Source organism: Lates calcarifer, linkage group LG9 (assembly GCF_001640805.2).
Source record: "Lates calcarifer isolate ASB-BC8 linkage group LG9, TLL_Latcal_v3, whole genome shotgun sequence".
NCBI lineage: Eukaryota > Metazoa > Chordata > Actinopteri > Centropomidae > Lates > Lates calcarifer.
Genome location: NC_066841.1, coordinates 6,385,190 through 6,457,278, shown reverse-complemented (window position 1 = coordinate 6,457,278; position 72,089 = coordinate 6,385,190). Strand labels below are relative to the sequence as shown.

The 72,089-nt window shown below is 38.4% G+C and overlaps 3 protein-coding genes across 3 annotated transcripts; all 3 read left to right on the top strand.

Annotated features, from left to right (window-relative positions):
- The first annotated feature begins 45,541 nt into the window (after window positions 1–45,541).
- Window positions 45,542–53,378, top strand: skor2 (SKI family transcriptional corepressor 2). Its single transcript, XM_018680612.2, is given in 8 exon segments — window positions 45,542–46,024; window positions 46,026–47,519; window positions 48,156–48,219; window positions 49,036–49,113; window positions 51,622–51,687; window positions 51,882–51,980; window positions 52,216–52,283; window positions 53,314–53,378. Coding segments are annotated over 8 exon segments (2,409 nt in total). The 3' UTR covers window positions 53,371–53,378.
- A 2,821-nt stretch (window positions 53,379–56,199) lies between these two features.
- ier3ip1 (immediate early response 3 interacting protein 1) lies at window positions 56,200–58,096 on the top strand. Its single transcript, XM_018680614.2, has 3 exons — window positions 56,200–56,366; window positions 56,740–56,841; window positions 56,962–58,096. Exons 1-3 carry the CDS (start codon window positions 56,276–56,278, stop codon window positions 57,015–57,017), a joined length of 249 nt encoding a protein of 82 aa, XP_018536130.1. The 5' UTR covers window positions 56,200–56,275; the 3' UTR covers window positions 57,018–58,096.
- A 1,797-nt stretch (window positions 58,097–59,893) lies between these two features.
- hdhd2 (haloacid dehalogenase-like hydrolase domain containing 2) lies at window positions 59,894–64,691 on the top strand. Its single transcript, XM_018680613.2, has 9 exons — window positions 59,894–60,001; window positions 61,605–61,714; window positions 62,039–62,141; window positions 62,281–62,386; window positions 62,581–62,665; window positions 63,058–63,223; window positions 63,495–63,545; window positions 63,887–63,950; window positions 64,217–64,691. The coding sequence occupies exons 2-9, from the start codon at window positions 61,614–61,616 to the stop codon at window positions 64,318–64,320; spliced, it is 780 nt and encodes a 259-aa protein (XP_018536129.1). The 5' UTR covers window positions 59,894–60,001; window positions 61,605–61,613; the 3' UTR covers window positions 64,321–64,691.
- Window positions 64,692–72,089: the final 7,398 nt, after the last annotated feature.

The following is a 72,089-nucleotide window of genomic DNA, read 5'->3' as shown; positions in this document are numbered from 1 at the left end:
AATGATGGTGTTAGTTGTATTTTCATTCTCTCTGTGGTTCACAAGAAGCAAAAAAAAAAAAAAAATCTACAAAAGTTCATAAACAGATGAGCTTTTTTCAATTCCCTGTTTGGGTTTTACAAGCGGATAGTTAATTCTACAAATGTTGCTTTTATGGAAATGCAAAACATATGTCGCTACTTATCTGATTTCCTGCAGGATATCAAAACAATTTGGGATATGATCTGCATGATGACAGTATATACTTAAAACACCCATGGAAAACATGGAAAATGCATTTTTATAATCATTTGTTTGCTGGAGATTGTTGTTAGATGATTATTTCACTAGTAATGCACATCCACACACATCCAAAACCTGATTGTTTTTGTGGTGTTATCTGTTAAAGGATTGGCCTGGTCCAGTAATTTATTAGAGGAGATATTTACTTTATTATCACCCACTAAATTTTGTTTGTTTTTCAACTGGCACTCTTAGCTATTATGTTTCAGAAGGACTGGCTCATTCCAACAGGAGAAAAAGCTTAAGTTTGTGTGTTGCTGTCATCACAATCAAAATAAAATAAAATGTACTTCAGTTTCAAATATTCTGGAGAAAACATCAGAAGTTTTAACATGTCGTAGGCGGTACTCGCATGATCAAGGGACAGAAATGTCAGATTCTGGGGATGTGATGAGGTTTAAAGGATACCGGCGAGACATGAAGTGATATATGAAGACCATTACAGGATTTTGGCTGCTGTGAATTGCAATGCTTAAATGAGGCAACATACTGAAAATGAATTTAGTTGCCTAAATTTCACTGTTATTGCTTTGTGCTTCAGTCATATTTTCCAAGAAACTAAGTATCCTCCTGGTGAGGTGTGTGTGCATGAGCATGTTGTGAGAGAGAATGTGTGTGTTCAGGTGTTTGTGCATGAGCGCGCACCTGCATGTATGTTTGTGCACACGTGAAGGTTACGTGTGTGAGTGTGTGTGTTCCTCTCTGCACATTAGCGGTAATTATAGTCAGTAATAACCCTAACGAGGAGAGAGGGACAGGCTGCGTTCATAGCAGCAATTACAAGTTAATCAGCTACCATGTTGTTGGGAGTAATTAGGCAACGCTGTGAAGAGGATTTAGATCTCAGATATTTACTGCTGCAGTGCAGGAGAGGGTGTGGTATGATATGTCTGTGTGAGAGGCAGTGTGAGAATCACCGCAGTCAGCCTTGAAACATACAGTTGTGTCTGCTGAAAACTTTCATCTGTGCAGTTTGTTTTTGTAAAAGCTTTGCTTAAAGATCAAGAACCATTGCTAGAGGGACTGTTTTCACTTTAAGTCCTTATTTTTGTTGTAGCGTACTTTAAATTTTCCTTGGATAAAAAGCTCAACTTGGATGAGTGTTAGGTCAGACTAATTTGTACATCTACATTTAATTTACCACCTTATTATAACACAGTTCTTGTGATGCCCTCTGCCAAAAGAATCCATTCCCTCCGCTATAAGTTGTAACCACAGAATATGTTGATGTTTGAGAGTTTAGGGTTCCCACTTCTATCATCTATGCTGCTGATTGAGCTTGTAGTGCCGAGTGAGTGATAATTGTTTTATATCTAAATGAATTAAGTAAATAAGTGCATGGAACATAGGATACATTCACACACATTTTTTGGATCCTCATTTTGGGTGTCAACTCTGCTGGAGACACTACAGATTATATTTGAATTAACCATTGCTTAGTTTGGAAAATTCACCAACTAGCAAAGTCTGATGGTACTGACAGTAGTTTAGTTTGACTTGACTGATGTAAATATGCTGACATGGCAAGATAATCTTCATTTTTGACTGTTTGTCTAAATTTTGAAAGGGAATGAAACCATGAAATAAGAAATAGGCTGTTTAAATGATCATGTGCCAACAGAGGTGACAGGACCTGGCCAGTATCAGTCCGCACACAAACACTGCAGCCATACTGTACACTGCTGTGTCAAGCTAATTAGTTGCTAACGTGTTTTGGCCTTGATCATGTGTGTGAGGCCTTTAATTGTTTGACTGGGAGGAGGAAGCTGCGATTCAGCTCTCTGCCAAGTGCCATTTAGGCTGAGGTGCTAATAGCAGGGGTCTGACACTGATACACACACTTTAATTGTATGTTGTGTTAATGAGACGCAGGGGAGGGTGGGAGGGAGAGATGGAGGGGGCAGGGAGGGATGAGAGAAAGAGAGAGACAGAAAGGGAAGAAAGGTAGAGAAAGAGACAGACAGGGATTAGCCAATGACCTGTGTGATGCAGTGAGACTGCTCTGACAGCTCATTGCCCAGTCCTGTCAGCCCTGCTGTGTGTGTGTGTGTGTGTGTGTGTGTGTGTGTGTATACTTGTGGTACAGAGATGAACATATTCTAAAATGTGATTAGCTCATGACACAAGTTGAAATTATGCATCAAATTACCATATTGAATGTGTTTGTGTGTAATCTTTCTTTCATGCATTAATATCTAACAATTATAAAATCTGGTGCAATGTAACCATTTAATAACATGAGCACTATTAGGGCAATATGGACAGAATTATTGCAATAATCATGACTGCATTATCACTGTGTAAATACACTTTTTCTTTCTAAGTATATTCTTAATCAGCAATCACATGTAAATGTAAAATGTGTGATTGCAAAGAGAGGATGCGTAGATCTTTGAAATGGCTCCACAAACCATTTATTTCACCCACCATCCAAATGAGTTGTAACACTAGAAAATGTTAAAAATAATAAAAATGTTATGTTATGATATGGTTGTATGGAGAGACTTTTTCTTATAGCACTGAATAATTATCTCCTCACTTTAACAAGTTGAATGCAATTGTTAATCAACTTGTAAATAAGATTCAAGGTTTTCTAATTTGCACTGACATCTGTTTTAAATGCGAGTGTGTGCTGTGACCATGTGTACATTTTCATGTGTATGTTTGGATGGAGTTTGGATGTCACATTTCATACTGTCAGGGATGTCAGTAAAATGTCAGTGTGTGTGTGTGTGTCAGGGTAAATGATAGAGGAGGGTTGGATTGACCTCCTAATTACTGCAGCGGTGATGGGAGGAGAGGCACAAGGCCAGAGGTTAATAGCTGGGTTGTCGGACAAGAAGACCGATCAGGGGAGAGGGGGCAGGAGATAGAGGAAGAGGAGGAGGCAAATGAGAAGGAGAGGGATGGGGAGGAGGGAAAGGGGGGAGGCAGATGGGAGTAGAAGATAGAGAAGGTAAAAGAAGATGGATAGAAAGAAGAGGAGGAGAATGTGGGTGTAGAGGGCATGAGGCGATGGAAGATAAAGGGGGACAGAAAAGAGAAGGACAGGTGAGAAAAAGATGAGGAGAGGAAAGAAAGTTGAGAGGAAGAGAGAGGAGAGGAAGGTGTTTACTAGTACTACTTATTACTTTTTCTCACATTTAGCCTTCATCAAAGTTGGATGCTTCACATGAGGCTCAAGTTGATCTGAACATGGTCCAAGTTGGTTTTGCAGAGGCGCCACTCTAGGTCTTTGTCAAGAAAATTAAATCACATGATGTTTTAGGTGTGGAAACATATGACAAATACTGTCATTTTATGATGACGTCTCATCCATCCATCCATCCATCTATCTACCACGCTGGAACTTGCAAGAGAGGAGCTACTATACTGAAAGGAAAAGAGCATTTTTCTCTACATGGCCTTTAAAGCAATTTTTATTTTACAAAAAAGAAAAAAAAAAAAACATATGAAAGCCTCTGCCAGCGCTGTGAACAAGCCACCACATCTCGATCAGACACCTGTCATGACTTTTTTTTTTCATTTTTTTAGAGAAAAGTTGACCGTAGTTCTGTTCATTCTCACACTGTGATTGAGACTATCTTTATCTAGGCCATGTTACCAGAGCAAACATTGTAGTTAACCACTGGTGAATAAAAAATCACAATTAATTTAGACAAGCCCCCTGCAAAATAAAAGCAATTTCCCCTCTGTGTGCGTCTGGTACAGTTTGTCTGTTGCCTGGAGCAGTGAGAGGCGATTAGAGCGCCTGAAAAAGGGGGTTAGAAGACAGAACCTCATCAGGAATATGGAACGGCTCTCAGAGACAGACAGAGACACACCAAGTGACACCCATAACCCAATTAAAACAGGAGCAAATGAGAATGCAAAAGAATGAATGGAAATTGGCTTGGGACCTCACAAATAATTCTGCCGTGTTTACAGGGTGGGTGCTGGAAAACATTCCTGTAGAGTCAAATGTTACTCCACTGTGAGCTATCACAGATGTTAAGATGTGTCATTTTTGGACTTCCTAACAATTACTTTGTGGATTTTAGAGTTTCTTTTTATGGGGCAAACATGTTCAGTTTTCACCAAGTGACTCTGCAGGCCTGGGTAGAAACTGAGGTAGGTGAGTGCCTTGCTCAAGGGCTTTTCACACATTAATGTTTGGCAGTGTGCCACTGTTTTGTCTTTCAAGGACTTTCCCCAAATCAAAAATATAGTTTGTTTGTAGATGGTTTAAAGTAGTGCTTATTAATTGCAGTTTTAATTTTAAAATAAATAATTCTCATGACTTCTTTTAATGGGGGAAAAATCTGATAATCAATCAAATACCAAAATCTGTATAAAATACTAAAAATACAAGGATGTGTGTGAAATCAAAATCAATTCAAAAGTCCCTGCCTCTTTAAAAAAAATAAATAAATAAATAAAATGTAAAAATTGGTAAAAACTAAAAAAACATTGAAGCTCATTTTCAGCAGTACTAAAATATGAAGAAATGGTAAATTAATGGAGTTAATGAAATTTTCTATCTGCATAACATTGGAAAAGTTTAGCAATTCACACGTGGCCCATTTCATGACAACAATTACAACTTTAATAGATGTGTAATACTTTTCAAAGTTTTGGTTTCATAAAAAAAAAATCTCATTAATAACCTGATGATGTTACTTGATGATGCTGTTCTGCTTATCTGTATTGCATTTTTCATTAAAGTTACAAACCGTGTTAAAATAACAATAAATAAGTGTCAGTGAGATAAACAGTAAAAAAGACTCTTCTAGATATAATTATAATTGAAAACCAAAGAATAGGTCCAATGCACTGAGAACAAAATTGGTCAAAACTAATTAAATCAGCATTTCAGGTAATTTAAAACACTGCTTTGCCAGTCTGTCTTCCTTAGGCAGGGTGTTCCAAAGTACTTTATCTTTTAAAACAACAAAAATAACAATTAAGTTTTGCCCTGGGACAACAGCTCATAAAGAGATAGCAGTAAACATGCTGGGGACCCGCACCGGGAACGAGGCTCTGCCGCTTGTTTCAGGTCGGGGCCCGCAGTCGGAGAGAGAAGTGAAGTGAGAGCGCTGCGGAGTCTGATTGTAAACATTATGGAAACACTGATGGTGGTGTTCGTGTTTGTAATTAATTACCCTGATTGATTCCGACTGCAGCTTGCTTTTGAGTGGCATTTCATCATGATGTTCTTTAGTTAATACCCCCACTCCCCGCTAATAAGGCAACAATTAAAACAGTCATTTGCATCTAACATTATACCCTCTATTAGCTAGTGAGGGAAGAATGTAGCTGAAGGGGGCAGAGGTTGCTGAGACACACACACATGTTAGGGAACAGGCAGTCTTGTGCACACGCTCAGACTTTCCCTCTGCACTGGCCAGCTGATTTATGGGAAATGTGACTGCCAGTTCCATGACCCTGCGACGGTACTCCATGTCCGACCCTTGATACTCTGACACTCACGCACACACTTTCTCACACACACAAGCAAACGCCCAGCCATCACTCGTTGGAATATGAGTTGCCACGCCAAAGACGGGGGGTCCATGGGCTGTCCTTGGGGCTGATTGGCTGAGAGTTGTCAAACGATCACGGCGGCGGCGAGCAGGGGGCCTCTCTCCCCCCTAAAATCAATTTCAATCAACGTGGAGACGCAATATTATCAAATGTCAAGTCCACCGCGGCCCTCGGCCCCGCACCGCAGCAAAAAATTATTCTTGACAGCCACTTGGCGACTTAATTAAGTGCAAAAAAAAGGGATGAGGAGGGAGAGGAGGGGCGAGGTGGTGGTGAAAAGGTGGGGAGGAGGAGGGTGCAGAGAGTTGAGGGGGGGATTAAGAGTCAAAATACCTCAATTGGTCAGTTGGTCTTTTTGTTTGGTTGACTGGCCGTATTGACAAGGCCTCAGAATGATAGCCTCACAGGGGAGCAGTCAGGGAGAGAGAAAGAGGGAGGGAGGGATGGAGGGAGGAGGAAGAGGGCTAGATAGAGGAAAAAGGGAGAAAGGAGTGAGGGAGGGAATGAATATGGGGGAGGATGGTAGGACAGAGGATGGGTGTAGTGAGAGAGAGAGAGAGAGAGAGAGAGAGAGAGAGATGGACAGGATGGGTGTAAGGAGAAATAGAAAAAAAGAGAGAAGGCAAGATTAAAGAGAGTTATGGGTGGAGAGACAGGATGGAGTGAGGGAGTGAGAGGAAGACAAGGATGAAAGAGGAGGCAGAAAATGTAGAGATGGATAGACGGATGGGTTTTGAGAAACGGAGAGAGAAGGACAGAGGAAGAGGAATAGAGGAGTAAGTTGTAGTTTATTGACAAGGATCTCCCTCACAACACACACACACACACACACACACACACACACACACACACACACTCCATTCCATTCGCTCACTGGCTCTCTTGATATTGAAATGATTCCTTGGGAAATAAATCACATTTCGATTGGCTGGTAATTGCAGAGGATCGATCAACGCTTTCTGCGCGGCTCTCCCAGGGATTTTCCTGCTTTGTCCAGCGCACACACATAAACACACACACACACACACAGTGTGTCGGTGGGGACCTTGAACCTCAAGGGAGAACTGATACCTGATTGGGCGAATCAGTAAACATGAGCTGCTGATTGTTCCTATGCAGATTAATATGATGGGGGAGGTAGGTGGTAAAAAGAAGAAAAAAGAGATGAACTTTGGGATAGAAAGAGAAGAAGAAAGGGAAGGAGGGAAGACAAAAGGCAGGAGAGAAAATAACTAAATATTCTGAAGTAATAAGTTACAGACTTAGACTACAGTCAAAGTCATAACAACATGAAGCAAAAGATCAGCCAAAATATAACTACTTCAATATTTATCGTACCATAACCACAATGTTATTTCCCATATGAACAGCTCACCTTTGAAAAAGCTACAAAAATGCTACTCTGATTCATGAATAAGTCATTTTGATCAATTCTGCAATCAGTCAGCGGTTAGAAGTCGGTCTCCCTCATGTTAAAGTATGATTTATAAATGGCTAGAGGTCGTTATGATGCTACAGGCGCTTTATCAGGCTAAATGAGAATGGCCTTTCTACTCATGTTCTCTGTATGACAGGGACAAGCAGGTTGTCAATACAGAAATGACCCTGCTGGAGGGCTGAAAAGACACACACACACACACACACACACACACACACACACACACACACACACACAAACACTTGCACACAAACCGCATTCCTTTTTACACACATTGAATAACTGACATAGCAACATAAACACCTGCAGGTTCATGTATGCAAACACATAGACATGCATTCAAATGCAGAGGGAACTCCAAAATACACAAGAAGTCACTCTTCGAACAAATTGTAAACATGCAAACTGACATGTTGCACGTACACAATGTTTCCACACATAATCACTTACTCATATAAGCACATACACAGACAGTATATACTCACACTCAGGCGATGGATCAGTCAATACACACATTGATCACTTTCTGATTTACAGAAGCAACAAGCATTGTAAACAGAGGCATGGATTTTTCTGTTTCCATAAAATACATACACAATTTATTCACCTTTTAGAGGCAAATCAATGTGATTCTCTGGATGCAGAAGAAATTTCTCTCACATACACTATAAAAATGGACAGGGTTGTTATTCAAGCATACTTTAACCTGAAGAAAAGCTGCTGCTGTTGAATTGAGAAAAATATATCATCAGGGCTTTGGATTTATTTACACAGCTGGAAACAGTTGATTGATTACACTTTGAGTACTCATCACAAGTCACAAGTAAATGTAAGTCTTGATTTTATATATATTTTTTTTTTGGACAATGACAAGAACAAGAACAGACTCACTAGACTCAAGACTGGGAGACTCACTAGAGAGTAGATACAGTGTTTTTATCTGCTATCTGCTGCTTGAAGGAGTCTTAAAAGTACTTACTCATTTAAAAACAGACCTATATCCTGTGGTTGACTGTGCAATGTGTATTTCTTAAGTTTATCACCGTGAACCTAAAAACATGCTAAAATTTTAAGTAAACATTAAATAAGTAATGATACAATAATAATATAATCAACAACAACTTTATTTATTTCAAATGGTTTGCTGTAATTAATATTTAACACAGAAATCTGACTCTCCTTTTCCCAGAGAGATTATAACGGAGGTAGCACTGCGTGTGAATGTGTGTGTGTGTGTGTGAGTGTGAGTGTATGTCATGCAGTAGAAGTGCTGCGTTTTCATTCTGGCTTATGTTGCAGCTTTACCAGTTCTTTGTCTGTGTTCTATACTGTGCATGTGTTATGTTGCTATTTGAATGTTATTCTCTGTACATTTGTGAGAGGTGTCACCTCACAAATATGCAGTTCCTGAAGTGCTGGGACTCTAGTATAGCTAAAGCAGAGTATGGTAGCTCTATATTTACGACTATGCAGCATGGTTGCTCAGTGGTCAACACAAAACAAAGAGCTGAGTATCGGCCCATGTTCCTTTCTAATGAGTATTGGATGTTCTTGTGTCACTAACATGTTGATGATGCTGAGGAACTTACAGAGTATTCCCTCAAAACGGGTTATACATAGAGTTGACGTGTGGTATCACAGGTCCCAGAATTCTCAGTATAACTCAGGATGTGCATTTTAGCTTTAGCTGGGTTCACTATACCCAATATACATGGCCAAAAGTCCAGAGGAATAAATTCAGCAAACAAAGTTCCTTGACACTGGAACATTACACCCATATACGACCATTGAACATCTCTCACCAAAATAAGGTGCATAAATATGCTGCTGTAATAACCTCCACTCATCTGTGAAGGCTTATGATTTTGGAACATGGCTGCAGGGATTTTCTCTCATTTAGCCACAAGAGCATTAGAGACTCTGAACACAGTCAGTGTTCAGTGTCATCCCAATGATGTTGATCTCTGTATGGACCTTGATGGTGGGATGGTTGAACCGATGCTACATGTGCAGGGGAATTAATGATATATTCTCCTCTTTTAAGCTAAGGCGTAATGAAGAAAATAGATCAGTATATGGATGATGGAGATAAGACAGGCATGAACTACTAAACAACAAGAAGCACCTGACCTATACCAACACACACACATATACCTCCACTGTCTATACAGTGTATGTGCAGCTGTGTGTTGTGCAAGGCTCTAATACTACCAGATTTATGGGTTTAATTGCATCTCTTTAGAAGTACAGAATTATTCCCATCCCCAGCATTAGTTTGAATTAATTTGACATGTTTCTTTTTTAAGTTCTCCATTTTATATTTTGTTGGCTCGCTGAAGGATGGAGGTAAACTGTTTCACAAAAAAAAGACATCTCTGGTATTTTTATGGTGTTGCTGTCTGTAAGACCAAGTTTGGAAGCTTGTCTCACACACAAACACACACATACACATACACACACACCTACATACCTAAGGGTGCTTTGTGTAAATAAGCGTGCCTGCACCCCTGCAGGGAGGTCAGAACACCCATTCATCTAGCCCTGCCTAAGGTCATCATACACACTCACACGCACACAGTTTCCCTCATTCACACTCTCACAAAATCATTCTCCTTTTTTCTATTTTCTGTCTCTCTCTCTTGTCCTCAGTCACACACACACACACACACACACACACACACACCTATTCTGCCCTGCAGCCATCATTTAGTGGTTTGTGTTCAGAAAGTGTTTTGGATGTGTAACACTGGAGATGACACAGGAAGACAAAGGAAGACAGAACACTGTCCAGAGGTCAGTGTGTTTGCGTGTGTATGTGTGTGTGTCACTCTAATGTATTCGAACTACAGAGGTGGCAAACACCTGTGGAGTGCTGTTCATGCTGCTCACCCCTTACTGTCTTTGTCCTCTGTATACTAACGCACATGCATACACACATACACATCAAATGCTAGATTCAAGTTTTTCAGACAAAAAAAAATTTGATGGTTTATTTTTTCATTTTAATGACAGCGGAAATGAAAATTATTTTCACTCTCTCTCTTTCTTTCTCCAGAGAGGCTGCAGTACTTTAGTCTCTTCCTGCAAGTAGACCTCTCGTCACCCTCCCTGATGATTTCTAATTTTTAGGGAGGGACTGATGCGCAAAAACGATGGAGGTTTGGATTATAGACAGACGGCAAGATGGAGGGACCATGACAGAGAGGTAAGAGGGAGAATGTATTGTGAAAAGCAGGAAAGTGTTTATTTAAAGACACGTTGAGAATGACAAGATTTCTTCACTTTTTGATTTTTGGTGTCCATTTCAAAAAGAAATGCCAGAAAAGTTATTTAACCCCCTCTATAGACTGTTAATGTGACTATAATTAGATGAAGTAATCTGGACATCAGTAAACACAACAGTTAGAATTTATTGATAAATACTGAGAACATTTTTCTCTTTTTAACCACATTATTTTGAAGAAAAAACATAGACTGTACCTGCATACATATACAGAGATACAGTATGTGGCACAGACATATGTGAATACAAAGAGTGCAGACAGACTACATAAAACATGCCTGTCCTCATGCACATACATTTACAGTACACATACGTGTGCACCTACATAAATGCATAAATATACACTTAAACATAAATCAGTACATTTTAACCACAACATAAAATAAGTATGTTGTGGTTATGGGGCATTAGCAATTGTATTTACCATCCTGACCATCACTTAACAGCGCTTACTTGTGTGTGTATGTGTGTACGTGTGTGTACATATATGCACGTTTGTGGGTGTGTTAAAGCTTTTAGTGGGACAGAGACCAAGCAATTCCTCTTCTCTAACTGTCAGAGAGACCTCATCTCATCTCTGATGGTTGTACTGTGGTTCTGGCAAACACACACAGGCACATACACACACACAGACACACATCTTCGAGAGTGCAGGTCCCTCCTGGTTTGCCCTCCCTTCACGCAACCCCCTGCCCTCACACTCCTTTTATGTTCTTAAATATTGATAAGTAGCTTTGCAACATTAATATCTTAGATGGCTTACAAGAACACTTAAATAAAATCTCACTCACCCTCCCTCCTCCAACTCCCTCCCTGCCTCTCCTACAGCCTCTCACTTGTTTTTCATTTGTGTAATGCGTTTTTCTGTTTGGGAAGTGGGGGGGGGGGGGGGTAACCAAGAGGATTAAAGGGAGTGTGTGTGTTTTTGTGTGTTTGTATAATGAAAGTGGGTTCTTCTTCTTCTTCTTCTTTTTTTTTTTTTTTTTTTTTTTTGCATTTTGCATTTTGCATTTTGCAGACATTTTAAAAAAGAATACTATGTAGTGGTTTTACTAGAAATTTATGGGCCAAGGCCACAGACTGACTAACTGACTTGCATTGTTAAAATCATATACTTGAACACCTAAAGTACACCTCTGGTCTAAATTTGTAAATTTAAAAGCATTCAGTAATGGCAACAACACTGATGTTTTACATTACATCACCAGTTAACTTACTAGTGAAACTAATCAACTGACAAACAAAACAAAACAAAATTTACACATATTTTCCTTGTGTAAGTGGTCATTGTATAATCATGATAATGCACAGCAAGATGTCCTGATACAGAAAATAATTAACCCACAAAATAAACATCACCTCCATCTCATTCATTATTTTCTTAGAAAAAGAAAATACTCACATTAAACACCAGATCCCTGACTGCACTAAATGTTTGAACAGTTTTATAAGGATCCTTTTTGCTTGGTATCTGTCATTGTAATGTAAATGCTGTATTTAATTATCATAAGGAATTAGTGCACCTAATCAGTACTTAATCAGCAAACACCCTGTCTGATTACAAATCTCTGTGCCTTGTATGTGACTCATTTTGCCTGTCCCATTTTGAAAAATGGAGTGAGAAGGGAAACGAGTGAAGTGATAGACAGAAATGAAGATGTGAAGATTAAGAGGTTTGTTCACCTACAACCGGCTGTGAGAAAACACTGACATAATCTTATTTAAGAAGCAGAGAAAGGCTCATTATACTTACAAAGGATGATGGTGACTTGTTAACACTCAACCAGTAGTACAGGATGATTGTGTGTGTGTGTGTGTGTGTGTTTCTGGTGTGTGACTTGACAAGATTTAACCCTGCTGAGGTCCTGAGAGGCTGATAGAGAGTTTTAAAGGGATTAGAACAGGATTAGGGACCAACTGGGAGGGATTAGCCCCCTGACTCTTATAGCTGCTCACACAGTAGATACCAGACACACAATGTCTGCAATTCACACCCACACACACACATGTAAAGAGCTACACACACACACACACACACACACACACACCCAGTGACCTCTGGACAGTGTTTTGTCTTCCAGTGTCATATCCTCAACAAGTGTTACACATCCAAAAAATGTTTTCTGCAGGGAGGGAGAAATGTGGTGTGTGTGTGTGTGTGAAAGAGAAAAACAGACAGAGAGGGAGGTGGGACAGGTTCACATTACAGAATGATGGAGTGGATGGAGTTTTCCATCAGAAGTAAGAGTCCTACAATACAAATAATATCAATTATTGTTTGACATTACCATATAATTTTTATATTACACAACTACGCAGATCATCAGTGGCATTAATTGCACCCCTCAAGTTTCCAGAGCATACATATTGTAGAGTAATCACTTTGTTTACCTTCAGTCAACTTTTCAGTGCAGTACCTTCAAAGTCGACGCACTTTTAACAGATATGTCTATAAGTAATCTCAAACTCTCTCCACATTTTGGGTATTACGTGAGTACACACACACATGCACACACAGACAAACAGGCACTGTTGACCGCGCATTTATCCAAGCGCAGCCTCTTCCTTCAACAAGACAAATATTTGGTCCAGAGTGTTCGCCACTTGTGTGTGTGTGTACTGCACGCGTATGTGTATCAGGGCAGTTTTTCCGGGGGAAGCCAAATGGAGAAGAGTGATAGGCCGACGTACGGTGAGGTTCATCAAAGTCACGGCACGCGACGGCACTCATTTTTCATTGGCTGAGGGGTCCTGCGCACCTGCAACCTGCAGCAGCCGGCCCACCTGAGAGAGAGAGAGAGAGAGGAAGAGAGAGAGGGAAAGAATGAGAGGGAGGAAGGGAGAGAGAGAGAGGGAGACACTGGTGGTTGGGACAGTTTGAACGACAGCGTTCTCCCTTTTACATTTCACACCCGGACGCTCCTCGCACCGCCGGGAGGAGGAGGCAAGGAGGAGGTGTGGAGGAGGTGTGTGGTGTGGGTTGTTTTGCTCAAGGGGGAAAGATGGGGAGATACATTCTGAAGATGTTATTATTATACGTTTACCTTGTTTTGGGCTCACAGGGGGCCTAAGAGAAAGACACACAAACACACACAAAGCAAGCAGGTACACAAATATAGAGCACATATATGCATGTCTGCATACATGCACCAGCCTTTACACGCATATGTTAACAGCCATGCAGTCAAACCCACACTCTGTTTACTCACTTCACTTTTCTACATCTAAAAGATTTATTCATTTTATTGATTTATTTTATGCGTAGTAGACACCCACACATAGTATATTTTTGCAGCTCTTGATACATGCAATGTCATAATAACACAGTATTTTGTCCCCTTGTCATCAGCTCTAAAACACTGTCTGATAACTGAGAATGAAAAGACAATGTCAGACTGTACATCACTCTGTCTGATCAGAAGATATCTGTACCATCTCACACTGAGGCCATATTTTATAGTTTGAGAAGAGAACATGGCTGTAATTTCTACCTCTTGTTATGAACAAAGTTTTTAATTCACTTACTCCTGACATCTTTTTAATGTGTCTTTTACTAAAGAATGTTTCCAGTTCATTACAACTCTGGAACCTGGTAACATTACTTAAAAGAAAGACATGCAGGTTTTAAATGAAGCCCCGATAGTCAAACTTATTTGAAAGAGTCTGGAAGTTTTCACCCAAAATGTGCATTGCACCCCCACCCCCCCCCCCCCCCCAGCATGCACAAAATTACAAAATTAAGACCCTTTCCTTTAATCTCCCCTGACTCATTATATATACATACATGTTTGTTTTGTTTTGTTTTGTTTTTGGTTTATTGTAGTACTATTTTTATTGGGTATTTTAGTGTGAAATTGTCTCTAGTAAGTTAAAAAGTAAGCGAAAGACCAAAAGTACAGTAATTTAGTTTGTGTGTGTGTGTTTGTGTGTGCGTGCATGTGCGTGTGGTGGTGGTGGTGATGGGGGTGTCACCTGCAGCAGGCTGAGGTCATCATAACCATGTGATGTCCATCGTGCCTGTCAACACACGTTTGATTGTACACACACCTCGCCACTGCCCTCGGCGATAGAAACCCAGCGTCTGTCCGCTATACTACACGCTATACTGGACCCATCACTCAGCCACTGTCACACAGACATACACACTTACAGACACGCACACATGCAGGTAAAAACACTTAAAAGTAGACACAATGTGACAGAAACACATTCTCACACACATATGGTCCAGCAGACACACATATCACTAACACACTCCCTCCCACTGCTTGGGTTCAAGCATACACACTCTCACTCACTTACAACAGACGGCTTACACTGGAAATGAAGCTAATCCATCACCTGGAACACACACACACATCCACATACACGGCAGGCATCGTCACCTTCACAGCTCACCTACTATCATTGTGACATCCATGCCTGCTGGACACTGCAGCTGCTGTGATGAATTCATAAATGCACAGAAATAAGCACATGTGCTTACACACCCACGCATGCATGTGAGTTCATGCACAAGTGCTGTACACAAAACCAAACTGACTTTACTGAAGTTCACAGCATTGTATACAGTATGATTTTATTCTTTCTTCTGTCTTTTAAGTCACATTTCCAAAATAAACACCACAGATATACCATATACTACTACTACTAAAATAATAACCCCACCTATACAATATAATATAAAATATATAATAATATAATATAATAATAATATTTAATACACAAAAACATTGAAGGAAAACTGTGGGGCATCTTCTATTTTCTTAAAACAGAGCTATTCTGCTGTTAAACATATTTAAATTGCCTTACTCACTGCACTGTGCAGCAGTATTACTCTTGGTAAGGGGAAAAATTATAATAATAAATACTCAATATTAAAGGATCAAGGCAAAAAAACATAGTCTTGACTCCCTACTTCCTGCCCTGTGATTTTCCACCAGGAAATGCTAACAATAATAAGTCATACATTCAAACTTTCATGTCAAGGATAGGTACAGATTTATTTTAAGTATGTCTTAATACAACACTCACATGCCCATATACACCTTTAAAGATTTCTGCTTTACATACTGGCTGTTGAGCAATCCCTTCCTAGTGTGACTAAATACATCCTTGTTCCATGGTGGGATAGTGTCCTGGTAATAAGTTCTTTTTGTCAGGACAAAACACTGGTAATAAACCTATAGGCACCTGACAGGATCACAGTACCCACTGTATTTGTCTGTCTCTCAGAATGAGGACTGTGGATGTTAAGTATAGGTATATGTGAATATTGTATTTATATTTTTTATAATCTATCTTTTAAAACAAGGACAGAAGTATTATCAGAAAAAAATATTTTAATTTCAAAATCTACTGATTATGGAGAACAGCTCCCTTCAGGGTGTCATATTATTATTTATATCTTATTATACTAGCTTATAATTACTAATATAGAACTGTAATGTGTTGGATAACTAATTCATATAGTGTTAGGTAATTAAATAATGATAGCCTTTAGAGCTGTTAAGTTGCTTTAGTGCAGTAAAAAGGATATTTCCCACTAACATATAGTGAAATAGAATTATAGAGTAACCTAAAATTAAAAGTAAAGTACAAGTACCTCAAAATAGTACTTAATTACTTAACTTGAGGAAATATATTTAGTTACTGTAATCACTGAAGCACAGGTGTAATTAAGAATATTAATAATAGCTGCATTTCATTTAGGTGTTTCACTGCTGGGCCCTGCTATCATACATGATGGCTCACAGGCACGACTCACTGGGACAACTAAATGGAACAGAGCCATTGTTAATATTATTAGTTTCACCTGTGCTTGCTCCTCTATGACAAGTCAAAATATCTCCTTTGAAAATGGCTTATTATTCATTCAAATGAAAACTCACAACTACAACCAAAACACCACACTCAGTTGTGACTGACGCAAAACTCAGAACAAAATTATCCCCCAAAACAACAACAAGAACACAAAACTCCTCAGAGAATCACTGGTGTGCATGTTTGACAAATGCTCGCCGGCAGCGCTGCAGTCTCGTCCAGCAGCTTGCTGAAGGCTACAGCAGCGTCATTTCATGGCTCTCTTGTTACTGGGCTGTAAATTCAGCGGATGGCTCCTGTCTCTGTGTATTGATCCGCACCGTCACCTTGAACCTCGGTATTGACACATGGGGCGACGCTGAGCGGGGAAAAGCAGCAATTTACAGACCCTCAATTATGACATTCATAGATGATGTCACAACAGGGGCACGGGCCTTTGAGACACATGCGCACACACACACACACACACACACACACACACACACACACACACAAATACACACACACACATAGTTCATTGAGATATTGAATCCATTTGTTTGAGCTTTGTGCACAAAAACACACACTCAAACACCAAGCAAAGGCTTTCCATCCTAAACAGCACTTAATGGCACCCTGTGTGCTTGTGTGTGATTTTGTGTGTGTCTACACACACAGAGAGTATCTCTATGTGTGTGTGTATGTGTGTATTACCTCTGACAGTCGATCTAATGTCTGCTGTCCTCTCATTCCCTAGACAGATGGTTCACTGGACCATGTCATTAGCAGAATACAGTTGGCCATGATAATGTCATATTCAATACCACATATTAATAGTACGATAGCATGAGGCAAAACATTCTGCGCTCCCTACTGAAACCTCCAGCTCTGTATCTATCATCTAGTGAGGCCAGACGTAACAGTAAAAGTCATGTAATTACTGTGCAACAGTCAGACACAAACATTTTTAATGTCCTGCTTAAATCGTACACATTCAATTTCGTGTTGTTTGCATAAGCCAGTACTAATATAACTGCTGAACTGTAGCCTAGAGCTCAATCAGTCAGATTTGTGACCAGGAACATTCCTTTAGGGAAACCTAAAAAAATATTGTGTCCATTTCCTCAACAGTGCCCATGTACAGGAGCTGTCCTTGAGCAATGAACACCACTATTGCTCCAGGGGAGCTGAGAGTGCTGGAGTCAGTAAGTTTATCTCAGACAGTGTAAAGGACTGAGGAAAATGCAATGCTTCTCGTTGTTAGATTTGCTCATTTTTGTCTTAATTTAACTGCAACGACAGCTTCTTTGTGTGCTCTCTCTGAGGTGTGTCAATTTTGTCTGAAGTTGAAAACCAGTAATGATGCCTAATTGTGGCTATAATCAACAAATCAACAAATACAAAGTTTGTCAGTGTATCCATCAGAAAAAAGTTTTAAATCAGTTTTCTCTGTTTTATATCATTGTAAATGGAATATCTTTGGCTTTTTGACTGTTGGTCAGACAAAACAAGCAATCTAGAGATGTCTGAGAAATTATGACAAGCATATTTCAGTTTTCTCTTTTTTTTATTTTTGCCAAACTATTCATTGATTAATTGAGAGAATAACTGGCAGCTTAATTAATAATAATATAGTACTAATTCTTAGTTGCAGCTCAGTTGTAAATAAAAATCAGTTCAGGTTGTAGGCTTAGGGCTGTACAGGGCTTGACTTTCAAGTGATCAAATTTGAAAGTTCAGTGTACATCCATCCACTTCCAGATTTCTAAATAGAGGTAATGGCTCTGGTTTTAAGGCAATCTGCTTGCTTCAGAATAATTATGATCTATCAATGATCCAACTTTGGGTCCTGACCTTCACATGAAGTACGCTGCTATATTGCATTACAAATGGATTTCAAATTGAAGCCATATCAGATGTCACATATCTGATTCAGTAAGTAGTGGCCAGGGGCTGCCCAGCCATCGTTAATACTGTATTCACAATCCATTGATGAGATCATGAAAAACTCTTTTTGTGTGTTTTTTTTTTTTTTTTTTTTGTCTGTGTGTGTGTGTGTGTGTGTGTGTGTGTGTGTGTGTGTGTGTGGTTGCCCTCCCAAGACTCACCCCTCCATGTACTGACACTACTGACACACACACACACACACACACACACACACACACACACACACACAAAGAGAGACACACTCCCCAGGGCCTGAGTGCTCTCAGTGTTGACCGTTGAGGATGTGGGTCAGAGAAGGAGGGCAAAGAAAGAAGGGCTCTTAACGGCCCACACAGATGGGTCATACTAACACACACACTCTGGGAGGTCAGGGTTCACCTGGAGAAGCTCTGGCCACCGGGCCATCCATCAGTTTTATTACTGAGTCATGTCAAAACAGAGAGTGGATGAGGGATGCAAGACTGAAAGAGATTGTTGAATTGGAAAAAGGTAGACAAGACAAGACTCTTAAAGTAAAAAGTCTGAGGAAATAGAAATTATACAGTAAAGTTTTGGTTAAGTAAATACACTTCCTACATGCACTTTGTCATTTTCTGTCTCTGCAAAAACTCACATGGCCTGCATGTATTTATGCATGTTTGAGTGAGTTCATGGATCATATATACTTTTAGAATGAGGTCTTGAAGTGTGTGTCTGTCTGTGTGTGTATATGTCTGTCTCCCCTTATTTCCCTGAGTTTTCCCATGGGAGAATAGTGGCTATTTTGTCCTGTCACTTCCCTGTGCTTTTTTTCTCTTGTCGCCTGTCCAATAATGACAGTTTAATTTGCCAGCCAATTACACCTGAGCGGTATTTAAATGAGCCAATCAGGACTTCTGACAGAATGACTAGTCGCTCCAGTTAGCTCTCATACGCAGAGGTCGATTTACTCTCTGACTCACTTAGTGATACTGTTTGTAGGCCGGAGTCTATAGAACAACTCAATTCTGTTCTGAGTCTTTTTTAGCAGCCATATCACATACTGGCAGTATATGTAAACTGTACAGTATTGAAAACAAACACCATTTGAAATAAAGGAGGAGAATCAGTAAAACACAATCTTTGTTTTAGTCAAAAGATAATTTGATGATTGTGTAAGCTAATTTGTCAATTCTGTCATTGTCACTGTCTGAGTTTAGGTTTAAAGAAAATAAGAGAAAGGGAAGAAAATGGTGTAAAATAGGAAATATTAAAATGTAAAATAAAACAAAGCAAGGCAAACAAGACAAGGCAAAATGAAACTAAACAAAAGGAAGAGAGATTGTCAGGGGTTGATCCTAATCCCCTCTTGCCCGTGTGTAAATAACGTTTAAGCATCTTATCCTGCTCATTTATGTAATGGGGGACTTTACAGAAACACTAAGTTCATAAGCTTCTGGAAGCCTTAGATGTATTTGTACAAGCCTGTGTGTGTGTGTGTGTGTGTGTGTGTGTGTGAGTTGATTCGTGTTCTATGTCTAGAGGTGTACATATTTGTACCTCAGGTCTAAATGTATCAGAAAGTGTAATTGTGCAACACAGTTGTTGTATGTACTCAGTGTACAAGGCATATCTAAGCATGTTTTCAGTGTGTGTGTGTGTGTGTGTGTGTGTGTGTGTGTGTGTGTGCGCACTCCTTGATTAAACAGCCCCTTTAATCTCAGCTGCTTCCTGCTTTCCCAAGGTCCCCTCCAATAAGCGTAACTACTCCTGACCGCACAATAACTGTAGCTTTGCTGTTTAATACCGAGCGATGGTAAGTAAAAATAACCTGAGTCGAATATCTTCAGATTAAATACATCTTTTACAGACTGGCTTTGCCCAGCCGTGCTGCTTTAAGCCGCCCCCAACATATACCAACAAACATGCGCAAAAACTATTTATATATGCACATATTTGTAGATGCCCCCATGCATTCACACACACTGAACACATATACTTATAATCACAGTGGCATAACCATACTTAAAAATATTAAATGTAGCTGGAAGGCTTTGCAAATTGCACTTTTAAATATGTGACCTGACCTGTTAGGCTTTTTGGCACCACAGAAAAATTACTCTGCCTGATGAGTGTGAACAACATCGAATGATCGAATTCTGCTGTGTGCAGTCAAACAGTGAGGAAAAACCTGTTAGAGTAATGACTCTCTGTAGATTAGACCAAAAGGCAAAGGCGCTAATGCTGCCACAGTTGCAGATTTAATTGCCACTGGGACCGGGAGTTAGACTCTTACTTAGGCCTGATAATGTAGCAGGTTGATCCATCAGTCAGTGTTGTCCACTATGATGCAGTTTATGATGAAATGAGAACTGATACAGCATAGTTCATCATCTCTAATCATCAGCATAGATAAATGAGGATAAGCAGAAAAGAAAAATGAAGGAAAAGAGGGAGAGAAAGCAAATAAAAGATTATAGAAATGCGTAAACAAACAAAAGAGACAGAGGGGAAATCAGATGGCTTATATTTTATCTGTTTGTTAATTATTTCTCTTGTTAATTTCCTTTTGTATTTAGATGCCTCGTTAATACTGTTCATCTGAGATTCACAGCCATAAAGAACTGAATGGGAGGGATGGAAGAAGTGTGATAAGTTGAGAGAAAAAGCAATGTAAGGAGGAAAAAGAGAGGGAGATGGATAATTAGAGAGAGGTGGAGGAGAAAAAAAATCTGAGAATGAGAAGGAGGGAAATCAGCTGAGGGACAAGGAGAGAGAGACAGACAGGGAGATTCTGGCTGTGGTCCAGTCTTCATGCTGAGTAACATCTGACTCTCTTATCAAATTGAGGATTAAAGACTCTGCTGTATAGCTATAGAGAGAAGCAGCACGGACACACACACACACACATGCACTGTTGTTCCATAATGACATCTGGACACCTCTGAGTCAGGGGCTGCTGCATATAAAGACACAGAGACCCACACACACACATACACCTGGAGCAAAGCATGCTGGTCTTCCCCAAGAGCGAGTGGAACCCCGCTGTGTAACTGACAGCATCCTCCATTAACTCCATCACACACATACATACATGCACATATCTCTCTTTATGTCAGTGACGCACACACACGGGACGAGAGGAGAGGGGGGGAAGATGTGATGAGATGAAAGGCAGGAAGAACAGGAGTGCAGAGTAGACGAAAGAGAGAAAGGGAACAAGATGAAAAGAAGGAAAGTAAAGGAGTAGTGAAGAGAAGAGAGGGAAGAAGAAAATGAGATTAAAAGCCAGAGAGAGAGAAAAAAGAGGAAAAAAGTTAAAGGAAAACAAAATGAGGGGGTTTGAGAAGAAAGGAAAGAAGGAGAAAGGAAAGGAGGAGGGCAAAGGCAAGAAGAAAGGGGGAGAAGAGAAGGAATGAAAATGAGACAAGATGAAAGGAAAGAAAGGGAAGGGGATGTGTGGAGAGACAAGGAAAGATGGTAATGAAAGGAGATGAGCTGAAAGGACAGGAGGATAGGAAACAAGACGAAAGGCAAGAAGGAAGAGGACGGGAAAAAATGATATGAGACGTGAGGAAAAAGGAGGCAAAAGAAGGTCAACAATGGAAAGAAGCAAAGGAAAGTTGATGTGACGAGATGAAAGAAGGAAGGGAAATGGGGGAAAGGAGGCTACAAGAAAAGGGGTGTAGAGGAAGAATGAAAGGAGACAAGATGAAAAGAAACAAGGAAAGGAGGGGAAAACATAACAGGGAGGTAAAAGTGGAAAGAAGAAAAGTAGAAAAAACAAAAGGGGGAAAAGTAAAGAAGAAGAAGAAGAAGAATACAAGCCAAGACGAGGAATGCATCCAACATCTCTTCTTTGTTTGTGCTCCATCTGTGTTGGCGTGATTGCAAACAAAACGAGCATCGGCAGCTCCGTTAGTTAGTTAGCAGGGGAATCAGTGAGTACTTAGGCCCCAATTATCCACTAAATCTGCCTCTCTCTCTAAATGAGATTATTGCCACACACAGAAGCTGTGGCTCCCATTGGGTTCCATTAACTTTGATTACTCCTCATTATTTACTTACAGCTCTGCCACTGTTATTGCTTTCACTCACACACACACACACACAGACAGAGAGAGGTGGGGGCCGATGCAAATGGGGAAACACATACAGAGTTATACACAAACACATATAAAGACTGAGGACGGTTCCCTTAACAAAGGTAAGTAGGTAGTGTAAGTAATAAAGACTAAATGGTAAAGGGCACATTTGTTTATAGACACAGTGAGAGAAATGATAAGGTCAGAGAAAAGGAAAAGGGAATATGGACACAAAGAAAATGGTTCCAGAGAGAGGACAAAAAAGAAGGGGAGAACAGAGTTAAGAGTATACTGTGTGTGTTTGTGTGTGTGTGTGTGTGTGTGGCTGTGTGTCATTGGGAACATAAGGAGAGAATGAAGACAAAAAAGGGGGGAAGAAGAGAGAAAATGACTGTTTAAATAGAGTGACGGAGGGAACCCTCAAACACCACCATGAACATTTCATTTCACTGCACACACGCTGGTAATACAAATTTCTGGGGAATCGCATCCAACAAAAGAAGAGGGAAAGCAAGAAAGGAGCATTTGAGTCGTCATGGAGGGAGACGTGACGAGAAAAAAAGTGGAATAAGAAGAGAAAGAGAACAAAACACACACAATGAGACCGGTGCCATACATGGAGGGAAAAATGAATAATAGAGAAAAGGCAGCGTAAACAAATAAAAATGGCATACATTAACAGTGCTGGTAATTTGTTCAAAGACATTAAACAAGCAGTCTATGTCGTCCTGGCAATGACCTCCTGTGGCGTGCCTGTTACTTTGTAAGTACCTTCTACACAGGAGCCCGCTGTTTGCAACCCATTTCCTAAGAGTGAATGCCAGTTTCTTTTAATCATTACATTTACCTTTCCCAAATCTCAGAGTGACTGTAATCAGCTGGAAGTGTAAATAGGCAACTATATGCTAACATTGCCATATCAACTTAAAAGGCAATAACGTGTCCCTGTTGTGATCACAGCTTGTTTCCACAGCTGCAAATGCTGAATTGGAAAACTCTCATTGGTACTGTATCATAAGCATTTAATCTTATATCATATTAGATATGATCAGATTGGATTATGTTGAAGGCATCACAGCTGATCTGAGGCAAAAAGAAAAACTGAACGGAATAGAGCTGAAGAAAACAGATGTAAAATGTGCACAATTTTGTTATAATTTGTCTCATTATTATTTTTATAACAAAATCTCTCTGATTTGATGTTTTCTTGAGTGGAAGTCCTGACTAAGTAAGTATATTTTACAGTTTTAAAGTGCATTTATACTAGGCAGATAGGGCTTGTGTTTAAAAAAATGGAAATGTAGAATTAAACTCTGAGAGAGGCAGAGAGGATCACTGTCAACCCCATAGCAAACATTTCATACACTTTTTTTTGTATGAAGGCAATAACACTTGGGGCAAGTAACACTTGTGTTTTTAAGGAGGCCCCTCACTGCATAAGAACTCCCTCCCTCAAATCTTTACTGTAGAGGCAGAAGAAGTTTGTTTAGTGACTGGAGAGCCATTCAGATGTTGTTTTGGGGCTGTGCCCAGCGCTCACAGCACACACCACTCTAATGCCACACTCTTTGTGCACTGAGCTGCCATACAGGCCAAATCACCAGGGCACAAGAGTGTGTGTGTATTTTGGAGTAGTGGGGTTGTGTGTGTGTGTGTGTGTGTGTGTGTGTGTGTGTGTGGAACCTATTACCACATCGGCACCGAGAGATCACAGCTGTTTTGCCTCCGAACTTTCTCACGGCAAGAAGAGAGAAAACTATAGAGAAAGCCAGGAGAGGAAAAAAAAAAAGAAAAAGCAGAAGGAGAAAGAACTCCGCTCTAAGGCCTAATTTCACCGACATTGTCCCTCACCTAATTGCAAAAATCCCTCCATCTCTCCTTCTCTCCCTGTCATGCGGCTCTGTGGCGCTCCAAGGTAAAAAAGAAGTCGGGTTCTAATTTCATTTTGGTTTGTCTTAGGACAACTCTTAGATGTTTAATTCTATCCCAATTTCATGTAATCAGGCGAAAGACTTCCCTAGAGGGAGGGCAACGCAGGCCAGGGCCAGGCGTGTGCTATTTGCAAATGTAATTGGTCCACCTTTATTCTGCTCTCCCCGATGTTCAGGCAGTCTTTTCTCTTTCTTCTTGCTTATCCTTCTTCTCTCTTTCTATCTTTTCCAGTAGCACCACATTCTCTTCTTCCCAACTCCTTTCTCTCCTCCTCCCCCATCCCTCCCCTCCCCTCTAGGCGAAGCTAGCATGGTTGTTATTGTGATTTCATATTTTCTTCTCATCCCTGTCTCTGCAGCCTCTGGACATTGACTACAAAATCCATTATCATTTGTATATTTTAATTATGCAAATGAGGATAGCTCAGCTGGCCTGTTGGAGGCTGCAGGGGAGAAAGCAGGAACTCCATTGCGGGTGATTACAATTCATCCGCTCGTCTCGCTTTAATTGTAACAAGCTAATTACCTTGTTTCCATTTAGTTTGAACAATGCCAAAAAGAAAAGGGAACAGTGATAGCTTTGGCTAACTCACACGGTGAAGCTAGCTGACAGGAATGAAGAGGAGAGGGAAGAGGGAAGAATGAAGGAGAGAAATGAAGAGAACAAGACAGCGAGAAAAGAGAAAAAAGGAAAGAAAAAAAAAGGTTGACAAAACATTGCACAGCAGTTTGTAATACCTTGAGATAAAACTTCATAACTATGGAAACATAACCTAGCAGTGGTAGTGATAGTCATTGGTCAAGATCCTCAACCACTGCTGCATTTACAATACAAGAGGTTAGAATATGTCCCCTCAGCAACACTGCTTTTTCAGGACAGACCAGATGCTATGGTCATGACAGTCCCATTAACAATAATTACACTATATATAGCCACCTAGCCTTTAGAGTCATATTGTTGTGACTGTAAAGACTAGGTGGCTCTGGATATTTTGCCGCAATCCAACAATCATATATATGAAAGGGAGAAAGCCATGTGCAGATTCTGCTTCGCTTGGTCTGTTTCTGCTTTGTAGCCAATAGCTAACTTGCCAGCTGCCTATAAATATCAGGTTGATTTCTAGAAACAGAAACAGCTGGAACAGATTAATTTGTCAGCGTATTTTGATGTATATCTATCTGTGCTAATTCTGATGATTGTAGTGCATGATTGTGCCCTACCTAGTTGTAGTAAGTAGTTGTACTGTCAATAGCTGTAACAAATATCTTTGAAATACGCAATGACAGCCCTGCAAGTGGTGCAGTTCTGTTATTCATCTTCTAGATGTTTCAATCATATTTGAGTCCTGGACAGGAAAAAATATTTACAGAGGCACACATATAAAAGTAAAAGCATTCTTGTTACAAAATGAGTAAACACTGTTATAATACTGGGATTTTTAAAATAATTTACATAGAAACAATGACAAGGCGTGCTTTCAGATGTTGTACAGTTTGTCAGTTGAGTAAGGATCAAATAGTGTTCCAAATAGTGTAACGACCTCTCTCCTGACCTGTACTTGGGCTGCTGATGACGACAAGTTTCAGGGCTAATGCTTCCTGCTGTACAGACTGAGATGAAAATGTGCAACTCAGAAAAGGGGAGAAAAAGCCTACAGACTCTAGAAAGCAGTTTAACTAAGTACAGTATAGGGAGTTTTGTATTCTTTGGCAAAAGGAAATTGAGAAGTGATGTCAGAAGAAAGTTCTATCCTCGAAAAAGGAACAAAGACTGTCATCCAGGCCTTCTGTAGGGTTATAGTGCATAACAGGCTTATCGTCTGCTTGGATTCCTGTACTTGAGACCAGGTTTGTGTTTCTGCCAGAGGTGTTCAGTTTCGTACTCACTCCGTTCAGAGGTTTCTCACTGAAATGAGTCCAGGGCTTCTGGGGATCAAGACCAGGCCTCAGCTGAACAAGATCTCATTATCTCTCTCTCTCTCACAAAGACCCATGCACACACATACATAGGCACATACATAGACATGCATTCACACACAGATATGTATTCACTCATGCACACACTCTGGTATGCCACAGTGAGCAGCATGTCACAATGAGGGACCCTGTATGTATGTCACTGAGAACAAGACATTCCTATGTGAAGCATTTTACAGGTTTAAAGGAGATGATATTTTATTTTTCCTATGGGAGCTCAAGAGGTCAAATTTGTTCTGTCACTGTTTCTCTCATTTCTTTCTTATTCTTGCCTTCACACACACACACACACACACACACACACACACACACACATACACACAGAATCATTCACATAGTAGATTACATCTTGCAAACACAAGTGAAGAACCTGAACACACACACACACACCCCATATCCACCAACAAAATACTAAAAGTCATTCCTCCCACCAACATACACACATCCCCATGCCCATTTGACATACAAACTCATGTACACACCTATGACCTCTTCCACACACACATGCACACACAGACACACATACACTCAGATATTCACCTTCTTTCCTGTCTCTACCAGGCAGCTTGGCATGCTCCTCTTGCCAGCTCCCACCTTCTCCATGCCCACCTACTTTGCGGTGCCATCAGGGAGAGACTTGAAAGGTATTTGAAACTGTCTTCCTTAATCATTTCCCGGATCCCGCAGGACATGCTGTGTGACGTGACAGAGGAAGGACAGAGAAGGGGAGGGGAGGGAAAGAGGAGGAGGAAGTGGGGGGAGAGAACGCAATGTTATATGTCAGTCAAGTCTTCTCCAAGGGTTCAGGAGGAACGCCCAGTGACACAGATGGAAGGAGTGAAAGACTAGAAATCAAATCATCCCTCAAGGAGTGAGGGATGATTTGATTTTCCACAGTGTTTCCTAAAATTTGGTGGAAATAAGTGGAATTTTAAGTGTTTTTATAATGGAGCCTCAGGAATTAGTATATTTCCCAAGACCAGAAAATTCAGTGACAAAGCTATATTTATCTTAACTCCAATTATTGTCCTTTTGGAGTGAAATCTATAATGGGTCATGGGCCTCTTTCTGCCATCACCTCTGCCCTCTCTGCATCTGTGACATAAATAGTTATATTTTATAATGACATTATATCCTATTGTGGGAGAGCTGAGCTGAATTCACTCCCTATGCTACCTGATTGTTTAAAAGTTTAATAATCCATGATTTGCTTCTGATCTTAGTATACCTCCTCCTGCTTTATTCCTCCGTAGGCACATTTTGGTCAAACAGTCAAATTAAGTAAATTCAGCCTCACCCTGTGAGTCAGTGTAATGATAACACACTACTATTATTTAGTGGTGAGATTTCTCTGGCCAGTTGTTCCTAGAGCTCTTTTCTGAAATACTCATTTGTTGAAGTCTCCCAAGACTTCCAGCTGGGTACGTCATGTGGGCCCACCACCTATCCAATGTTAGGTGTAAGGTTCCTCGATAGGCAAAGGGTGAGTGAGGCTAGTGTGAGAGCTGGAGCAGTAGCAGCTTGGTATAGTTGAGTTCACTTCACTGTGCTACACTGCCTTTGGAACCAAACTATCTTGCTCTTGATGTAGTTCTGTTGGCTCAATAACCTCCAGTATGTGCAGGGATGATTTGTGGCTGAGGGTGAAAAAACTGGGGGCTAAGACCAAGCTCTAAGTGACTGTTCACTAGCAAGGAAACAAGCTGCAGTTCAATTTACCACTAAATTTACATTCCAACTCTCACCTGTGGTCATCAGCTTTAGTAATCACCAAACAAATAAGATTGTTTACTCAGAGAAGTTCTGGGCTCAACTTTAAAGACAGAGTAAGGAGCTCATACATACAGAATAAGCTCAGAGTAGTACTGCTGCACCTTTGCCTTCCAACCTGGCCTGGGAATGCCTTAGAATCAGTTAGACAGAGCTGGGTAAAATGGCTATGGAGAAGAAAGTCTAGACTGCCTTGTTTACCCTGTTGCCATTGCTACTCTGATCCTGATAATCCATGATGCATATGTTGACAGAGCCATGGTAATCAAATGCACTGACAAGTTATTTCACCAGGAAATTCTGGACCTTTTTCGTACATTTTACTGTTAATCGTGTTTTGTCTCATTCCTCTTAACACTTTTTGTCTCTGTCCATGGTGCTAAAATGTTAAACTCAAAGCTTTGCCACAACAAACTGAGATTGTAATTTCTGTGTTATCCAGTGTTTGTGGCTTTTGAACTCTAGTACTACTTTATACTCAACTTTGAACAATAAGATTAACACCAATTTGAAGATATTGTATTTTAAACTACAAAAGACAAATAATACATTGTCCTTAGCAAGTGTGTGGAAATCTGCAGCTGTTAGATGTGTGCACATGAGCACACAACATATGTTTTTAATCCTAATCCTGAAAACCTATGTCACACAACAATAAGACCATAATGGAAACATCTGGGGCCAATAATTCCCATCTCCTTCTACTTAAATTTCCAGAGTTTAACTTGTATTGCTAAGCTGTGGACAATGGACACGCACATTGATGAATACATTTGTGTATCCTTGCGTGTGTTTATGAATGGTAAATCTCCAGTGCTTGCTGTCCCATCCCAGGCCAAAGTTAAAAATTGTTTATGATAATAATGGATTCAACAAATGGCAAAGTACAAATAAGGTCTTAGAATTTAGTTTTTTTTTTTAAACTCTGTGTCTAATTTTAGATTCTAGTAGAATACATGAAATAATTAAATGAAACAAGATTTTAATTGTAAAATAAGCACAAAAACAGAAAACCTATTTCTTTGAGATTATTTACATCTCATAAGGTCAAGGAATGCTTAACCTTAACTTTAACCCTCTGCACGGAAATCCACCTCTGGGCGAACCGCTGATCCTGTTACAACTCTCGATTACTTCAATATGCAGATGTCATGCTATAAAGCTGCTGTAAGTACCAGAAATGTACAGAGACAGAAAGAGAGTGATTTGATGTCCTTGGTAAATACGCAGTTATCACAGATCACACAGTACAGCCGCTAAGTGACTTGATGCTTATTTGACCTATATGGACTTAATACCATGTCTCCATGTACAGTACTTCTGCTCTTGTATTGAAAACCCTGTAGCTCCAGTAATGGCAGTTTTTTTTAATCCAGACTCAAATAAAACTTGGGTCTTTAAGTGTTGAGATGTTTCCAGGAAACTTAGGGCTCTTTTAACACAATTTCCTCAGTCACTAACAAGCTGTCTTTATACAGCTGTGAGGTTTGGTGCCTTATGGCATCCAAGGGTGCATCTCTGTATGATTTTCTATTTAAAACTAACTTTGCTTGTCTGTGTAACTGTATTGGTTGGGTGTATATAAAACAATATGATTGCATGCTTATTTTTTTAATAATAGAATTTGATTAGTTCACAAGGTCTTTTCTCAGTGTGTGTGTACATGTGCAAAGACAAGTGTGTGTGCATGTTTGTGTGTTTATGAACTGGGATTTGTAATTGGGGGCAAAGCATATAAGGGAGCACCCACACATTTATTAACAAGGTAATATTTCACTCTCAGATATATTAATCAACTAAGAAATAATCAGGAATGAAATCTTTGTCATTTAATTAATAAGGGTTTGATTAATGCAGTGAACATCACAATCAAGGAACAACACATTAACTAGGTTCACGATTTGAAAAGATGTCATGTGGTAATAGTATTACATGTCAGTCTACGTTTCCACACCACACATACAGCATCCTGTGTACGAGGATGAACTTTTATGTTTCAAGTACATCTCAGAGGCTTATAAAACTGTGAGCTGCATCAGCTGCAGAGACAGCAGCCATATGTAACTAATCCAACATCACTGGAATGTAGAATGTACAGACTGCCATGTCTCTGACAGTACACCTAAAGTTTGTGCCATTAGCTGTTTTTCATGATGGCATTACGTCTTTACACAGGTACACATGGGACTCTTCATTTTCTGTACAAAGCCATAGGGCACCATGCCATTTTTTTTTTTTTTTGCTTTTTCAGAAGTGCTGCTCAGATATTTTACTGATATTTTCTCTACACATCCACTCTATGTTTTTAAATCACAGTGGAAAAGGCTGTGTTAAACTCACACTAGCTTTCTTGGTTTTAGCAGGAAGCAGCATGCATCAGCTCAAAGTCTTTGAGTTTTTGTACCTATTAGGCAGAGTTGATTGAGTTGTCACTCATTAGAACATGACCATAAGACAAAGAGAAAATGACTAGTATTAAAAGAGTCTTTTGCTGTCTGCTGGTTCCACTGGCAGCTTGAAATGTGTTAGTAAACATCAGCCAAATGGCTGCGAAAGGCAGCACACAGCACATTTAAAGATCTGCTTTCTCTTAAATATCTTGTTTGTGGCCTCTGGGTTTCAAATACAACTCAGAGGTTTACCAGCAGGCTGGGATCAGAGAGAGAGTGAGGAGGAAGAGGAGAGAGAGAGAGAAAGAGAGAGAGAGAGATTTAAATCTGTAACGTTCATTTAGAGATCAGACACTCAGAGGATCAACTTAAAACTGTGTCTGAAAAATAACCATTTTAAATCGCCTTAAGATTTTGCACCACATGACCTTGCATTTCACCCCTGAACTTGTGTTTTAGTGTATGACATGTGCATCTAAATGTGTGCAGTCATTATCTATAGTGTGTATATATATATATACATATACTACATAGCCAAAAGTATACGAACATGACACCCACATGTGATTCCTGAACATGTTATTCCAAAGTAATTTTCTCTCTAGCAGCCTCCTCTCTCTTGGAAAGGCATATTTTGGAACTCAGATCCAGGAATTAGTGAGGTCATGCCATGATGTTGGAGATGTTTTAAGGGACTTAATCAAAAGTAAGCAATACAGGGAATGGAAAGCTAAGGCATGTGAAGTGGGAGTTAGAGTAGTTTAGATGGGATGACATGGCATGAAAGGGTAAATAATCCTCCCCACGTCACTTTAAGACACAATGGGTTTCACCGTGTGCTCAAAAAGCACGAATAAACCAAATGCTTCACATGCAGGTCAAGAGTCAGTGACTGATCCATAGTGACACCTAGATTGCAGAGAGTATAGTTACAAATAGTAGATTAAAACCAAGACTTTCTATCACATTTAGGGACAAGGCCAGCTGGGGCAGAAATATCAACTTCTGTCTTGTCAGCAATGGGCTGTAAGAACTACCATCCAATATTTTATAGAGTTAATGCAGTTATGTATTACAGGAGTGATACGCTAAGACCAAGTGCACACTCCTGTCCACATACTTTTGGCCATGTTGTTTATACTGTATCAACCCGTGCCACTTTTTATCCTAATCGGTTTTGAAAATGTCTCAGTTTGCGTGTGTCACTTCCAGCTCCAGCTCCCACCACACAGAGCACTTTCATTGTTTACATTGCTCTGCATTAACAATCTCATGATTAAACTTCTGGGCCAATCAGAACAGCAGAAGACAGGGGATTACTGTCTCAACATCTGGGGACTATGCTAATGGCCCGCATATGTTTTTAATGTTTAGATTTAGAAGTCAACATGTTGTTCTAATTTCATCTGAGAGAGGAAGAGAGGGTGAATGAGGGTGGCGGGGTGGTTGGAGTTGGAGGATAACTCTCTATTTTAAAATAAGTAAATCATGACTGAGTGCAGCTGTCATCATTAACCAAAGTACCACTGATGACAAGAGACCCACCCAAACTGTGCAAGTGTCCCTGAGCACTTAAGGAAAACCAGATAGCCCCATCTGTCAATTTTACACTTGGTGATTCTTACTTAGTATACAGAGCCCCGGTAAGTGTAATATGCTGTGGGGATTTTATAGAAACCAAATACACACGCCAAAGTCACAAACATATTTATGCTCTCAGCTATGATTTTTAATCCACGTTTTAGAGTTAAAGCTGTTAAAGGAAGAGTATTTTAAGAGTCAAATGCAGGCCAGAAGGGCCCATTCAGGGCAACTGGAACTAAAATGAACATGTTAGAGTTTTCTCTCTCTGCTATGTGTTGAACAGAAGTATCCTGTCAACTGATGTGTGACTATAGCTTAGCAATCTGGTCTGTCCTGATGCCTCCAGATCAGAGTCTGAGGATTTTTCAGTCCAAAAGAGGGGGATAAGATGGGATTAATTTCAGCTGTGAATAGCTCTCTCCTCTTTCAAGAGTTCAAGAGACCAATATCTCCACAGTGATGTAGCTAACATGGCTAAATATTCATATGAATAAGAGTCCAAGGATACAGAGTGTTGTACACGTAAAGCTCAGTCAGGCTAATTTATGATTTATGGGCCATATAAATAAAACTGACATTAGGTCATATAGTGTGGGTACTGTATGTTGTGACCATATGTGTCAACTGGTGGGCAACCATGTATAAACTATAAAATATTTTAAAAGACACTTTACTGTATTTTAAGACATTTAGTTAATGCACTGACATATTCTAAGTTACCTAAACTCAAAATTTAGATGTAACATTAATTTGCAACAACAGTTTAACAACAAAATCCATTCTGATTGAAGGCATAAGATACAGTATGTTCTGATTATCACAAATGTAATCAAAAATAAGTCTTATAATTATATAAGGATAATGTCCGGTGTATTAATGAACCCAGCAGGTTTCCACTATGTGTGTTTTTTTTAAATTCTCCTTTGTATTCATAACATCTGTCACTAGATTGTGAAAAATAGATTAATCTACTCAGAACAGACCTGAAAAACATCTTGTTGCATAAAAGGCACAGTATGTTTGTGTATGTGCTTACATCAGCGAGCATGCGTTGTTGGTGTTTTTTTATAAATTCACACATGTGACTCTAGCTTGTTTGGATGTCACCGCCAAAAACAACAAAGGCTCACATTTCTGTGATCATTAGCGCAGTCAGATCAGTGTCACATATCCTACACGTCTCTTTCAGCCCCGCTGTTAATCCTTCAGTTCACACACTGTTATAGAAGGGTATTTACGCATCAGTGGATCAGCAGTAATTCAGTGAGAGATCAGGCAGAATAATAATAATAACAATAATAATGATGATAAAAGCTGTTTTGATGCTGAGTTTTAATGTGGGGGGATTAACACATCAAAAACAATACAGATGTAGAATCCACCCATATGTGGTGCATATAATCCCGTTTGGAAGATGGAGCAAAAAGTTGTTGTGTCAGAGAAGATTTGATTTGTTTATGAAAATTGTCCTAGTGGAATAAATGACAGTGAGAATTGTAGATTGTAGCACATTATTAGTGTCAGTCCTTCCTTAAAACCTTCAAAATATTTTCTATATCAAACCTGAAATTAATTCCCCAAACTTTTGTCATGTTTTCCCAGTACCAGTTTTACCATTACTTTATATTTTAAAATATTTCAAATTAATCAGAAAGTAACTATAAGTAATCAAAAAACAGAATTACTGAGTTTGAGTAATTCTTTTGGTTCTAAAAATGATGATGAAATTACATGCTGTAACATGGAATATATATTATTTATCTACACTGCCCACTGTGTGGGTTTTAATCTCCAGCTGAATGTGTGTGTGTGTATTATTATGCTTGCCTCTTTGTGTGCCTATCTGTGCCCTGCATACGTGATTCAACTTAAGCCATCTCATCCTCATATACACACACACACACACACACACACACACACACACACACACACACACGTCTTACAGGGGACAAAAAAAAAGACAGCTAATATTCATTGTTATTTAAACACCAGAGGAGATAGGCAGCTGAACAATAATTATTTTCTGGAACAATAATTATTACCATTTAATTCTGTTGTTTACCATTTTGCCTGGTGGCCCCTCTTTAAAACTCAGCCTCTATCTACAATGGCGAGCCCTTGAGCAGAACTGCATTTAACACAAATATCAAATAATTAAAAATCAAATAATTGAAAAATAAAAGTGCTGCTTTTTTGTGTTTGAACATTAATTGAAATGTATGAGCTGATTCTTCCCAGAAGACAGTTCTTAGTTGTATTTGGTATCAGATTTCATATTTTTCATATATTTCATGTTTATTGTTAAATTTATGTTTTACAATGACATGAAGTGATTACCCTGGAGTTGTTTTGTTCAAACAAAAACATATTTCTGGTTCTTTCATATTACCACAGATTATTATTTAGTCGTTCAGTTAAGTGTAGACAGTTTCTGACAGCGTCATCTCAGTTTTGCAGGTAAGAGCTAAATGTACAGTACAATGATTTTTCACTTTATTTTGACTTGGCACCATCCTAGTAGGTATATGTTGTGTCAGTAAATTGTTGTTGATCATTAGATTTGATTTTTCTCTTCCTCTGTCCAACATATAAACAATAAATAGAGATCAGCTATACACAGTATAATCTGGCAGAGATCTCTGATATTGCACTGTATGTTTGAAGGGATTACAACCCAGATCACAGGATTATACAATTACAGCCTGTGTGAGGTGAGGGGGCCATGCTGATGTGACACTGTGACCACACAAACACCAGGTACACGCACACGCAGAAAAACATGCACTAGGACTCAAGCATTTATCCCCTGACATGGTGAATAAAAAGCTTGTTGTTGTTAGAGTTGTTGTTGAAACTAAAGATCCTTACATTGGAATTTGACTTTTATAGCATGCTCAGGTCTTCAGTCACAAATTGACACATTTTTGCATCACAGTGCACCGTTGCCTTAAATTTGTTAACATCATGTAATTTGTTGTACACATGGGTTTCATGCACATGTTTCTGGTTGACTTTAACTTTTATGAGTGTTTTTCGGGTTTTATTCCTCAGGGAATAAGATAATTTACTTTGACCAGATTAGAGAGCAATAAGAAAAGACAAAAACCAGCATAATGGGACTGAGGTGCATGACCAAAAACAGTTTTAGAATGTGTATAATTGTGGTAGGGTGGAGTATTTCCTCTGAGCACAGAGCTGACATCTAAAAAGGAAAAAAAAAAGGAATAGATATGAAATATAAAAATACTTTCTGCAAAGAGTAACATCGATGAGACAGCATTTACTCCACAGTGCACTAATGGGATGATCTCATGTTTTAACTAATTGTCACAGGGACAATTACAGAGGTTTTTTACACATCCACATTTGTGGACCAATACATACTGATTGATATCATAGTTGATGAGGTCACCAATACCGATATCTTCCTCCTCTCTCTTTTGCTTCCTCCATTTGATCTCTGTGGAAAATCAACTCTTTCCACTCGCTCCTTTTATTCACCCCCTCCATTTTTCTGCATCACTCTCTATGTTGCCTGGTGATTAAGCGGTAGATTAACCTCCCGTCCTCATTAATAATAGACGAATAGAGAAAGCCCTGGTTGTTCCGCTTCCTGTCTGCAGCACTAATAGAGCCCTTAACGTTCACATTAACATACCCCTTGTTTACTCGGCCAGATGGACGGACGAGTCAGAAACATGGACAAGTGGACAGGCGAGACACATAAACACATCATATATCTAGTATAATGCATATAAACTCACAGGCATATGGCCAAACTGTGCGGTTCCTCTTAGGGATTAGCACTTGTTAGATGGTATTGAGGTTAGGGCTCTGTGCAGGCCACTTCTTCCACACCAAACCCAGGAAATTTTCAAATTAAAACATCTAAATATCATACTACACTGTAGCATCATGCATCCCTCTTTAATTTATGCTTGACACATCCACAAGGGTTACACCACAATGACACACCAGCAGACCAGGCCCCTCATGAGGGTCCTGTGTGGTGAGTTTTTTACAAGTATTTTTCCACAATGATTCTGTATCAGCTCATGTCCATGTGACTGTCCATGCAGAAGGAATAACCTTACCTTTAACTGAAACTAAAGGCCCTAATGAAAAATATGAAAAAAAAATCCCATAACAAGTTCACAACTTGACAGGAGTGTCCACATACTTGTAGTTATATATTGCAACATAAATAGACCTGATGCTGCTGCTCTTGTTCGCTGGTTTGCAGGAAACTAACACTGTGATGTAACCAACAGGTTGCAAGTTCAATCACAGCAGTAGCCAGAGTGTGTCCTGCTGATGTGCTCTTGAGTAACACACTCAACCCTTACCTGTCAGTTTCTGCATATGAGCTCCAGTAAAATGTAACTGTACAAACACCCACGTGCACACACAAGAAAAGGCAATTACTTTCATGCCCTTAATTGCGCCTTTTCTTTTCAAATGTGCTCATAATCATGCAGGAATTAAGCCCTTCTACAATGATTACAAGGTTAATAAGAATGAGGAACTGAAGGTTTTTTTTTTTTTTTAAAAAACAAGCTCTCACACACATGCACATGGCAAGAAAATACTGAGTACAGGCCTTATGGGACGACATTTGTGGTAATTCATTCAGAATCCATTTTAACGCACTGTGCAGGCCTAAGTGCCAATCTTCCTTTTTGGTGAGTTTCCATGATTTTATGTCCCATATAAAACGATGCAGTTTGCTCCACAATGGCCTATTTAAGTTACATTACCGTCGAATATTCCCCAGTAAAGAAAATTAAGCCGTGATACTGTGAGATCATCTCGGTTAGTTATCTTCTCCCCGCCGAGATGTGTCGCTTTGACACCCCGCGGAGAACTGAATGATTCTCTTGGACAAGAGATAATAGTCTTATACAATGTGTTGCTTGCCTCTCTCTCTCTCTCTGCCTCTTTTCATCTCTTTACAAACCTGATCCAGAAAATTAAGTTATATGTGTAGTGTTGTATAATGCTGTAAAAGATAATTAGGCGTACAAGGGTTGAAACAAGAAAAACAGTATTGTAAATATGGGCAGTACAGTAACTTTTACCATATTTGTATCAAAGGATGAAAACACACACTGATAAAGAAGCTGACCTAATTATTAAATTGAACTTCAAATAACCACAAGATCACAAGAATCAGTGTGTTTATCAGCAGAGCACTCAGCCCCCTCTTGTATTTACCAGTAGCTCTGCTTGACAGCATCAGATACTGTAAGTCTATAGTGTAAAAATGATCAACTCAGGTATTCCACTGCTAAATCCTTTTTTTTTATAATGCTTTAATAAATCTTGTTTCTAAACACATCTGAGCTATATTCAGAGAGTACAATGTTGAAATGTTAATGTTGTTGCATGTTTTAGCCCATTAACCTCAATTTGTATTGTATACCTTATATTACTGCAGAGAGTTTTCTATAGAATTGCATTAGGGTTTTTAATAGATTTCCTGGCTTAGATTGATAACAGAGCCTTCCCACAAGTGCTTGAACATAGAAACAAGTGTTGTCAAAACAGCCCTGGCTCTCAAGTCCATTTAGGAGAGATGATAATGAAACTCTGGCCACAAAATAAAGCCAACTAAATACTCACTGGAACGGATTTCCCATGTCAGTCAACATCTGCAATGTTTTTGTAGTTAATTTAGCCATCTACAACATGTGCATGGTGTACAGTGAGAAACATTTGCTATAGCAATAGTAATTTTATTGTTATGTGGCAAACAAACTCATTGCTTTTTGCTTTTTGCAAGACAAGCTACACACACACAATGTACCCTGCCCTCTCTGACCCTGTAGGCTCTCTGCTTGCCTTTAAAGCACACTGTAGCGCCCAGCAGTCTGTCTGCAATGGAGCTAATTGGCTTCAGCTCAGTGTTCACAGTTAACGTCTCATTACTCATTCCACTTGGAATAACTTGCACAACTTTGCTTGTGTTCAGGGGTCATTAAAAGTCAAGCAAGCCTTTAATTACGAACCTGGATCATTCAGTAAGTAAAGTTGCATCTCCCAGCTCGTCTCAGTGCACTGTATTCTTATTCATGAAATATGACAGTGTGAAGACACAAATGTCACAATGAAAAAGTACCTGGCATACTCACTAATTTCATTTTATGTTAAATGGATATTTATTCATTATAGGAGCAGTTGCCCTAACTGACCTTTTGTTTAAATGTGTGTTCACATCTCTCTCTGTTTAAATGCTAAATAATTAAATATTTCGATAAAGAAATATATTTAAACAAGAATGATGTCAATTTTGAGAGTATGTTTCAACACAGTATTTTGCTAGTGCGCTCCATTTACAGTGTGCAGAGACAGACTAGATTACCAGCTGCTGTCTCAGAGGAAGTGAGGTTTTTCTCTATTAATTAAATTAAGGCAGTGTTTTTTTTTTTCATATTTCAAAACACAGACAGGCCTCTGTACCCAAACTGTCAGTGAGAGTCTCTGACATCTCTGTAGTAAAAAGACTTAACTGTCTGGAGAAAGTTACAGTTATAGTGTTGTTAACCTCACATTGACTTGCAATCAATCTGTGATCAGTTCACAAGACTTTTCTATAATGTAATGTAAACTCACAGTGAACTAAAGTGTTTTTGAAACATCCTGTGGTTAAAATGGATACTCAACTTGACTGCACTGGACACATCTATATATTAATTAATTAATGTTATCACTTATATATGTCATTATGCAATGCTGTCTTTTTTAAAGTCATTAGAGGGATACATGTAGCCATACTTACATTATGGTTCAGTTAATTATTATGCAGAAAGCTGAGGAAAATACTCATTACTTTTACTTGAATAATGATAAAAAATAATAATAAATAAAAACATAAATAAATGGGTAAATCCTATGGGGCTCACATATTCAATTATGAAGAATTTAAGGCCTGTGCATCTGATAAAAACACTCAGCTTCTCTGATCATTGCATCACATGAATTTTATAAAATGATCATTTCTTAATAATTCACTCTGACTAATGTTCCAGATCTTTGATGAAATATGGGAATCTTTAGTGGCTGGTCTGCTGCGCTAATTGGTACAACCGCCTCAGGCCAGCTCACATCTAACAAACTGAGGACAGCATCGTTCACACGGCTGCGCCTGTCTTGGTATGGAAACACTAAAAATAGAAACATGACAAATAAAAGCTAAATTAGAACAGATGGCCCCACATTCCCGCCTTTACTGGTGCTATGAATATTACGCATATGCTGGGTGTGCTAGTAACATTTAAGGTAATATAATGAATAAAACGAAAATCAGAAGTCTTGATTTTACACAGCGGCCCATTGCTCTAAATAGGATGCAGTTAATGTCAGAGTAGCCTAATAACACTCTGTTATGAATCTTATAAAGTGTAGCAATGTAAATTCTCCAATAATGTTTAAAGTTATTTTATTAGTGTATTTATACTGCAAACAGGAGAGTAATGACCCGCATGCATGGGAACACAGTGGAACGCGCACACGCACGCGTGTACGACCCACTCCCCTGTCCAGATCCAATAAGCTTTTCCTCATCAAGGCGAGTGTCCGGACTTAAAAATAAACACCGGCAGCAATCCTCATTATTATTATTTCTCCACTTTATTTAAGATATGTGTTAATTGTAATGGACAGTAAATCTTCACTGCAAATCAACAGAAGACTCCCATTCAGTAAAAGACGTGCAGCATTAAGTAAGGATTAAAACTGGGGCATGCAGGGCGACTATACACCATATTGTAGCCTACATCTGCCTTTAAATCCACAATAAATTAATATGCGCACTGGTGGCTTGTTACAGGATGGGTTGGGATATGTTGGCACATGGTTAAATACCGATTTGTGTTATGTTTTTATGCTCAGACAAATAAGTAAAAAGGGGGTTCTTTAAAAAGCACAGATAATTAAACATCTATAAATTCATTTTTAGCGAAGATTTCAATAACAGAAAGGAAGTTGTATGGTGATTCAGGCTCGAGCCAGTGCCTTTTGAGAAAAGGAGGTGATGCATTTCAGTATGGTAATCACTCACCCTAGGCGTGTTTCATTTATTGACAGATTTCATGTTAAATGTCTCAAGCTCACTTAGTGTTGTAGCTCTTAATTTGTTATGTTTCGAGCGCTCCCTCTCCCTCTCTCTCCCTGGTTTGACCCTCCGAGGTCACACAAGCAATTCTTTTTTTAAACGCATGATTAATTTCTCAGTAGGGCGACCGGCTAATGCATTATGAAAAAAAGTGAAATGTATTCCAAAGGGGCTAATAGCGCTATTGTATTCCAATAAGCCTTTTCCTGCTTCACATGGTTTAGACATGCTCCGCTTTTGAAAACATGTCAGAAGCATTCTCAGAGAGACAGAGAAAGTTGTGCATCACTGTGCGCTCTCCAAAAAGTGATTATTGTTGTCGTTTGAAAACGCAGGACATTCGTCACTTATCATTTTAACAGAGATATCAGTGCTAGCCATAAGACTTATGCTTTTATTATAACAGAATTTCCACATAGTTTGGTATCCAAACCTGCCAGCAAATGGGAATAAGCTATCATTAAAAACTTTTTAAAAAGTCTACCTTTCAGCTACAGGTTCAACCTCACAAAAACATGAGGGTACTTAGCTTGGGCTACTTGGTAACCTTGCGCTATATAGGCTCTCTGTTCACGCATAAATACCCTACTGTTTAAAAGAAACTGTATAAACAGTATAAATTCAACGCTAAAGCCTTCATAAATACCGAAGATAGCCTAGATAATAGAGACATTAGCTATATTGATTTTTCGTACGGAAAAATGGTTGGTTATTTGCTCTTAAAGGTACTCTTTTTTAAAAAAAAAATATTGTATCTCATCTCTCTATTGTGACGTCACCCGTTTCAATTGCTGCGGCCCGTGCGTGGCTCGCGCCCGCCCCGCGGCCCCCCTCCTGTCCCATCACAGCGAGTGCTCCCGTGGCGTCCGTCCGCGAGACAAAAGCACGAGCGATGACAACCTAAATTGGTTTGAAAAGGAGCAGATGGGGCTCACGCTCTTCTCTATGTCGCTCTAAGTCGCACAGATATAAGGCTGAGTGTGAAGGCGGTCCTGTCATGTTTACCAAGATGCTGTACTGAGAAAAAAAATGTCAGAGAACAAATTACAGCAAATATTAATGTCTAGCAGCCCTTTAACCAGTTTGACAGTTACTTACATTGTTAAATGTCTAATATTAAGTTTAAGAAGAAGTGAAATAAACAATGGATCAAGTAGGCTACGTTTTTCTCAACATTCAGTGTTTTCATGAGTTTGAGCCTTTATCTAAATGTAGCTGAATCTCTTCTTTGACAGTCTCCAATATTTCCAAAAAATGGGTGACATGAAAGTAAAAGTCTGTAACTGGTGTCTGTAAGTCTCACTAAATAAGGCTACTGACAAAAGTGTAAAAATCTTTTTAGACAAATTAAGGTAATAATCCAGACTGCAGATTTGGGAGGGAACATTTAAATAGGGCTCACAGACTGTACAGCTGAAATAAACGTACAGTAGCCATACTTACAGCTTTACTGCATCCCTGCTTACTTTGGCCCCATGGTCACTCTTTATTATTCCAGTTATTCTGACCTTCATGTATCATCAGAAACATACTGTTAAAAATGTTTTACTCCTACAGTTCATGAAAAGTGCCTGAGTGGTCAGAGACTATGCAAAAGTCTAATTCTAATGTATGCTAAAAAAATCTCCTTGGTAATGAACTATACACCGCAACACAAATACACCTACTGTTATGTTAGAAATGTTTGTATTTTACATTGTAAAACTTGCATCCTGTCTGTTACTTCTGGCATAAAGTTTTCCTTTTTAGTTTTCTGTCCCAGACATGAAACATGGGCCACAGAAGAATTTGTCCTGAAAAGAACTTCATCAAGTTGTTTTAATTAACAAGGACAATCAGTATTTGGGACAACACTTCTGTGCATTCCTACTCAGAATTAAATGAGATCCTTTTTTGCATCCTTCAAACATTTGCTGACGACCATGAGGCAGCTAATATCTGGGTTATAGACTTCATATTTAGGTCTGTGCCTTCATATCTGTAATTTGCCTGCATATTTTTAGTGGGAGAAGTAATTGAGCAGCAGCAATATGCCTGGTTTGAGAGCTTGGAGCAGGGCCGTAGCAAGGAATTCCTGTGCCACCCGAGAGAATACTGATCCAAACCCCCCATTTTGTTAAATTAAATAATCCTACACTGCAATTTTTTAGGGCCCTCTTCAGGTGAATTGTGCACTGCCGGTTATAGCATCGGGTGCTGGCTGGGAGCTCCTCTGACCCTCAATTACAACAGATGATATAGGCTACAGTATGCTTCCTGCTGCCTTTTATCTCCTGGGAGCAACCTGCACATGTATAGAGAGTCGTATTTCGAAAAACCTTCTCAGCGTTAAATGTGGGTATCAGCTGTACTGACAGACGTTATTCTGATCCCCAGACTGCCTGCCTGTCTGACTGCTGCCTCAGCCTTTATTTTCTCTTTCTCTGCCCCTATGGTCAGGCTAATGTTTTACTCCACACTGTGTCTGTGTTTAAAAGCCACATTTCCGATGCCAAAGCTCATCTGCTGGCTGTGTCTGGTGCCAGCAGTGGCTTTTAACATCAGTTTGTTGGTAATTAATTCACAACTCAAGGCTTTGTGTATCAAAAGTCACACTCCTGTGTTGTTTATTCCAGGGGTTTCCAAACTATTAAATGTCAAAGACCCCCCCTCAGGCATGTGCAGTGGACCAGCAGACACCCATCTGATGGCGACAGCTTGTACTGTACTTACAACTGTTTGTAGAGCTGTGTGCAGTGTCAAATTAATTTAAAATTCATATTCATTAAGTCACTAATATAGTGAGTAAATTGTCTAAACAAATCTGATTAACAAATCTTAAATTCTGTTTTGGGTCTGATGTATCGTCTTTATGGTTTAAGAGGCGATTTAGCGTTTGACCCTCTGAGACTTCACGGGGGTAGTTTCATGCACGCGCGAATTTGTGTGCAGTCCAGGCTCGTGCGTCCCCGACTTCTTCCGTCCGTCCGCTCGTGCCGTTAGTTTGACTTTTCCAGCATTTGAGTGGCAGTTAGCGAGACGTCTGCTCAGCTGGACGGGACAGCACAGCGCGTGAAGAAAACGAGAAATAAAGTGTGTGTGTGTGTGTGTTTGAAGAGGTGTGTATGTGTGTGTCCTGGATGGTGCGCTGAGCTCGCTCTACACGCCAATCAAACTCAAGGTAGGTGCGTTGTCGAGAGAGAGAGAGCGCAAGAGAGGGAGGGGAGAGAGAGAGAGAGGGAGAGTGAGACGGATTAGAACGGCGCGTGGTGCCTCGGAAAAGCGAATAAAGCCGGCGCGAGCGTCGCAGTTTACTCACATTTCACGAGCAGGCTCACTCGTCAGTTGGAGAAAAAAGCCGGTGCAGATTCCACGTTTGTCGGATATAATTCAGTGAAATCTGTTCGTTTATGCGATAAAAATGAGTTTTTCTAAACTATGTAGGATAAATCGACATCTCTCGTGACGGGGTTATTTTTTTTTGGCGCATTTGGGATTATTCCCGGGAGTCAGAGGTAAGGACTGCTTGACTGTTTCAGCTGTTGACTAAAATGTTGGTAAAATGACTGCATGTGTAATGCAGTGGGCAGAAAACAGGTCTCTTAAACGATTGAGAGGATGTGAATAGCTCACATTCCGTTACATTTCTTAACCTAATTTTAAATTACTGTGGCTAATGTCTTATTATTATTATTATTATTATTATTATTATTATTAGTAGTAGTAGTAGTAGTAGTAGTATTTTAATTTACAATTTTGTTACTAGATAAACTAATTGTTTGGTCGGTCTGTTCCGTGGATAAGTGGATATATAGGATGCATGACTAACTGACAAGCGCGGTACTTCAGTGAAGGCCTGCGCCGTTACATTACCTTGAATTAAACGGCTGAGCTGAAATTAAAAATTGTTAAAGATATTTTGCAACCAAACTCTGAATTCTTGCTTCAATTAGTTTATTGGCTCCTGCGTAGGTTGTTGTTCAGCCCACACAACTACACCATATTAGTCCATACTGCGCTGTAATAATTTGTTCAGAGTCATTCAAAAAGAGACTTTTTCCGTTTTGTTTTGTTTCATTTTGTGGCCTGTTGAATGTCAACTCCGATTATTCCGTATTTACATCACACTAATGCTTCATTGAATATAGTGTGTGAATAATTGGTAATAAATGTGTTAGCAATATATTTGTCGAAACTAACATTTCCCTGAAACAGTTGGGGGGAAAAAAAATATTTTTTCTGTAGTATTTTTTGTTCTTAAAGCACACCACAAATATGATGTACAAAAAGAGTTTAGATGTGCTGTAGGTAAAATGAAAATTTTTGAAATATACATTTAAGAATTTGCCATCTGCCATCAAAAACTAAAGCCAATTTCCAAGTAATATATTTTGTTCACTACTAAAAAGATTTTCACAATAAAGTTAAAATTGTGCTTTGTATTGCACATTCAAAACACTACAGTATCATTTGGTAAGATAATACAGCAGAGTAAATTTTGCTGTCACCCAGCATACTGAAAAGTTGTAGTATGTGCTTTCTCTTCACAGTAAATGTCATATTCATGATAATGCTTTTTACAGTATTTCTGAATAAATACGCACAAGAGGACTTAAAGAGAAGAGTAGACCGTGTGGCCCCTGAATGTGTTGAACTGTAAATATCAACAGTATGAGTGTACTTTCATTGTAACAATTATTTAAGAGGAGTGTGTTATCATTCTCTTTCATGATTTGCTCCTTAACCAACTGTTTTTTTTTTGTTTGTTTGTTTTTTGTTTTTTGTTTTTTTAAACACACAGTCAGGCACACACACTTATTACTTTAAAGTCAGAAATGGAAGTCATTATTCTAAAATGCTACAGAGACTATAATATTTGGGAAAATAAATTACTTGACTGGACCTCAAGAATTTACATTTTTTTAAATGGCAGAAAGTGACATAATTAGGTATTTGCATTGCTGTCAACCAACACCTCACTTAACTATTTGATTTAAACAAATTCGTGATATTTTTTACATTTTCTGTGCTTTTAATAATTTTGTATGAGTAGTTCAGATGAGAGCAGTCCCATTTTGGACACAAACTGAAATGTCATTCTCAAATTTAGTATCGATTTGAAATTATTTCCAAATTCACTGAGTTCTTAAATACATAAAATAAATAAAATAAAAGTGATAATAAGCTGACTGAGGCCTTTTAATTTAGATACACGTCATTCACATTTTGTCTTACACATTTCACAAGTATTTCTGTGTACACATTTTTGACAGAATAGACACATATTATAAGGAATTATAAACTATTTTGTTGTTTTTGTAATACAGAGAGAGAGGGCACATGTGTAAACTTTTACTAGAGGGTGTTTTATGGTCATTTCTAACATTTTTGCAACATGTTAATTTATTTTCTTTCTTTCTTTCTTTCTTTCTTTCTTTCTTTCTTTTCTCTCAGGTCGTTCTACAGTTTTCCTCCAATTATGGACAAAGCCCATCTTTCGAGTTCTAATGACATCATTATGACAAGCTCAACAGGACCCTACCAGCCGGAACCCCTGACTCCACCCAGACCCACCCACCACCACTCCTCATCCTCTTCTTTGTCCTCACCCTCTCCCTCCTCTTCCTCCTCACCCCTCAAGCCCAACCAGGTTGGCCAGGTCATCCTGTATGGCGTTCCCATCGTCTCACTGGTCATTGATAACATTGAGAGACTTTGCCTAGCACAGATTTCTAACACACTCCTCAAGAACTACAGTTATAATGAGATTCATAATCGTCGTGTGGCGCTGGGCATCACCTGTGTCCAATGCACTCCGGTTCAGTTGGAGATCCTCCGTCGGGCCGGTGCCATGCCCATCTCGTCACGCCGCTGCGGCATGATCACCAAGCGTGAAGCTGAGCGCCTGTGCAAGTCCTTCCTGGGAGAGAACTCGCCACCGAAACTGCCCGACAACTTTGCCTTTCGATGTGACACACGAGTGCGCCTGGGGTTGTCGTGGTAACTTCATCCCAGCACGCTACAACAGCTCCAGGGCCAAATGCATCAAGTGCTCTTTCTGCAATATGTATTTCTCCCCAAATAAGTTCATTTTCCATTCCCACCGCACACCAGACGCCAAGTACACCCAACCTGACGCTGCCAACTTTAACTCCTGGCGACGACATCTCAAACTCACTGACAAACACCCACCTGATGAGTTAGTTTACGCATGGGAGGACGTCAAAGCTATGTTCAACGGTGGCAGCCGGAAGAGAGCGCTACCCTCTACAGCCCAGTGTTCCTCCATGGGGCCTATGAAGACTATCCCAGGTTCGGTTGTGCCTCACATGATGGGACCTGACCTGGGTGCTCAGAAGAGGGCACGCTTTGAAGACGAGGATGATCTGGATGGAGGTAGTCTGTCTCCCCGTAAGACGCCGCGCAGCTACCCTGTCATCCCCGTCCCAAGCAAGGGCTTCGGCATGCTGCAGAAGTTCCCTCCCACGTCGCTCTTCCCCTCACCTTACCCATTCCCAGCATTTGGCCTCTGCCAGCAGAAAAAAGAGGACAGTGATGTTTCAGCTGGACAGAAAGGAGCAGGCTTGTCTGGTCTGTTATGGCCTGGCCGCAAAGACACTTTTTATCCTCCTTTCTGCATGTTTTGGCCACCAAGAGCAGCAGGAGGAATCCCTGTCCCCACCTACCTCCAGCCTCAGCCCAGTGCCCTCTCCTCCCTGGCAGACAACCCTTCTCTCAGGCAGGCCTTTCTGGATCTCTCAGACCCCAGTGAGCCTGGAGCTGTAGCTGGCAACGGAAATAGCGTCAGTGTGACCATGGCCTCTGGCAGTGGGACCGCCACACAAAGATCTGGGCTGTTTGACCCAGACTGTACAACGGTAACCCCCGACCTTCGCCCTGTGACGTCAGAGGGCTGGCTCAAACTCCTAGACACCCCGACCCTCCAAACCAGGAAGCCAAGCTATGGCTCGGCCTTCCGCCCCGTCATCAAGGACGCAGAGAGCATTGCCAAACTCCACAGCAACAGTGGTGCAACAGATGAGGACTTTGGGGTGGTGGTTCCAGGGTCAGACCGCCACCAGCGGTTATCGCCCACTAGCAGCTGTAGTTACGGAAGTGAAAGCGGAGGCGATGGAGAAGCAGAAGGAGGGGAGAGCGAAGAGGAGGGGGAGGTGGACGTGGAGTCGTCGAAGCAGGAGGATGAGGAGGAAGAAGGGAGTTTCACAAGCAGGCAGCCACAGACTCAGAGCAACCTGTATCTACCTCCGCTGAGCGACAGCGCAGGAGAAGAGAGGGGGAAGGAGAGAGGGAGTGGCGTTGTGTATCCCAGCACCTCCCCTCCCTCCTCCTCGGACCCCATCCAGCAGGAGTCCCCCAGCCTGCCTGCTTCCCCTCCAGCCAGCCTGCCTCTCTCCAGCTCCAACCCACCTCACCGAGAGGACCCAGCTTACAAAAACGTAAATATCCCCCCAGGCCACTTTAGCTAATTATTATTTAAATGATGCTGCAGTCAGGCAGTGATGTGATCTGCATAAGCAGATTGATAGGCTGGTTTCTCCCTGTAGAAATTGAAACAGTCACCCCACTCTGATCCCGGCTAATAGGCCCAGGCGTGGATTGTTTAATGGCCACGGTGTGTTTGTTCTCCCTCTGTCACCCCAGCCTGTTAGGGCAACTCTAATCTTTAACCTGTCGACTCCCACATTAACCAGGCCTCTGAGAGAGAGGAGGAGGAGGAGGAGGAGGGAGCGACAGACAGAGTTAAGAGGAGCATTTCAAACTAGAACAAGTTAGATCATTCACTGAGCAACATACTGCAAATACATCTCATTGATTTCAGAGAATCAGAGGAGAAAAGGGTGTAACCGTATACTCCAGTTACTGGCTGATAAAATAGCGCCAACAGTGGGGATTACATTCATCAAATGAGGAATTAAACCGTGTTGGTATAAAAAATAACCATCATATCAAAGAATCAAAATTATGCACACATTACTCTGCCTTATAAGACTTATATTCTGCTGTTTTGTAATTGAACTATATGACATAACAACAGGTATATGAAGTGTTAACTGACTACCTGTGATTTCCAGATTCACAAAAACAGAGACGAAGGACTACCTGCATACGCAACCAAAGACAACTCCAGCATTTCTGGTGAGCATTGATACTGTAATCTATTGTTTAAAAATATATATTTTTTTTAATTCTAAAATTTCAGATTATACATTAGATGAAACAGTAAATTATTCTCAGCATTATTGTGTTGCTTGCTTTGAAAATGTAATTGAATGCATCACCATTTTCAAACTGCAAAATAGTGTTAGCGCAAAAATTACATACATACATTATACGCTGTCTTTGTTTCATTAAGCATTTACGAGATTAAACCACAGTTTCTGTTTCATGTGTAATCTGCAAAAATCACTTTGCTTGCTCTGCTCGCACTCACTTTGTTTGTGTGGGCTGCTTGACACCACATCTTTCACCCTGCAGTTGTTTTACAGTGTCTTGGTTTCATCAAATGTTTGAACAGGTTTTTACGCTGTTCCATCAAATAGCATTACACAATCTATTTCAGCAAACTGTGACACACTATCTATTTCATCAGACGTCTGAGTCAGTTGTATTATAGCATCTTTGTTTCATTTATTGTCTGAGTGAGTGGTTTTATAGTGTCTCTGTGTCCCTGCGAGGCTCATATTCCTGTGACGTTTCATTTGCTCCCCTCATCTCCCACTCTGACCCTTTTGCTGGAGAAAATGTCTTCTGTGTGTTTGGTGGCGGTTCGCTCACAAACACACACATACACATACGCACGGCCACATGGCCCATATACGCACACACACATGCACAAAGGAAACAAACACCATGCACACACTTAGTTATCTCCATGTGTCCGGATAACCAGCTCAACCAATGGGCCTTACTGAACCTCTCCTCCTTTCTGTCTTCTCTGTTTCTCTCTCTCAGATGAAAACAAAGAGCAGAATAGTTTCTTTGCACCAGAGAGTGAGACGACAGCGCCGGACTACTGGAGGGAGAGTTCAGGTACATATACTCGCTTATGTTATTCCTCTTTGTGAGTGGTCGCTGGACAGCTGCAGCCTGGTGGAAAACAACAAATTAATCAATGCAGAAAAGACAGCAAAATGTAAAAAGTTTGGTAAGAGAATTATTACGATGGAAAGGTTAATTTGATTTCTGCGTTTGGTTTCACTCCTCAGTAATTTGAATCTCATGTCACAGAGCAACTGACGTCTTTATAGGACTGCAGATTAAATCCTCATATATAGTTTACATCAGAAAATTGATTAGAAAATTAGAACTACTGCTAACTGATAACTTCTCTTCAGTGTAAGAATATAATTTATTTACAGTCTGAGATGAAAAAAATATTAATATTGAAAGGTAAAGACAACACTTTGATTTATAAAATGTGTATTATATAATGGCATTAAAAGCTACAGTTGACCTTCCCTGCTGTAATTGAGCACAAACAACATAGATGAATGTATGCTTGTACATTTATAAAACAAACAAAACTGATTTAAAAAACTCTCACTTGGAAAAAAAATATGATTTTATATGCAAAAATTACAGTGACTTTTTTCTTATTGCACAAATGAGACTCTACTTAAAGCAGTGAGGCAAAGCTCCACAGTTTTCAGCTTCATCCACCTCAGTCTCCTCCTCCTTCTTCTCCTTGTGGATGGTGAGTTAAGGGATTCATAATAATACACAGAGAGATGAAACAGCGGTGGAAAGCTGCTCCTGCCGCCACTCTGCCACAGCTGCTCTCTTTAGCAGCGTTGTCGCCAGGGCTGTTACTCTTAGGGGGGCCGTTATAGTTCAACAAGAAAACATCAGCTCAGAGATAAGCAGCCGCGCTGGCAATCTCCATCCTAGACCCATATCGCCGCCGACATAATTGCCTTTTTTTCCCTTCCTCAGCGCAAAAAACCCTTTCCCGTTTGAAAAAGATCACAGCTTATTGCCTTTTTATATCTGTCAGGAAGACATTAAAAGTGCTTTATGACATCTGTGCCAACATTTATATCTACCCCCCACTCCCTCAACCCCTGCACACACACACACCGTAATGATCCCTGCGCATAATGTATAATGTATTTCGAAAAATTACACGAAACAAATTAAATGAGACCACCTTTCCCCTGATTGCCAAACGTCTCCCTGGGCGGTGGGAAGCTCTACGTGATTAGAAGGCCTGATTCCTCCGAGTCCCACCCCCCACCCCCCCTCCACTGTCTTTAAACTCTCTCTCTGTTTCTAGGGAGAAAAAATAATCTAATTTTCCATTTATGTAATGCAAACCGCCTTGGCTTTGACTATTCACGGTTAATTGACTGTCAAACGAGGTTGTTATCCTCGGGCACTGTCTGCAAATTTGCTTGTCAAATGAGACAGAGAGAGGAGAGGAGAGGAAAGGAGAGAGGAGAGGAGGAGAGAGAGGAGAGGAGAGCTCTCTCTGTTCTAAATGAGAGAGAGAGAGAGAGAGAGAGAGAGAGAGAGAAGCATAGGGTAGGCTTAAGGAACCAAGATATGAAATGACTGGAGGAGAATGTACATATCGAGGGTGCTGGATCGCTTCATTTAAGGCGTTCAATGCCTCATTGTCACAATTCAGACATTAGCGCAGATACACACGTACACACAAAACAATACAGACAGTTTTCAAATTGGTAAATTTGAAAGCAGCATGTGACGGAGATGTTTGTTAAAATAAGGAAGACAGAAGATAGTGAAGTTGTCAAGCAACAAGTAGATCGCCTCAGGCAGTAACAAAGCTTTAGAAAGTACACCAACAAAGAATACATCATATGAAATGCTGTGTAACTGTGGTAATACTATTGTTCACAGATTTACTGTTGTTCTATGCTCCTGCACTCTTTGTAACTGCATGAGCATAGAACAATTCATCTGCCCACAAAATGGAAACATTGACATAATGCAACAGTTTGAGAGCGCAATAACCTACAAGCTTAACGTTTTTGACAAAAAGGACACAATGTCCACTTAAACCTTTACTTATCAGCACAGACTTTCACTTCTGCTTTCAGAGCTACACAATCAGTTCATTCTAATTTCACTCTCTGAACGCTAGTGTTTTCCTCTATGCTTAATAAAATGCTTTTTGATCTGACAGCAAGAGGAGACAGAATATGCCACAGTGTGAATGCAGTAAATGTCTCAGTTACCACAAACGTACACTGACACCTAGAGGCCAAGGAGTGAATTACAGTGCCTCACTAAAGACTTAGAGATGAGGAGAGCATTAGGAAACGGAGCAGGGTTCACTTTGTTAATGCAGAAATACAAGGAGGATACATTCAGAGAAGACTAATGGGACTGGTCCATTACAAGAATACATTCATGTCAATCGAACATGATTTACGAATGAAATATATTTTGTCTGGTGATGTGGCAGTGCACAATCAAACGACATCTGCTCTTGGTGCCAAATGTAACCGATATACTGTAACTACCTCTGACTTTAATGTACAAAAATCAAAATTTTAAATCTCTCTGTGTTTTCAGGGGATCCAAACCAAGGTGCTGCTTCTCCTGTCCCACTGAAGAAGGACGTGGAGAACATGGAAAAAGGTAAAGACTGTTCATTTGAGTAACACAGGTTTTAGGTGAACATTCCCACTCCTCTTAGCTGTAACACATAAAAATCTTTTCGCCCAATCCTTAACACTTAATATTAAATAGAGGAATCATAAGAGTAAGATATATTTCACTGTATTTATTTATTTCATGTCTCTCTCTTCTTCTGCTCTTTCCTGGTCTTGCAGAGGAGCTCCAGAAGGTTCTGCTGGAGCAGATCGACTTCAGGAGGAGACTGGAGCAGGAGTTTCATGCTCTGAAGGGCACCTCACCGTTTCCTGTCTTCCGTAAGTCTCTTTTTTCCTCTCACCTCTCTTTTTTTCATACTCTGAGGAGCAGCGTCTCCTTCTCTGTCTTTTTTAGGTTCTTTTCCATTTTGTCTTCAGTACCCGTCTGTCTTTTTTCACTCCTCTTTTACTATTCTTGTCCCCTATTTTTTCCATCCTTCTTCCCACATCAGCTGTCTTTAACTCAAATGATATAGCTGCTCAGGCTAATCATAGATTTTTACACTCATTTCAGATAATTTTCAAGACCAGATGAAACGAGAGCTCGCCTACAGAGAGGAGATGGTCCAACAGTTACAGATGGTAAGACTACTAATGATACAATTAGTGCTGAACACTGATGGAAAATAAATATCTCTGCTATGCCTTTAAATGACAAATAAAACATCATTTTATAGATACAGTAATTTAAAAAAAACCTCACTGATTGCTTTGAAAAACAGTCTTGGTAATGATTTTGAGTAGGAATATAATTAAGACTAATTATGAAGCACTTCTCAATAAGATGTAGTTCAAACAAGAAATAAAGCAATCAAAAATGAATAAGGAAATGTGAAATAATAACTCAATTACCACTACAACTACGGTAGATTATAAACATAAATAAGACATCCTAAAGTGTGTTTTAAAACTAAAACAGAAATTAAAAGAAGAAGTAAAGACATCAATAGGACTCAACTGGACGCTTGTGCTGCTGCTTACTTGTCCATCAAAAGGCAAAGCCAATCATCTAGTTTGTCTTTCATGGGTGAGAAGTTCCTCTGCAGCCATCTGAGTGTTTCCGTCCACATCAATCACCCGCGCAGCTGGCAGACACTCTGACAGACGGTGTTTGTCTTTGCTTTCTGACACTTGCAACAACTGTACACGCTTGTGCGCACATGATCGCAAGCCCCCGCACGTGCACCAAAACACACACGGAGAGTGCGCCGCATTCATGTAACCACAAAGTCACGCGACTGATGTGGCATTCTAGCTCATTTATAAGCATGTACGTGCACGTGCGCACATAAAATGTTCAAAATTGACAAATGTGTCTGGAAGAAGCAGATGGATCTGTCTGAGAGTAATGACACATTAATTTCACATTCAAATGAACTCCAACAAAAAAAATGATGTATGTTGCTGCTGCATATTTTAGAATTTTGACTTATTTTCGTGTATAATTGTGACGAAATCTTTATCATGTTCCATTTGTTTCAAAAATAGGAAAATGTGTTTTTAAGATGTGAATTTTTGAGACAGAACAATGTATTAACCCTAAGTGTATATGTAAAAGTCTTGTCTGTTCGGAATTAATCCAACTTTTGCCTCTAACTTTTGTTTCTTTCAGATTCCCTACGCAAACATCATCAGAAAAGAAAAGATCAGCTCACATCTCAACAAGTAGCTAAAAGGTGACTGTTTTTTGATTTGATAATGCTGCCTTTCATCAGGACCTTTTTTATGGTTTGACAATTTACAGCCAGACCAGACCAAAACATACAATACAGTATCTGCAAATTAGACTGATGTTGTTTTACTAAAGGTGGTGATTTAAAGATGAAAGTTTGCTGTGGAAGGTGCTTGACAATTAGTTATTGTAGCCCTTTATTGTAACTCTTAGGACCCATCAGTCTCTGAGAAACACTAAACCAGAATCTGACACTAATGTTTGATTTTTATTTATTTATTGTCTTTACAGGCAGAGTCAAGAAAAATCCATCTGAGAGTAAGAAGCTGCTTGGATTTCTGTGAATGTTCCAAGAAAAAAAAAGTTCAGAGGAAAACTGACAGAGAGATAAAAGAGAAAGACACAGACATATATATAATATACATTTTTTAAGTATTCCTGGGACAGCGATTATGTGGCTGCTTTTTCCGCACCACCTCTGTTAATAGCCCTGCACTTAAACTCTGTCTGCTAAGAACTCATTCAGAGCAGCTTGTACTGCCACTGGGCAGCATGCTGGTAGAAGATTCATCTCTGTTTCCTTGGTCAAGTTTATTTCCTAGACTGTCTGAACTGAGAGGAACACAAACTGGTGACACCAGGAGACTCCTGCTCTTTCATCACTGCTGCATTTGCAGTCAGACTCCAAGCTTTATTCAACCAGGACCAAAGCAACCACGGCCTTTCTTGCCCTTTCTGAACTGTGAAACTTTTCTAGGGCAGCTGAAGACCACCAGGAAGGCAGTTGTAGACTTCTTCTTCAAAAAAGAGAAACTTTTTCAAGCTCTTAAAAGAGAAACAGTCACAGATTCAGTAAGACTGTGAGTTTGTGACTGTGACTGCTGCTGGCCCACTTGTACATACACCAGACTGTGGGTGAGGATGGACTTAACACAAGACTTTTTGCTGTTGTTATTGTTGTTGTCGCTGTAGTATCACCAAATTGGACCCTGAAGAGAAACAAACACACCAACTTTTATTTATTTGTCCACATTAGATCCTTAAGGGATTCTCCTCATCACATCCAGTTGTGTTTATCAACCAAAACAAATCGTCATTAGTTATCACTGAAGAGATCAGATGTTGCTGGAGACTTGATACACACAAGCTTAGCAAAGTTGTCCCTAACTTGAAGATGCCAGATGAAGAACAAAGTAAAGGGGAAAAGGGATCAGAGCACAGGAGCATTGGTGTTTTGGGTTTTGAACCTAATGGTGCAATTTGACCAGTATTAATACAAACGTTATGCAAGCTGTACACTGGCAGTTTGTGAGAGTGATTTGGTGTGTGAGAGTGAGTTCTGATTTTTAAAAAAAAGACAACAGTATTATGTCCAATGCAGATGTTGCTCCGTCTGATTATGCTTTTTTAAAAAAAATAAAATAATAATAAAAAAAAACTTACCTTAAAACAATATCCTGTCACATCTACAGTATATAGTAAAGAAGCAGTCTTCTGCTGTCGAGCATGTCGAACAGTACAGCTGGAGAATCCTTTGCTCAAAGGCACCCTGAAGGTACTTTTTAAGCTCCACCCAAGTTTTCTAACCATTAGCTTAGAGGCTTCATTTCTACCCAAAGTAAAATTTCCACCATCAGCTGCTGAATCTGCCTCTACAAACTGTTTGGGGTATTGGTGAACACACAGTTCCAGGCCAATTCAGTGTACCTGTTTGCTCTCCAAAAAAACATCAGGGCCACGAGGAGTGAAGTTTGTCTGTGTTGTATATCTAACCTGTAAATGATTTCACCCGACTGTATAAAATGTCATAAGTGAGAACACTGAACCTCACAGTCAAGTCTATCTATATGTGTTTGTTTGTTTATTTATTTGAGTATCAGACCCTGATTGTGAAAATATTATTTATTACAATGTCAAAAGAAAAAGAAAGAGACACGATGGTGACGGTGCAGTGACAATAAGAACTGGCCCTCATCTTGTTTATAGAATGAAATGAATGAATGGATAAAGCTGTCATTTACTGAGAAAAATGTTATCATTATAAACTGTTAATGCAGATGTATTTAAATATGTTCTTGTAGTTTCTCTACTATTTATGTGTAAATTAAAAGTCTATACAATAACCAGAATGGTTTCATGATTAGGACTGTAATGGAGATGATTCTTTCAGCCAGTACCAAGGCTTTTATGTTTAAAATTTATGATACTGTGGCTTATAATTCTGATTATTTGATATTCTTGAAAACAAAAAGTAGTTACATAAACACAGGAAGATATCAATTAGCGCCTTAGTTGCATTTTAACAGCATAAAAACGAGTGAAACAAGAGAGCTCAAGAGCTCAGAGGCTTTAAGGATGGACCTCCTCCAAAACTGAAAATAAAATAAATAATGTAAACACTTTATTAATGTGTTTAAATACAAAAATTCATTTACAGTACTTACAAATAAAATGAAGATTAAAAAAATGTCACATACAGCAGCACAGATGTTGATAATAATATGAAAATCTGAAAATCAAAACATTAGGCATTTATACCAACACAGCATAATTACTCTGCGATGTCAGAAAAAAAGGTTTATTATTCTCTATTTAAAGGGAAAGATTAAGGGCAGAGTGGGTGTAAATATGGCACCGGCATAAATAAGGGGAAAAAAGAAATAAATTGTTGCGGTGTAATTCACTCAACCGTCTTTATAAATTGTTTAAAAACCGCATTTTTATGATTTTTGTGTAAAAATAAATTTCCTTTCTTAGGTCGTGAACACTGAGGGTGCAGCCTGAGGGGGCTATACTTCTGTTGCACGACCTCCGCAGCTCGTTTACGGCATCTGCATCTCTGGGAGTGGTGGACGAAGAAGAAGCAGCAGCAGGAGGAGGAGGCGAAGAAGAAGTTGCCAGCATGGCGTTTACACTGTACACTCTCATCCAGACCGCTATTCTGTGCACTAATGCAATCGCTGTGTTGCATGAGGAGCGGTTTCTCAGCAAGAGTAAGTATACTGCCATGTTTTATACAACATACAACCCACATTTTATTGAGATAACGGTGAATAGCATGCTAAAAGCAGCTAGCTGGGAGTGTAACGTATACACTATTAGCTGGCTGCTACTCTCAGCTGTTTTAGGAAGAAAACTGTAGTTTGTTCATTAGAGAGTGATGAATTTTGTTGAATAAGATTTATTTTTCTAACCTTAAAGCTACTTAAGGGAGAATAAAAGGATCCATACTAACACATCTTCTGTCATTGTTATTTTCATTTAATCCATTGCCACCTCCTGTCTGGTTTCTCCTGACTATATTCTTGTCCTTTCTATTTCCACCTCCTTCTCGTCCCTTTTTGATCCCCTTCCCCCTGTCTTCAGTCGGCTGGGGTGTTGACCAAGGAGTTGGAGGTTTTGGAGATGATCCAGGAGTCAAAGCCCAGGTCCTCAATCTCATCCGCTCAGTTCGGACTGTCATGAGAGGTTGGAAAACGAATATATTTGACACCCAGTCTTGCTATTTAGAGTTTAAGATTTTGCAGGTAAAGCTACTAGTGAGAAGCATTTGTTTATGTTTTTTTCTCCTCTTTTTTGTTTTTACAGTGCCTTTAATAATAGTGAATTCAGCCTGCATCGTCCTTTTGTTGCTGTTTGGTTAAGCACCTACATGGAGGCAGAGGACCAGCCGTGTGCCAAGGAAAAACTACGTACACTCAACACAGATACTCACTGAACTGTGTGTCATTCGGAGACATCTGCCTTTGCCAGTCTTCAACAGTGTGGAAAAAAGTTTTCCATAACATTTGGAGGAATAGTAAAAGAAAAAAAGAAAGAAAAAAACCCCACCAAAGTAACCTTCAGAACTGAAACAAAAGAGAATTCCGTTGCCCTGTAACCCTCCTTTCAGTGTGACACCAAGAGGTATAACATATAAGGTAATGTCAGCCCATAGGTCTGTGTTGTGCTGCACAGTGTTTGTCTGCACTTTCATCATCACGTCATCACAGACACATTGAAGGGAAGTTGTTTCAGTGATTTCCTGGTGATATGTGTCTAATGTTTTATTTTAGTCTTACCAAGGAGGAACTTGTTACTTTTAATAGATATGACAAAGGAGTGTTGTCAGCTGCAGGTCTGGAAAGTATTTCCAGTTTCACTTCCCATACAGACGATGGGCAGCAGCCACTCTTCTGTACCAAAACACATAGCAGTGTATACACTATATGTCTTTTTTAACATAGGGTCCAGTAACGGTTCTAACCAAGCAATTTTCCAGATTAAAATTTAGGTCAGCAGTGAAAACTTGAGTAAGTGTTCATAGATAATGCTTGGAGATCATAAATAATGCTTGTGGCTGCTGCTAAAATCTGTAATCCTTGTCAGTTGAACAGTTTTCTTTTAAAGCTGTGGACTTCGTAATGTGGGATTTAGGATTTGTATACACTTTGTCAAAGAGACTGTTACTGTGAGATTTTCCTCTTGCAGAACTTTGTAAAGACACTTTGCTAGACAGGAGGTGTTGAACAGTTGTTGACTCATTTGTGACTCAGTGTTTCACAGTCCCAAACTTGAACAAAAAGTTAAATATGTGTAATGTCATTTTTAAGCAATGTTGCCAAACACAGCTCAGAAACAATGTACATTTGAACTGTTTACACATCAGTACCTTCTCAGTGTCACAGACATTGTTGGGATGGTATGTTATCTTGAAATAAATGTATTGTTCAGTGTAATTAAATTCCTGTTATGGTCTTTTCTTTCTACAAGTGTGGCAGTAGGGGAATAGAGAACATCTGGATAAGAGCTTCTGCTGTTAGCATCTGCAGCTACTTTGAGTTGGGAAAGGGTCTACTCTAAAGTAAGTGTTACTTTTACTGCAGTACATTTGAAATGAGTACCATCTTGCTTTTATAGGAATGTATTTTACAGCAGTACCTTTACTCACACTTGACGAAGTAACTATTTTTGCTCAAGTAGGATGCTACAGTATCTCCTCCCCCACTGTGCTGTATAGATACAGTAGCCTACACGCCATGTTTGTCCATCTATCCCTGCTCCACTTCATTAATAATCCCCATATGTTGTGAATTATCAACATTCCCTCCCCTGCTAAGCTGAACAAATATTTTTATTAACAGTAGTTTTGATTCGGAATAAATAGGGAGTGAGAGGTTATAAGGGGATCTGCTGGAATTAGAAGCATATGTTTATCAGGGGGATTTGCACAGTAAAGCCACTTTGATCTGTGATTAGTCCGAGTTTAGCTGTTGGTTCACTGTGAAATCTGTAAGCGATCACAGGCAAGTGGAAGTGAACATGTATCTGCTCTTCACAGGTCAGGATGTGTGTTGTCTGGGTCTGTGGTCTGTCAATGATAAATCATACAGATGTGTTTTGACTTTTCCATTCCTCATTTTAACTGCTCAAATGTAAAAATTTTCAAATTTTCATTTGTTGGACCACTTGTTAGTTTAATGAGTTTAAATCCAAAAACACAAATTAACCATTTGAAAACTGGGCATCAGCCATAATTGTTATAATTATATGCAGGCCTACATATTTATATACATACACAGCTCTAATGGAATAAATCTATATAATTACATTTAAAAGAAGTCAGTCCTCATTTTTGGAAAGTCTACATTCTGAGTCTGCATAGAAAAATACTGGTATTGAAAGTTTTCAATAAACATTGAGATAAAAAGATGATCAGATTTTTCATGTTAAGCAATTTTAATATCATTTACCAACACAAAAATGTGGAAATGAGGCAAAATATATAAAACCCAGAGAAAAAAATATGTGACCAGAAAGTCCAACGTTTGTTCACAACAAGAGAGGGCCAGGGAAAGCACCAAAAGAAAGGAACACCAGAAAATAACTAAAGGTCAGCAAAAGAAGGAATTAAAAACAAAAACAAACCAGAATAAAAATCAGAAACAAAACATTACACTAAATCCAGAGTTGTAAGAAGGGATTTGCAAGATGGTACTTATTTAGATATTTTGTTCAGACAGAAATTTACAGTTGTTAGATTACTTCTCCAATGTAATGTTTTTCATAGCTATCATCTGAGCTACATAATATTTATGCACAAAAACTGAAAACTAAAAAAACATTATGTAGAGGTAACGTGAAAAGAGGATTTGATCAGTGATGTCTGGCATCGTGCAGAGTGACGGTTTTTAATGTTTTGATAATACCTCCCACCATATTAAATCTATCCGAGTGCCCTGAAAGATCAACTAATGCGATACATCTGTTGGTTGTTAGTGGGATGGGACACATATGTTTTGTTTTTGTTTTTTGTTTTTTTCTAATGAGTGATTAAGTGGTTAAAGATAACCCTCTTATCTGATTACAGCATATAAATTGGAAAAATAGTAATAATGGAGAGAAGAAGAAAGACTAATATCAAAAAGAGAGAGTGATATTTAAACAGCCCCCAACCCCCGACACCACACCCCTCCAGAAAAAATATCCAATAGTTTAACATAATCAAGGAATTGCAAAGTGAATAGCAGCAGTTGCAGTGTATGATCTGCAGGGGGCAGCACCAACCGCCGTGAAAACAAGTTCACTTTAAAGCGAAGAAGAATAAAACGCCAACAGGAAGCAGGAGGGTGAGCTGCTGCTGAGAGAGGTGAGAAGTGCTGTTTGCCTCAGTCATACAAACATTATTAAATTCCGCCCTTTGTTGAATTAAAACAGCAGCGTTTTGTAAGAGGAATGAATTCGCTGAATGTTCAAAAACGGAAAGTTGCTAAGCACGTACATTTTATATTTTATCATTCATGTGTGGAACAAGCTGCAAGTCAGTAACAGTGAAGAGGAAGGGTTTTAGACTACTTTTGCTACTCAAACCAGGCTGGTCTACAGTGTTTTATCTGGTTGTATGTGTAATTGTGGTTGAAATGTGCCATTCTGATGTTATAATAATCAGTTGACATGTCATTTGTGATGTTAGGAAAAGCACAGGTGTAATTTATAGCATTATCAATGGCTGCATCCCATTTAGGTGATCCAGAGGGAAAGCCATGCTGTTAATCATGCTGGCTAAATGACATGGCGTAGTTGGGCTCTTAAATAGAATGGAGCCATCCTTTATGTTATTAGTTACTTGTTATGTTATGTTATTAGTTAGTAAATCAAATACAATCCATCGTGTCTTCTAAAGATTTCTTCCAAAATCCACCTACTATATTTAGTATAATAGGAAACTGGGATTTCTAGGAATAGTAATTATTTCTAATAGATAATGTTAATATTATTTCCTGTTTTTCTCAGGCTTTCTGCCAGTTTACCTCCTCTGATAAGAGTTCAGTGCAGAAACCTGATAAATAAATTAAAAACAACATTATTAACTGTGATAAAGCTACTAAAATCCACTGTTGAATACTACAGACACACTAGGAGTCAGTTCTAGAGAACTGTGAAGCTTGCTACAGCCCCCGTTTCCCCTTCAGCACCTCTGGTTTACACACACTCACGTACACAAATATGCTCAGAAATAAGCTTATTCTCAGTTTGGCACTCCTCACAGTTTCCTGTTATTAGTTGAGATAAATACAAATAATAGCCACAGGACGTAAAGGCTAAGTGTGTGTGTTTAAGCTTTTTTGGGTGGGTATTAAGAGCATTAATTGTACACTCACATTGATAACTACATGACACAAACCCAAGCATTTCTAAATAAAAGGGGATCACATAGTCCAAAATCAAATACCAGTAAAATAAAATCCTAAAATCTGTATTCTAGGCAGGAAACCATAAATGCTTGAGACAAACTGGTCAATAATCCTCTCAGTTTGTGCTGATGTAGGTTTGAATAACGCAATAATCTGATCAGTTCTGCCACTACCGATGTGAATTATGATTAATGAATGTGTAATCTCTAAAATAATACATTATTTTGAAAGAATAAGCTCTGAACTGGCAACAGCCATAGCTGGAGGTATTACGTTTTTGGGTTGTCCATCCTTCCGTACTTACATGCTTGTCCATCTGTCTGCCCCATTCCCATGAATGTGATAGCTCAGTATTGCCTGAGGAGATTTCTTCAAATCTGAAGAAATGTCATATGTAAGGGTTTAGAAAATATAATCTGGGAGCCAAAACCTGTTGAAAATGTTGTCCATTAAGTGTTTGGCTGTCTTGTTTGTTCAAAGTGTGCAAATGTCCAAACAACAGTCCAAGACCAAAGGGTGTCAGAGCAAATGCAGATACCAACATGTCGTCCTCTGCAGGTCTACAGCATGGCAGGCAGACAAGCTCTGAAGGCCGTGCTCATTGACTTGAGTGGAACCCTACATATAGAAGACACGGCAGTACCTGGGGCGCAGGAAGCCCTCAACAGGTAGGAAACTACGACCAAACCAGAGGAAGCTATAAAATGGAAGGTCAAGCGTTTGAATGTTACTACATGAGTGAAAGTTAAGAGGGCTCTGGGTCTTTAAGCTGAGGACTGAAAACCAGTGGTATACTTTTTATGTCTCCACACTGGTGTCAGGGTTTGATTGTCAAAGGTCAAAGGTCAATGTCAGGGTGTGTTAATGTTCATGTGAATGCAGTATATCAAGAACACCTAGAAGGAATTTTATTATATCTGGCACAGTCGTTCACCTGGACTCATAATGAGTTTGATGGTCAAAGGTTAAGGTCACAGTTTTGGTGCTGTCAGGTTGCGCCAGGCGTCTGTAGCTGTGAAATTTGTGACCAATACAACCAAGGAGAGTAAGAGGAACTTACTTGAACGACTTCAACATCTCAACTTCAATGTCCAGGTAAAACACTAAAGTCATTTTATCTAGTGCAGAAGCTTTTACTGTAATGTTAAAGAAATATCTGTATATACAGCATTATCTGTATGTCCCAAAAAGGTGAATCTTTTGCTTTGTTTATAAAAAAACCTGTGTTGTGCAGGAAAAAGAGATCTTCACTTCTCTGAGTGCAGCGAGGAGTCTGTTAGAGCAGAAACAACACAGACCTCTGCTGCTGGTGGAGGACAGTGCACTGGAGGACTTCACTGGTACTGGATTGAAGTGTGTGTGTGTGTGTGTGTGTGTGTGTGTGTGAGAGAGAGAGAGAAAGAGAAAGAGAGAGTGAGAGAGACTGTGTTTCAGTTGGAGAATGAACTGTTTTTATTTAGATTTTTCTTCAATTTTCACAACTGACTGACTGATTCCTTTCAGACACTTACTTTAAACGTCCCTCTATTTTCAGGTATTGACAAATCAGAACCAAACGCTGTTGTCATCGGGCTTGCTCCTGATCACTTCAACTACCAAACACTCAACAAGGCTTTCAGGTGGTAAACTCATTCATAAGACACATTCTTCAGTGAATCACAGGACATTTTTGTATGTTATAAATCAGTGAAGATATGGGCTGAGATGTTTTTCCATTGGGTCATATGATTTAACACTTTAAATTATAACTTTTTTTTTTTTTTTTTTTTTTTACCATTTTTTGTTTTCTCTGACTCTCCTTTTATTTCTTATTATTTTAAAAGTGGACCTAACTCAACTACGTCCTTTAATCATTTTTCTCTTTAACCAGTAGAAATGCAGGATTATTGATAGAATAAACAGTAAACCTCCAGTCAGACTAGACTTTACAATGCTTAATTTCCTTGTTTACTCCTGAATATTATTTTGATACAGTCAGCGCAGCCTGTTGATCATGTACATTTCTCCCCAGAATGATTCTGGATGGAGCTCCTCTCATCGCCATCCATAAGGCTCGGTACTATAAACGTAAGGATGGCTTAGCCCTCGGTCCTGGGCCCTTTGTGACAGGACTGGAGTACGCCACAGACTGTAAAGCTACTGTGGTGGGAAAGCCAGAAAAGACTTTTTTCACACAGGTAAGAAATTCAGTTTTATATTTAATACCCTTTTCATTCAAATAAAAGAGAAAAGGCTTTTGTATTTGTCTCAAATATTTCAAACACCCTACTCCTCGGAAATAAAATTTTTAATGGTTTGAAATCCAACTCATGCTTCCATAATATTTGCTGACCAAAACAGCAATGACAGAAGTCATTGTCTGAAAAGATCAGAGTTAACTAACACACTTGATAAATGGTTAAGTGAGAATTCTCTTCTCATTTTCTTCTGGTTGTGTCCTCCAAACAGGCTCTGTCTGATTTAGGATGTAGCCCCAGTGAAGCTGTCATGATAGGAGATGTAAGTATGCTGTCAATTGTGATTCATTAAAAACAATTCAATCAAATTAATTTCCAACATTTAGCCAAAACACTTGGCTAATATTGGTAATGGAGCATTCACCTGAAATAGAATAAAACATTAGTCAAAAAAATCTGTGAACAGGAACATGACTGTATTAACAACTGTACATTTTATTCTCTACTTGCACAATGTAGTGATGTAGTTCTGTTTTATGAACTACACATCTGTTAAGTTCTGGTCAACCTGCTGTCAACTCCACAGTAACATTTTGGAAGTGGAGAATTACAGATTTATTGTTGGTCTGTGATGGTCTGTGTCCCTTTGTTGTTTTCTTATAGGATGCACGAGATGATGTAGGTGGGGCTCAGAATGCAGGGATGTTGGGTATTCTAGTCAAAACTGGTAAGAACATTTTTTTAAACTTCTTTTTCCAGTTTATTTTCATCCTTCCACCAGTTTCACTTCCTCTTCCAGTTTTTCAACAATTGACTATTGCACAGTGATGTCTGTTGTCATTGTCTTCTTCCTCCACTGCCATGTGTTCATTGTAAGCAACAATTCATGTTACCTTGGATTTGATGCCATTATCTATATACTAAACCAATTATTATGATCATTGTTGTTTTTGTGGCTGATGCCATTCCACCTTCTCTCCTGTCATCTTTCAGGTAAATACAGAGAAGGAGATGAAAATAAAATCAACCCTCCTCCCCACCTGACATGTGACAGCTTCCCAGATGCTGTTGAACACATCCTGAAAAACCTGCTATAAGTTACAAGTAACAATAAAACTCTGTGGTTTCATTTTCTTAGTCTTTGATTTGCAAAAGAAATACTCTAGCCATCAGTTATCAGTGTTGTAGAGTTAGAAATACTAGTGTTACCTGAGGGTAGGCAAGAGTTATAAAAGGATTCCTGTCATCCTAAATGTGTCCAAAAATCCTGTAAATGTAAACTTGTCCTTTTGAGTGTTGGAATGTGTGCTCTCTTTAGGTCCCAAATGCATTTTAGAAGTACCAACCATCTGTTGCCACAGTAACAAATGCTTTGTCATTTTATCATTGTGTATAAATTTCAGTTTGAATTAGAAATATTACACTGGAAACAACTGTGCAGAAAAACAATAAAACATCAGAATTTGGAGTATGTTGAGTATTGCAATTTTATTGCAATCATTTGTGGCGTGGAACCATAAGATGCAAGATGCATTGTATTTAGCACAGAATGCATTATTGTAGTGCTTGGTGAACTTATAGCTGATTTTAAGTTTATTTGAATTCTGAACAAATTACGTCAAATTATTTCATACTGTAACATTTTTATGACATTTTTGATGCCATATTATACTGACATTTTAAATATATTGACATATTTATGATGCCATACTATATTATAACATTTATACCATATTTTTGACTATAGTGTGGTGTTTTTACCACATTTTTGAAGCTATGTTTTACTATGACACGTTTATGACATTTTTGATGACATATGTTACCATGACATTTTTGACGCCATGCTATACTATGACATTTTTGTGACATTTTTCACACCATGCTATACTATGACATTTTTACCACATTTCTGACGCCATATTACATTGACATTTTTATGACATTTTTGACACCATACTATACTATGACATTTTTATTACATTTTTCATGCCATACGTTACCACAACATTTTTGACATATTTTTGACATTTTTGATGTCATACTATACTATGACATTTTTGTTACATTTTTGAAGCCATATGTTACCACAACATTTTTGACATATTTCTGACGCCATGCTATACTATGACATTTTTACCATATTTTTGACACCCTGCTATACTGTGATGTTTCTGACATTTTTCACGCCATACATAACCACATTTTTGACACCATACTACTATGACATTTTTGTGACATTTTTCACGCCATACGTTACCACAACATTTTTGACATATTTTTGACACCATACTATGGTATGACATTTTTTTGACATTTTTCACTCCATACATTACCATGACATTTTTGACAAATTTTTGATGCCATACTATACTATGACATTTTTATTACATTTTTGAAGCCATACGTTACCACAACATTTTTGACATATTTTTGACACCATACTATAGTATGACATTTTTTTGACATTTTTGATGTCATACTATACTATGACATTTTTGACATTTTTCACTCCATACATTACCATGACATTTTTGACAAATTTTTGATGCCATACTATACTATGACATTTTTGTGACATTTTTCACACCATGCTATACTATGACATTTTTACCACATTTCTGACGCCATATTACATTGACATTTTTATGACATTTTTGACACCATACTATACTATGACATTTTTATTACATTTTTCATGCCATACGTTACCACAACATTTTTGACATATTTTTGACACCATACTATAGTATGACATTTTTTTGACATTTTTGATGTCATACTATACTATGACATTTTTGTTACATTTTTCATGCCATACGTTTCCACATTTTTGTTACATTTTTGAAGCCATATGTTACCACAACATTTTTGACATATTTCTGACGCCATGCTATACTATGACATTTTTACCATATTTTTGACACCCTGCTATACTGTGATGTTTCTGACATTTTTCACGCCATACATAACCACATTTTTGACACCATACTACTATGACATTTTTGTGACATTTTTCACGCCATACGTTACCACAACATTTTTGACATATTTTTGACACCATACTATGGTATGACATTTTTTTGACATTTTTCACTCCATACATTACCATGACATTTTTGACAAATTTTTGATGCCATACTATACTATGACATTTTTATTACATTTTTGAAGCCATACGTTACCACAACATTTTTGACATATTTTTGACACCATACTATAGTATGACATTTTTTTGACATTTTTGATGTCATACTATACTATGACATTTTTGACATTTTTCACTCCATACATTACCATGACATTTTTGACAAATTTTTGATGCCATACTATACTATGACATTTTTGTGACATTTTTCACACCATGCTATACTATGACATTTTTACCACATTTCTGACGCCATATTACATTGACATTTTTATGACATTTTTGACACCATACTATACTATGACATTTTTATTACATTTTTCATGCCATACGTTACCACAACATTTTTGACATATTTTTGACACCATACTATAGTATGACATTTTTTTGACATTTTTGATGTCATACTATACTATGACATTTTTGTTACATTTTTCATGCCATACGTTACCACAACATTTTTGACATATTTTTGACACCATACTATAGTATGACATTTTTTTGACATTTTTGACACCATACTATACTATGACATTTTTATTACATTTTTCATGCCATACGTTACCACAACATTTTTGACATATTTTTGACACCATACTATAGTATGACATTTTTTTGACATTTTTGATGTCATACTATACTATGACATTTTTGTTACATTTTTGAAGCCATATGTTACCACAACATTTTTGACATATTTCTGACGCCATGCTATACTATGACATTTTTACCATATTTTTGACACCCTGCTATACTGTGATGTTTCTGACATTTTTCACGCCATACATAACCACATTTTTGACACCATACTACTATGACATTTTTGTGACATTTTTCACGCCATACGTTACCACAACATTTTTGACATATTTTTGACACCATACTATGGTATGACATTTTTTTGACATTTTTGATGTCATACTATACTATGACATTTTTGACATTTTTCACTCCATACATTACCATGACATTTTTGACAAATTTTTGATGCCATACTATACTATGACATTTTTATTACATTTTTGAAGCCATACGTTACCACAACATTTTTGACATATTTTTGACACCATACTATAGTATGACATTTTTTTGACATTTTTGATGTCATACTATACTATGACATTTTTGTGACATTTTACACACCATGCTATACTATGACATTTTTACCACATTTCTGACGCCATATTACATTGACATTTTTATGACATTTTTGACACCATACTATACTATGACATTTTTATTACATTTTTCATGCCATACGTTACCACAACATTTTTGACATATTTTTGACACCATACTATAGTATGACATTTTTTTGACATTTTTGATGTCATACTATACTATGACATTTTTGTTACATTTTTCATGCCATACGTTTCCACATTTTTGTTACATTTTTGAAGCCATATGTTACCACAACATTTTTGACATATTTCTGACGCCATGCTATACTATGACATTTTTACCATATTTTTGACACCCTGCTATACTGTGATGTTTCTGACATTTTTCACGCCATACATAACCACATTTTTGACACCATACTACTATGACATTTTTGTGACATTTTTCACGCCATACGTTACCACAACATTTTTGACATATTTTTGACACCATACTATGGTATGACATTTTTTTGACATTTTTGATGTCATACTATACTATGACATTTTTGACATTTTTCACTCCATACATTACCATGACATTTTTGACAAATTTTTGATGCCATACTATACTATGACATTTTTGTGACATTTTTCACACCATGCTATACTATGACATTTTTACCACATTTCTGACGCCATATTACATTGACATTTTTATGACATTTTTGACACCATACTATACTATGACATTTTTATTACATTTTTCATGCCATACGTTACCACAACATTTTTGACATATTTTTGACACCATACTATAGTATGACATTTTTTTGACATTTTTGATGTCATACTATACTATGACATTTTTGTTACATTTTTCATGCCATACGTTTCCACATTTTTGTTACATTTTTGAAGCCATATGTTACCACAACATTTTTGACATATTTCTGACGCCATGCTATACTATGACATTTTTACCATATTTTTGACACCCTGCTATACTGTGATGTTTCTGACATTTTTCACGCCATACATAACCACATTTTTGACACCATACTACTATGACATTTTTGTGACATTTTTCACGCCATACGTTACCACAACATTTTTGACATATTTTTGACACCATACTATGGTATGACATTTTTTTGACATTTTTCACTCCATACATTACCATGACATTTTTGACAAATTTTTGATGCCATACTATACTATGACATTTTTATTACATTTTTGAAGCCATACGTTACCACAACATTTTTGACATATTTTTGACACCATACTATAGTATGACATTTTTTTGACATTTTTGATGTCATACTATACTATGACATTTTTGACATTTTTCACTCCATACATTACCATGACATTTTTGACAAATTTTTGATGCCATACTATACTATGACATTTTTGTGACATTTTTCACACCATGCTATACTATGACATTTTTACCACATTTCTGACGCCATATTACATTGACATTTTTATGACATTTTTCATGCCATACGTTACCACAACATTTTTGACATATTTTTGACACCATACTATAGTATGACATTTTTTTGACATTTTTGATGTCATACTATACTATGACATTTTTGTTACATTTTTCATGCCATACGTTACCACAACATTTTTGACATATTTTTGACACCATACTATAGTATGACATTTTTTTGACATTTTTGACACCATACTATACTATGACATTTTTATTACATTTTTCATGCCATACGTTACCACAACATTTTTGACATATTTTTGACACCATACTATAGTATGACATTTTTTTGACATTTTTGATGTCATACTATACTATGACATTTTTGTTACATTTTTGAAGCCATATGTTACCACAACATTTTTGACATATTTCTGACGCCATGCTATACTATGACATTTTTACCATATTTTTGACACCCTGCTATACTGTGATGTTTCTGACATTTTTCACGCCATACATAACCACATTTTTGACACCATACTACTATGACATTTTTGTGACATTTTTCACGCCATACGTTACCACAACATTTTTGACATATTTTTGACACCATACTATGGTATGACATTTTTTTGACATTTTTGATGTCATACTATACTATGACATTTTTGACATTTTTCACTCCATACATTACCATGACATTTTTGACAAATTTTTGATGCCATACTATACTATGACATTTTTATTACATTTTTGAAGCCATACGTTACCACAACATTTTTGACATATTTTTGACACCATACTATAGTATGACATTTTTTTGACATTTTTGATGTCATACTATACTATGACATTTTTGTGACATTTTACACACCATGCTATACTATGACATTTTTACCACATTTCTGACGCCATATTACATTGACATTTTTATGACATTTTTGACACCATACTATACTATGACATTTTTATTACATTTTTCATGCCATACGTTACCACAACATTTTTGACATATTTTTGACACCATACTATAGTATGACATTTTTTTGACATTTTTGATGTCATACTATACTATGACATTTTTGTTACATTTTTCATGCCATACGTTTCCACATTTTTGTTACATTTTTGAAGCCATATGTTACCACAACATTTTTGACATATTTCTGACGCCATGCTATACTATGACATTTTTACCATATTTTTGACACCCTGCTATACTGTGATGTTTCTGACATTTTTCACGCCATACATAACCACATTTTTGACACCATACTACTATGACATTTTTGTGACATTTTTCACGCCATACGTTACCACAACATTTTTGACATATTTTTGACACCATACTATGGTATGACATTTTTTTGACATTTTTGATGTCATACTATACTATGACATTTTTGACATTTTTCACTCCATACATTACCATGACATTTTTGACAAATTTTTGATGCCATACTATACTATGACATTTTTATTACATTTTTGAAGCCATACGTTACCACAACATTTTTGACATATTTTTGACACCATACTATAGTATGACATTTTTTTGACATTTTTGATGTCATACTATACTATGACATTTTTGACATTTTTCACTCCATACATTACCATGACATTTTTGACAAATTTTTGATGCCATACTATACTATGACATTTTTGTGACATTTTTCACACCATGCTATACTATGACATTTTTACCACATTTCTGACGCCATATTACATTGACATTTTTATGACATTTTTGACACCATACTATACTATGACATTTTTATTACATTTTTCATGCCATACGTTACCACAACATTTTTTACATATTTTTGACACCATACTATAGTATGACATTTTTTTGACATTTTTGATGTCATACTATACTATGACATTTTTGTTACATTTTTCATGCCATACGTTACCACAACATTTTTGACATATTTTTGACACCATACTATAGTATGACATTTTTTTGACATTTTTGATGTCATACTATACTATGACATTTTTGTTACATTTTTGAAGCCATATGTTACCACAACATTTTTGACATATTTCTGACGCCATGCTATACTATGACATTTTTACCATATTTTTGACACCCTGCTATACTGTGATGTTTCTGACATTTTTCACGCCATACATAACCACATTTTTGACACCATACTACTATGACATTTTTGTGACATTTTTCACGCCATACGTTACCACAACATTTTTGACATATTTTTGACACCATACTATGGTATGACATTTTTTTGACATTTTTGATGTCATACTATACTATGACATTTTTGACATTTTTCACTCCATACATTACCATGACATTTTTGACAAATTTTTGATGCCATACTATACTATGACATTTTTATTACATTTTTGAAGCCATACGTTACCACAACATTTTTGACATATTTTTGACACCATACTATAGTATGACATTTTTTTGACATTTTTGATGTCATACTATACTATGACATTTTTGACATTTTTCACTCCATACATTACCATGACATTTTTGACAAATTTTTGATGCCATACTATACTATGACATTTTTATTACATTTTTGAAGCCATACGTTACCACAACATTTTTGACATATTTTTGACACCATACTATAGTATGACATTTTTTTGACATTTTTGATGTCATACTATACTATGACATTTTTGACATTTTTCACTCCATACATTACCATGACATTTTTGACAAATTTTTGATGCCATACTATACTATGACATTTTTATTACATTTTTGAAGCCATACGTTACCACAACATTTTTGACATATTTTTGACACCATACTATAGTATGACATTTTTTTGACATTTTTGATGTCATACTATACTATGACATTTTTGACATTTTTCACTCCATACATTACCATGACATTTTTGACAAATTTTTGATGCCATACTATACTATGACATTTTTATTACATTTTTGAAGCCATACGTTACCACAACATTTTTGACAAATTTTTGACACCATACTATAGTATGACATTTTTTTGACATTTTTGATGTCATACTATACTATGACATTTTTGACATTTTTCACTCCATACATTACCATGACATTTTTGACAAATTTTTGATGCCATACTATACTATGACATTTTTGTGACATTTTTCACACCATGCTATACTATGACATTTTTACCACATTTCT

Coding starts and splice junctions, on each gene's coding strand:
- ier3ip1 (XM_018680614.2), top strand. CDS start 56,276: ATGGCGTTTACACTGTACACTCTCATCCAGACCGCTATTCTGTGCACT. Junction 56,367..56,739: donor GGAGCGGTTTCTCAGCAAGA/GTAAGTATACTG, acceptor CCCTGTCTTCAG/TCGGCTGGGGTGTTGACCAA. Junction 56,842..56,961: donor AGTTCGGACTGTCATGAGAG/GTTGGAAAACGA, acceptor TTGTTTTTACAG/TGCCTTTAATAATAGTGAAT.
- hdhd2 (XM_018680613.2), top strand. CDS start 61,614: ATGGCAGGCAGACAAGCTCTGAAGGCCGTGCTCATTGACTTGAGTGGA. Junction 61,715..62,038: donor GCGCAGGAAGCCCTCAACAG/GTAGGAAACTAC, acceptor TGGTGCTGTCAG/GTTGCGCCAGGCGTCTGTAG. Junction 63,224..63,494: donor AAAAGACTTTTTTCACACAG/GTAAGAAATTCA, acceptor TCCTCCAAACAG/GCTCTGTCTGATTTAGGATG.